Source organism: Quercus lobata, chromosome 8 (assembly GCF_001633185.2).
Source record: "Quercus lobata isolate SW786 chromosome 8, ValleyOak3.0 Primary Assembly, whole genome shotgun sequence".
Taxonomy (NCBI): domain Eukaryota; kingdom Viridiplantae; phylum Streptophyta; class Magnoliopsida; order Fagales; family Fagaceae; genus Quercus; species Quercus lobata.
In genome coordinates, this window is record NC_044911.1 from 46,174,400 (window position 1) to 46,246,488 (window position 72,089).

General features: G+C 35.3%; 5 protein-coding genes and 1 pseudogene across 5 annotated transcripts; 1 reads left to right on the forward strand and 5 right to left on the reverse strand.

The window, feature by feature from the left end:
- Positions 1 to 632: 632 nt before the first annotated feature.
- LOC115956961 lies at positions 633 to 16,147 on the reverse strand (annotated as a pseudogene).
- Positions 16,148 to 26,966: 10,819 nt separating this feature from the next.
- On the reverse strand, positions 26,967 to 28,121 carry LOC115955613 (ATP synthase delta chain, chloroplastic-like). Its single transcript, XM_031073809.1, has one exon. The coding sequence runs from the start codon at positions 27,985 to 27,987 to the stop codon at positions 27,283 to 27,285; it is 705 nt and encodes a 234-aa protein (XP_030929669.1). The 5' UTR covers positions 27,988 to 28,121; the 3' UTR covers positions 26,967 to 27,282.
- A 5,376-nt stretch (positions 28,122 to 33,497) lies between these two features.
- On the reverse strand, positions 33,498 to 34,728 carry LOC115955612 (ATP synthase delta chain, chloroplastic-like). Its single transcript, XM_031073808.1, has one exon. The coding sequence runs from the start codon at positions 34,573 to 34,575 to the stop codon at positions 33,871 to 33,873; it is 705 nt and encodes a 234-aa protein (XP_030929668.1). The 5' UTR covers positions 34,576 to 34,728; the 3' UTR covers positions 33,498 to 33,870.
- A 5,357-nt stretch (positions 34,729 to 40,085) lies between these two features.
- Positions 40,086 to 41,277, reverse strand: LOC115955614 (ATP synthase delta chain, chloroplastic-like). The gene has a single exon (XM_031073810.1). It carries the CDS (start codon positions 41,161 to 41,163, stop codon positions 40,459 to 40,461), a length of 705 nt encoding a protein of 234 aa, XP_030929670.1. The 5' UTR covers positions 41,164 to 41,277; the 3' UTR covers positions 40,086 to 40,458.
- A 4,889-nt stretch (positions 41,278 to 46,166) lies between these two features.
- Positions 46,167 to 49,526, forward strand: LOC115958058 (ras-related protein RABA3). The gene is made up of 2 exons (XM_031076420.1): positions 46,167 to 46,632; positions 48,856 to 49,526. Exons 1-2 carry the CDS (start codon positions 46,379 to 46,381, stop codon positions 49,307 to 49,309), a joined length of 708 nt encoding a protein of 235 aa, XP_030932280.1. The 5' UTR covers positions 46,167 to 46,378; the 3' UTR covers positions 49,310 to 49,526.
- An 11,581-nt stretch (positions 49,527 to 61,107) lies between these two features.
- On the reverse strand, positions 61,108 to 63,396 carry LOC115957279 (AAA-ATPase At2g46620). Its single transcript, XM_031075490.1, has one exon. The coding sequence runs from the start codon at positions 62,939 to 62,941 to the stop codon at positions 61,499 to 61,501; it is 1,443 nt and encodes a 480-aa protein (XP_030931350.1). The 5' UTR covers positions 62,942 to 63,396; the 3' UTR covers positions 61,108 to 61,498.
- Positions 63,397 to 72,089: the final 8,693 nt, after the last annotated feature.

A 72,089-nucleotide genomic window follows, 5' to 3' on the forward strand; every position in this document is an offset into this window, starting at 1 on the left:
GTACTTTTATCATCTCGCTTGTTTCCTTAGGACCCAAACATTGTAATGGATCCCCATCATACCCTTTCTTGAAATGGACTCCATCATGCAAAAAGTAACATGTTGCCAATCTCTTAAGTTTGTATCTTTCTCTGTGCTTTTACGGCAGGATACCTTCTATTAGGTACTATATGAATGGACTCCTCCAGTCTTCGCTGATGAATACAACGTAACTTTCCTCTTTGTTTGCTGCAAGCTAGCAAGCCCCGCATTGGGTTTGGACTTGGTCTGCGTCCTTACCCATGCATGGCCAATAGAAACCTGCCCTTTGGAGTCTGCGGTAAAGGTTGACTTTTTCGCAGGACCCGTAGGTCTTATCATGTACTTTCCTCAACTTTCTTTAGGCTTCCTCCTGCCCCATGCATCTTGACAGAACTCCACCTGGCATCTTGCGATACAATTCTCCTCTCACTAAAGCGGTCTTTTAGCACCTTCAATTTTGTCATGTCTTCTTCTCTCGTCAAAGCTTCTTTTGTAGGAATCCTTCAATCTTCTTCACATCTTTCTTCTTGGAATCTCTCCTTCAGCATTTCAATAATGGACTCCTTCCGCTGGTTGACTTCTATCCGGGTGCTGCTTCCTTTGAACGCTATTTATGATTCCAACGCGACCAACGCATCTGCATAGTAATTTTCGCTCCTTAAAGCGTGCTCTATCTCAAATGTTGCGAACTTTTCCTCCATCTTTTGGGCCATTGTTCTATACGGGGCTAAGCTAGGTTCCTTCAAGGAGAAGGTCCCTTTGGCTTGGCAAACCACTAAGTTTGAGTCACCCATCACTTTTAGATGCTTAACCCCCATTTTGAGAGCCGTGGCTAACTCGACGAGATAAGCCTCATATTCTGCGGTATTATTCAAACAAAGAAATTTTAATTTGAATGAAAGCGCCACAGCCTTATCCTTTTTATGATATAGGACTATTCACATGCCTCATGAGTGGGCAGTTAAGGATCCATCAAACTTCATTACCCACTGTTCTTTGATTTCTAGCTACCTCCTTTGAGACCTCATTGTCCAGTGGGAATTCCTCTTCTCTTGGAAATTGTGCCAACAAGTTTGCTATAGCCTGGCTCTTCACTGCTTTGGGCGTTCCTGCCTTCAAATCATATTGTGACAACTATAGTAACCACTGGGATATCCTTCCCTAAAGAATTAGTTACTACAACAAAGTCTTGATTGCATGAGACTTAGTCATTAGTCATACCTTGTAGGCTAGGAAATAATGGCGTAACCTTTGTGAAGCATATACTATGGCCAAGCATGCTCTTCCCGCTTTTGGGTAGCGAGTTTCTGTGTCTTTCAAGGCATAACTGATGTAGCAAACCAGTTGCTTGACAACACCTCCATCCTCTTCGGCAATTAATGCGCCTATGGCATACGAATTGGTGGCTAAGTAGAGCAGCAATGGCTTCTTATGGATTGGGGCTTGCACTGTAGGGAGGTTCATCATAATCTGCTGTAACCTCCTAAAGGCTATCTACTATGTTTCTCCCCACTTAAAGTTTTACCCCTTCTTGAGTAATCTGGCGAAGGCCAAAGTAATTGATGCTAAACCAAGGATGCATCTCCGAATGTATGAGACTTTCCCCAAGAAACTCTTTAATTCTTTCATCGTGGCAGGTGGTTTCATGGTTGCTATGGTTGTGGCCTTGGCCGGGTCTACATCTATCCTTCTACTGTGAACCAAGAAACCTAGAAATTTCCCAGAATATACCCCAAATGCACACTTGAGGGGATTCATCTTCAATTTAAAAGCCCTACATCTTTCAAATGCTCTTCTTAATATTTGGATATGTCATCTACATAGTCCTCCAACTCACGGTGCATCATGTCGTGGAATACGAATGTTATGGTACGTTGATAAGTTGCGCCTACGTTTTTCAACCTAAAAGGCATTACAGTATAGTAGAAATTGCCTATGGGTGTTTTGAAGGCAGTTTTCTCCACATCCTTTGGTGCCATTTTGATCTGATTGTACTTGCTGAATCCGTCCATGAATGAAAACATGGCATTCCTTGCTGCATAATCTATCAACAAGTCCATGTTTGGCAGCGGGAATTCATCCTTTGGGCAAACTTTATTGAGATTTCTGAAGTCTACGCAACATCTTATCTGCCAATTCTTCTTCTTTACTGGTATGATGTTGGATAACCAACGTGGATGCTAGATGGGTTTAATGAAACTTGCAACTAGCAACTTTTGCACTTCCTTTACTATTTACTCCTCTATTTCGATGTAGAATATCTTGGCAGGCTGGGCCACTGGCTTGGCCTCGGGGTCCATATTCAGTGTGTGCACCACCAACCTGGGATCTAATCTGGGCATTTCGCTACAATCCTATGCGAAAACATCTTTAAATTCTTTCAGGAACAATATCAATTCTGATTTTACTTCCTATGATTGTCTTGAACTAATTGAGATGAGTTTTGGTTCCTGTGGGTTAGACCTCAGGTCAATTTCCTCCAACTTTTCTTCTGCCATAACCTGTACATCATTTTTTGCCACAATTTCCTTCTCTTTCTCTTCATTACTTTCTTCTCTCGAACCTTATTGAGCCACACAGTACACCAAACTTTTGTGCTGCCACTCTTGTTTGGGCCTGCTTGCATATCACATGTAGGCCCCGTGCACCTTCATAATTTGTAAACAATCTTGCCATCAAGGCCTCAAATCTTGACACATTGCGGTGTGTCATCTGACTCCAAAGTGGGCGCTTCTTTCGTTTTCCTCTTCTACGATAGCAGCTTCCTCAGATTGGGCTCTAGGTCATTTTGGATATCATCCCACTTAGACATAAAGGTACCTTGTGGTTTCGATACTGAGCTTTCGCCAGACAGTGTCCATTGGTCATAGAACATAGTCTCTACTAAATGAGTCTCTGCTTGCTTAAATGGTAATGGATTTGCCACTATGTGTATCATTTTGCCATTCCACTTTCTCTTCACTCATTGATGATAAGTGCATAGGACTAATCGGTGCTTATGCAACCATGGTCTTCCTAGAAACACATGGTATGAGACTTCCATTTTCACCACATGGAAGCGGGCTAGAGAGGCTATTGGACCCACCTTCAACCATAGCTGAATGTGGCCTGCGATGTATTCTCCTCTTCCCCTAAATCCTGTCACTTCCATTGGGCATCCCTGAATCTTCCTTTTTGAAATTCCTACTGCTTGTAAAGTGCTTAGTGGGATAAGGTTTACGGAAGCGCCCGTATCCACCAAGGCTCTCTTGATGGGGATCTGATTTATAGATGCTACTAAGTAAAGAGGCCTCTTGTGATCTAAGTACCCCACTTCCATATCCTCATCACTAAAAGTGATCTCACTTGACTCCTGCAAGAGGGCTCTGTCATCCACGACTTCCGCTGTCAAACATTCTATTCTTGCCCCGAAGGCAATGCTCACTAGGGCCTCGGTAGCTATCCTCCCTCCTTTACCGTGAGTCCTAACTGATCGAACAAATTCTTAAACTTGGAGCTTTTCTGTAGAGTGGTGATTGCTGCGGCAAGCAGGGATGGACTTTTTTCTTCATCCTCCCCTGGATCTACACAAATCACAACTGTTGCTACACCCTTCCTTTTGTGGTTTAGGAGTGGGTTTCTTCGAACTTTGGGTTGGGACAGCTCTAGAGTCCCATCTTTGATTCTGCAATGCACCAGTCTGTAAAGCGCATAACATTCTATGGTAGGATGTTGCACATAGTTGTGCAAGCGGCATAAGCGTGGGTCCCTCCACTCTTCTTCTGTGGGCTCTCTTGAAACTTGATTAGGTTTAAAGACTCCGTCTGCTATCTACTTGTCTAGGAGTACATCTAGCTCCTTTGGGGTACATGATAGTGGTGGAGGGGTATCATATTCCCTTTCGTCAACTTTCCTCTTTCTTTCGCCAATGGATACTGCCATAGCCTGTGGGGCGTTCCTTTTGTCGGAACTTAGCCTCACTAACTAAGCAACCTTCTTGGCTTTTTGCAATAACTATGCAAACTAGGAGATTTCCAAATTTTTCAAGATAGCTCTGTACTCCCTGATCATGTTTGTCATACACATTTCCATCAATGTCTTTTCTTCACAATGATCATAGCAATCAAGTGCTATGTCCCTGAACCTTTTGATGTATTCCATCAAATCTTCGTCATTTCTTTGCTTAGTTGCTTGCAAGGTCGCGAGCGTTACTGTTTCTCATGGAAGTATTTAGTGCAAAATACATCCACCATGTCATCCCATGTTAGGATTGATCCTAGTTTTAGACCAATGTATGAAGTGTACGCATGGTCACATAGTGATTTAGAAAATTCCCGAAGATATAGGTCCTCGTCTGCCGCATAGGGGCCAAGAGTATCAATAAACTTGCTTATGTGCTCAACAACACTTCCCTTCCTGCCATCTTACTGTGCAAAGACTCATGGTTCATACCTCTTGAGGTATGGCTTGCTGAGTATTCTTAATGGGTAAGGAGGTCTTCGTGCATAGAATCTCTCCTTGGGCGCTCTGGCTCTCTCCTGTTCCAAGAAAGCTGCTACTTCAGCCATTGTGATGAAACGTTGTTCCGTATTTTGTGGAGCACCTCCACCTGGTGTCTCCTCCTCGTTTGCCGTATGCTCTGGGTCATGCTAGCTCCCTTTCTCCTTCGTCTTATTTGTTTTCAGCTAACAAATTTCTTCCATCTTCTGCTGGTGTGAGTGCTGCAACGATTGCAACACCTTAATGAAAATGTTAGCATTGTCGGTGGGGATTCTTAGCTGTGGTTGGGGTTTAGCCCCCGCTCTGTTGATAACCTTTACCTGGTCAGGCTACTGCTGGCAGGGTGTTGTTGCCCTCGACTTTGCCTGCAAGAGCACGACACTCATGTTTTGTGTTGTTCTGGATTTGGGGGCATGGTTTGCGAGGGCTTCTATCTTCTATCCTTGTCCATTTCCCAACTCCCCAATGGAGTCGCCAATTTAAATGTGGTGGGCCTTTATGAGATTGTGGGCTGGGCTTCCTCTTGCCATACTACGGCCCAAAGATTCTAGATAGGAGAGTTAGGACCGATTCAATTGTAACTCACCTCAAACTGGCTTGTGCGTAAACTAAAATCCCTTTGTTGAAACTTTGGTCACATGCCCATGGCAGATGAGATTGTTACAAAAGAGTTATGGTAGGTAAATACAATATGACTACAATAAAAGAAATATATTTGCTATTAGACAGAATAAATAAAGGATTCTCAATCAAAATAAAGAAAAAGAATGGCATAACACCAAGAAATACATTATAAATGAAATGGCAAAGGTAAAAGAGAAATAATACTAGTACTTAATCAATAAAAGCAAAGAAGGAAAGGTTAGTATGTCGTGCTTAGTTACATTATGGAACTAAGACCAAGGAGGGAACCATTCCCTCAATGTGAATAACCTTACAGGAAGATCCAGCTGTAGAAATTACCCACTTTGAGAGAACAAACCTTAATGGCTTATATCCAGAAAATCCTTAATCTTTAACAGAGGGTAGGCTTTTAGAGGGAGGGAAGGGGTTAGCCTATTGGTGCATGTCTGCCATTCTATTCTCTCTCTATTCTTCTTCCTAACTTTCTCTTTCTTTTTTCTTTGTTTTGTTACTCTACTTTTCCACTCTTGTCTTTCTAGTTCCTACTCGTGTGTTATAGTGGTGACTGTTGTTGTTATTGTAATGTTATGAATCTTTCGTTATGATTGTTGCTCTTCATTGATGATCCTATTGTGTATAGCGGAGGCTTCTTATATAATGTCTGTCGCGACTGGTTTTTTTACTATTTTACCCTTTAACCACTTTTGTCTGGGTGTGGGTGTCCTTCTAGACCACCCACTAGTTTGTTAGCTGCCCAACTACCACCACTTACTTATACTGGCCGTGCCACTCCCCATTACCAGACAAAGAAAACTATTTTTTTTTGCTTGTTCACCATGGTATTCTCATCCGGAAAAAGGTGGGCATCCTCTCTCATTATCCCTCATGGCATGTACCTAGTGATTCCAATTCACCCTTCCCTCTTTTGGGTGGTATGTCATCCCAGCAGGACATTTCCCCCAAAAGAGTTTGAGCAAGAACTGCAGAATAGGCTCCCCCTTCTTCCTACCACCAAACCATACCCTCACTTACCTTTAACCCATAACCCACCACTCCTGTATTAGCTGGGTACAGGTTGGTGGTGTCTGGGCCTTGCACGTGCTCTACTTCCGTGTATGTCCAAAGCTTATCTGCTGCTCATGCATTTGCCATGGTCTGGAGGCCCATTTGTGCATTTTACAGCTCATCCTTGACCTCTTGTAGCATGAATTGTTTTATGATATTCCATTCTTTATGGCTTGCTTCCTTCAAGGACTGGGTCTTGCTTGATTGTGGGTTTTTCTCTCTTTAGCCCACTCTTTGCTTTTTCCGTAAACTTGCTAGCATTCTTGCCATGCCACTTTGTTATTCTTGCTGTGGTGTTATTTGACTCGTGATTGCTGGGTCTCTTTTGGGCCTGCTATATGCTTTTCTTTCACTTGATTACAGTGACCTAGCATTGTCAATTGGTCTGCATTCATACTACTTGGGTTTCCTCAACCCATTCCATTGCTTATGGGCTTCCTCGACCCATTTCTTCCTCCTTGAGCATCCTTGGCCCATTTCCTTTTCTTAGGCATCCTCGACCCATTCCAACTCTGCATTCTCATGAGTTTTTGCTAACTTTTTTGAGCTTCCTTGGCCCAATTACCATATCCTTTACCCTTGGGATACATGGGCTTTCCATCAACCCCTTACTCACTTACTTCATTACTTCGGGCCTGTTTTGGCCCAATCTTACTTTTTTACTGCCCATAGGTTTACTACTTCTTTCTTTGGGCTCCCTTAGGCCCACTTGCTTCCTTCAAGGCCCATTTATCATTTTATAGGCTTATGATCCATCATTCCTGTCATTCGAGCTTAATGGTTTTTCTCTTAATTTACTAACTCTTTTCTGCCCATATTGTTGGGCTTCTTCCTATTATTGGGCTTTTCCAAAATGAGCACCAACACCAACCAACCCTAAATGGTCTACCATTTGAAATTTCTCATATTATAATTAGATGGGTGAAAGAAAGGTTAAAAGATATGGCTACATATATAAGGTTATGTCTTTTTCTGAAGAGAAATTACTTCTCATAGACTTTTGAAGTTTGTCAATTTCTCATTTAGTCACCATTGTCTTTGATTGACTTTTTATCGTAGGTGTTATTATTTGGTCTTTGATTTAATTTTGGTGTCTAATTTCATTATTGGCTTTTTAAATCATTTTTTAACTTTGATGACAGTGAATGTTCACTTTGCTTTGCATCTTACTTTTGGTATTCCATATCATTGTTGGTTGTTTGAGTCACTTTGGATATTTATTTGCTTTCTTATGGATATTATTTATTTTCTTTCTTATGGAGAATGCACACCTTGCATTTTGGACTCTACTAGATTCCTTTTTCTTTTATCTTAAGAATGAAAATAAATTCACTTTAGATACTTCTTTGTTTTATTCATGCTAAATACAAACCTTATTTTGCATTTTGGATTTTGTTGGATACACATTCCTTGATTACAAATGAGAAACATTTGAAAGTTTAGACTGGATGTACACCTTCAAGTACTGAAAACATGATTAACAAATTAATATGGTTCCTAATCTTCCAAAAGTACACAAAATTGAAATTGATATGCAACCAAAGAGATGATCTTAATTCTGTCAACAACATAATTTTCTACCCTCCCCCTTTTTTTTTTTTGTGGAAATAGAGAAAATTAAAGGGGAAAATAGAGAGGGACCGCCGCGGGGAGGGGGGGGGGGAGGTAAGTTAGGTAACTAGTAACAAAGAATATTTATAGTAACCACCTAATCAAGCAATATGTCTGCGTGAAATATTACCATTCATAAGCCCTTAAAGACTAGTTTTAAGCTCTTCAATTCCTTCCTCCAAAACAGCACAGAAGGAAATATAGGAAAACCTGGTACCCTTCTTTTTAATTCTTCATACACTTCTTCAGCCTCTTTCTCATCAAATTTTTTTTTTTTTGAACCTTGATTGGTATTCATTGATCACGAAATTGAAGTACAACAGAGACAAAGATTACAAACTACCTATTGACTACCCAGACTTAACATTTGGACCTATCAATAAGCAATACATTCTGAATTATAGGTGGAGAACATCCAAACCACGTTTGAGATATCTCAGTGCTCCTGGTGATTTGAGCTATATTGTGTACTGCTCTATTGTATTCCCTTTTCAGATGTTTCACACTCCAACTCCTAAAGGACGATAGCATGGTGAGAGCTCCTTGTAGGATAAAACCAAAATCAGCACCAAAAGATCTAGAATTCAGCGCTTGGACAGCTATAGCTGAATCAGATTCAAGTATTATTCTAGACAGTTACAACTCACATGCTAGCTTTATCCCTTCCTCAATAGCGTAAGCTTCAGTTACTTCCACAGTGTAGCAGGCAGGTAACAGCCTTCCTCTTGCTGCAACAACAACACCCCTGCAGTCTCTGATAATCATGCCCACACTAGACAACATACCATTCTCAGACGTTGCTCCGTTCACATTAATTTTGCACACTCTAGGAGGGGGTGCTGCCTATCCCACATTAGGAGCTTGTTGCTTTAAGAAGCAGGTACCCATGGCCCCATTATACTCTCCCAACAAACTTTTGGCATACCCCCAGATTTGTGAGGAAGGCAAGCATTGCCCATCATGGACTGCTTGATTTTTGCTATACCATATTGACCAAGCAGTTATGAAGAACACCTCCAGGTCATTAGGCGTGCCAGCCTGGAGAATGTGCAAAGCCACCTCCACCAAGTCATGGTTTTCGGCCATTATATTCACTGGGCAGGTTTGCCAGTTCCACCATACCTCTCTGACCATTCCACACAAGAGTAATGCATGGATGGTGCTTTCCATTTCTTTTCCACAAAGGGGGCATAAGCCATCAGTGCTAACTCCCCTTCTTCCCAAATTTAGCATAGTTGGGAGGCCATTCATACATGCTCGCCAAGCAAAAATTCTGACTTTTGGCGGAAGCTTAAGTTGCCACATCTTCTTCCACAAGGGAGTTATGAAATCTCCATATGAGCTCTCACCAGTCTCAGTCTTTTCCACTACTGGTAGCGCCACATAGTAAGCGCTTTTGACAGAAAAAACTCCTCGTTTGTTACCAATCCACACAATACTATCATCAGGGAGGCTATAGCTCAACGGAATGCTGAGGATAGTTTCAGCTTCAAAGGGTAAAAATGTGGCTCTAATCAGGCCTACTTTCCATCTTTTCGTGTCAACATCAATTAAGGAGGAGACCATGGGGAAGCCATCAAAGTCAAGCTAAGGGGAACATACCTTGTGTGTGGTTGGGGTGGGGAGCCATTTATCCTCCCACATGTGTATCAGCTTTCCATTTCCAACTCTCCATCTAGTACCACGCCTTATGACTTCCAAACTATTGTAAATACTTTGCCAAGCATACGGGGGGCTGCTCCCTAACTTTGCTCCCATAATATCACAACTTGGGTAGTACTTAGCTCTATAAATTCGGGCAACTAGAGTTGATGGGTTTGTGAGTAGTCTCCAAGCTTGCTTTGCTAGCATAGCTAAATTAAAAGCTTGGAGATTACGAAACCCCATACCACCTTGAGCCTTTGATTTTCACATTTTCTTCCACCCTACCCAAGCCATTTTTGCTTCCTCCTCTTTTTGACCCCACCAAAAATTCCTCATCATCCCCTCTAATTCCTCACATAACCCCTTCGGTAATTGAAAACAACTCATCGTATATGTTGGGATTGCTTGTGCCACCGCCTTAATTAGAATTTCCTTACCACCCATAGAGAGCATCTTTTCTTTCCACCTGAAGAGCTTTTTGTGTACTTTCTCTTTTATTTCTGCAAAAACTTGGTTCTTGGACTTTCCAATAACTGATGGTAAGCCAAGATACTTGCCATGTCTCATATCTTGCATCGGCCCCAAGATGTCCAGCATTTCACACCTTGTTTCATGTGGAGTGTTTTGGCTGAAAAATACCGAGGACTTATCTGCATTAATTTTCTACCCTGGTGCTGCCTCATATTGCTGAAGAAGCTCAACAAGTTTGTGACCCTCTTGTCTTTCCGCCTTACAAAAAAGGAGGTTGTCGTCCGCAAAGAACAAATGAGTGACTTTAGGGCAGCCCCTGTGTATGGAGATTCCGTTGAGCTCATGAGAGTTGTTAGCATCAGCAATAAGAGCCGAAAAAGCCTCAGTACATAGCAAAAAAAGATAGGATGAGAGTGGATCACCCTGTCGGAGCCCTCTTGATGGCACAATGCATCCATGTGCTTCCCCATTTATTAGCACAGAGTATGAAACAGTGGTTACACATTTCATAATCCAGCCAACCCACTTTTCATGAAAACCCAATCTTTTTATAACCCCTTCCACAAAATTCCATTCAACCCTATCATACGCTTTGCTCATGTCGAGCTTGACCGCCATAAAGCTCTCATTTCCCTCCTTTTTGTGATCTAAATAATGTATTAGTTCAAAGGCTACAAGAACATTATCAGTTATTAGCCTTTCAGACAAAAAAGCACTCTGATTTTCTGATATTATCTGGGGCAGAACAGATTTAAGTCGATTAGCAAGAGTTTTCGATATAAGCTTATAGACAACGTTACTCAAACTAATAGGGCGAAATTCCTTCATTCTGGTTGGGTGTTTAATTTTTGGCACAAGGGCTATGTTGGTTTTATTGATATCAACTATAGACATGTTAGAGTTAAGCACATTTAGCACCATGTTTGTTACATCAACCCCAACAATTTTCCAATATTTCTGATAGAAAATAGCTAACATACCTTCTGGTCCGGGCGCTTTTGTTGGATGCATCTGAAAAAGAGCTGTTTGAATTTCCTCAGCTGTGAATTCTTTGATGAGGCTTTCATTCATGTCTGCAGTTACCTTGGCTGGGATAAGGTGGGTCACCTCCTCAATTTGGTTAGGAAGCGATGATGTGTATATATCCCCAAAGTAGGATAATGCTGCAGCTGCAATACTACTCCTATCCTCGCACCATTGCTCATTTTCATTCCAAATTCCAGTGATTGTATTCTTTTTACGTCGCTCGGAGGCACAATTATGAAAGTATCTAGTGTTGCGATCCCCTTCACTCAACCACTAGACACGTGATCTTTGTGACCACCAGGTTTCTTCACCATCTAACAGCTCATTAATCTCCTTTCTAAGCTTGTTTATTTCCTTCCCATGCTGCCCATCTTTATCTCTTTTGGTTAATTCAGTTAGAAGCTTCTTTTTTTCCTGGATCTTTTTGGGGATGTTGCCATACACCTCACTACTCCAGCTTGCCAAGGTAGCCTCACAACACCTAAGCCCTTCAACAATGCCTGCTGGACTTCGTGACACAAGGCTGCCACTCTAAGCCTCATCGATTACCTCCTCACAATCAATTCTTCTTGTCCACATTGCCTCAAAATGAAATCTACGCTTTCGCCGAAGACTAACTACATCTGATTCCGAGAGTAACAGTGGGCAGTGATCAGACGCTGTGTCCGTTAAATGGTGAACTTTGGTTCTTTGGAAGTGATTAAGCCAATCCATTGTTGCAAAAGCTCGGTCAAGTCTCAGATAAATTCTACTCTCATCCTCTTGTTGGTTACACCATGTGAAGGCCGGCCCACTATATCCCATATCTTTGAAGCCACATCTATTAACTGCACACCGAAAGCTATCAATTTGCTGTTGAGGCCGTGGAAGGCCCCCTAGTTTTTCCTCCGCTAACAGAATCTCATTAAAGTCTCCCAAGCATAACCACGGGAGCTGAAATTAATTTTTTAGAGTGGCTAGAAAATTCCATGATTCTTTTCTTCGATGTGTCTCTGGATGCCCATAGAACCCAGTCAATCTCCACTTAAAGCCTGAACCTGCCTCTGTTACTACAACATCGATATGGTGCTGTGAGTAGCTTTTGATTTCCAAGTCTACCTCCTTTCTCCAAAATAACGCTAAGCCTCCTTCTTTTCCTTCCTTCTAAACATAGAAGCCATTCGCATAATCGATTTTAAACTTCACTCTCTTCAACCTTGTAATTTTCATCTTTGTCTCCGATAAGAAGACGATTTTGGGATCTAAGCGTCACACAAATTCCAGCAACGCATTCACTGTCTGGGAGTTCCCAAGCCCCCGGCAGTTCCAGGCAAAGGTACTCATGGCCCCCGGCGGTGCTGCCTAGCAGCCACCGCCGATCCAGTCAAAGAATTCCCATTCTTCGTTGGTACTTCCTCTGCCCCACAGACCTTTTTATTCACTCTATTCTCCTCTACCTCCAGTATTTCTATCTTTCCCATTCTTTTAGTCCCCACTGCACCCTCCTGGTCCATTATAGAGCTTTCACCCCGTGGGCCTTGTTCCCTAGCCAATTTTTTCAGCCTGCCCTTACCTCTCTTCTGTCCATTGCAGCTTGGGCCGAAGTCTAAATGACCGATGATGCCAACATCATGAAAATCGGTCTTGGGCTTTATTGGGCTTGTCACTTCCCCCTCTTCCTTTTTTTTTTGCTTTTGTTGGCCCATCACTGAACTTGCATCTCTAATGGCTTTTTCCTTTTTCTTTTACCTGTATGTTAGCATTTTCTGCGGGTCACCGGCGTTACTTCCTATCTGCATATCAGGTTCAGCTTTTTCGGAGCTGTCCCATCTAGGCATCTGTCCATCCATCTGGTTTCCTGACTTGTCCAAATCACCTTGAGCCACCCAATTTTCTACTTTTTCCATCTCGTGATCTGCACCATCAGTGCGACCAACTTCATTGGACTTCATTAGCGTTTCCCTTGTTTCCTCCATCGGCGTCTGTGACCGTTCCATTCCTGCCGTCCCATTCGAATGGTTGCTACTATCATTTCGGGGTTTGCTTCTTTCATTGCTTCTTTCATTGTTTCCTTTATATGTGCCGTTGGCCCTAAGCCAATCACCATACTGGAGTTCTTGACTCTGTGCATCTATTGGTACTGTACAATGTCTAGCATCATGACCAATCTTTCCACAATAAAAACATATTACAGGCAGCCTCTCATATTTGAAGGTGACCCACAGCCTTGTTCCTTCCAGACTTGTGATGTACCCACCTCTTCGCAGAGGCTTGTCCACCATCAGCTCTACCCGAACCCTCATAAACTTAGCCTGGTCAGAATGCCAAGATCTTGTGTCGATCTCCACATACCTTCCCAGCTTGCTTCCTATGTCTTTCCCAGTGTCTTCTGACATATGCTCAAATGGCAATCCCCAAATTTGGACCCAAAAAGGGGAGTGTGTAAACTCCATGTTTGCTGCAATCAGTCCCTTATTCCATCGCCGGAGAAGTAGTAGGTTGTTATCGAAATTCCAAGGGCCATTTTTTTCCACCCATTCCATCTGATACTTAGAGCTGAATTTGAATTGGAGAATTCCATTACCCACCTCAACGATTCTGAGGTCTGAGCCCATCTTCCATGCCGATCTTAGTGTGCTCTTCAAAGCACGTTGGTTCTGCTGCCTGTTGACCTATAGCCTACCAAAGAGACTTAATGCACATTCCTCTAAGATTTCTGGTCTACTCTGGTTTGTGATCTGAATGTCTTCTTCTTCTTCCTTAGTGAGTTGTAGATTTTGGAGGCTATCTAGTATTGTTTGCTCCATCCTAGTTGACTGAGGTTTGGCCACCACCTGTGGTTGGCGGCGCTGCCAAAAGAAAGAGCCCTAAGGGAGGAAGATAGCTCTTACCATAGAGAGAGAGAAGGGACTCCTACCAGGGGAGAGAAAGGTTTTTGTTGCCTTTCGCTTTTTTACACTCTTTCTCATCAATTTTATTTGCCACTATTAAGGATGGTCGATCAGATAAACCTTTTTGATGGTACTCAAGCTCTAAAATTAAATCTTTCAGTTGTTCCCAGAACTTTTGTACATTCTATATGGCGCAGGAATGCATGACCAAGTCCACGATTCTCATGGGCACCCTTTATTAGTCCTGGAACATCAGCCGCCGTAATTGATATGTCATCATAGTTCAAATTCTCTAAATTTGGCCTATGAAGGCATAGTGCCCTACTACGGGTTTAGCCCTCGATATAGCGTCTAGTAAAGTACTTTTACTAGCATTAGGCATCCCCACAAGGCTCACATCAGCAATGATCTTGAGTTCCAGTACAAGAATAGATTCAGAACCACATAAATTGGGATTATTGCCTATACCGCCTTGCCCTCCTCAAGCAACTATAATTTGTTGACCTTTTTCAGTTAATTCTGCAACACTATATAGCGTCTGTTCTTTTTCCTCCATCTCTTCTTTCTTTACTATCTCTTTTGTACACATTTTGGATGTATTATAAGAAGAAGAAAATTGAGAAAGCGTATCAGCTGATGAACATAGAGTGTTTCGCTTCATGCCTGTTGATATCTCCACATTTCCTTCAGTTCGAGTTGATGAGCAACCATTAGTTGGCACTATCCCAACTTCTACTGCCACTTTTGGGTCACTATAGGAAGAACCTTGATTAGGTTCAGGTATGTTGTCAACAAGTGTACCAGGAATCTCCCATGGATCCAACTCTTTCAAATAATGCTTTTCAACAACAGAAGGAATTTCACCCTCGATGAGATGTACCACAGTGCCAATAGGTACAAAGAACCTAGCAACAAAATACTTTTTGAATGACTCACTGAATTCTAGTCTAGTTAAGTGACAACTTATAGTAAGCATGGATATTTTTACAGGTAAACTAAATAGCTTTAGAATGATAACCTTATCTTCCCCTTTGGTTCCAATCATATTCTTTGAGGCTCCTTGTCCCCCTCTGCCTGCAGCCTGCAGGACACCATAACTATCACTTAATTTTGTCACAGCTGGACCATCAAACTATATTATGTTTGGGAAAATCGGAAAGGGATAGTTACATACAACATGATATCGAAAACCACTGAAGTCCCAAACTGTGGGAGAACATTCCATCACCACCTTTTCCACCATTCTCACCTACATTAGAATCGAAGACAGACAAAACAAGTAGAAATATCATATATTAGCAGTTCACAACAAAAGTCACTACATCAACCTTCCTTGTTTTGAATTTGTAATCAGGGTGGAATCTATCTTCCCCTCTTTGTAATTTTCTTGTTTAGTAATAAAATCTTTCCAGTTCATTAAATAAAAAAAAGTCACTATATCAACCATTGCTTTTTTTTTTTTTTAAAGATAATTTCAACCTATGGAATCCGCTCTTAATAATTACTCTTTATCATCAGACCAAGACACCAATTGGTTTCTGATGTAAGTGGAAAATGAATCTCAGATCTCTTATTCGACCACAAAAAACTTTACCAGTCGAACTAACTGAAACTCACTGTTACTTCTTAATAGTAAATCTATAAAAGTAAATATATATATATATATATATATATATCTAACAATACTAAAAGAAATTAAAAGCACAACCAATATCAATTAATTGAGTCTCAAAGGCTTTTGAAAGAAAATCAATATTTAAAGGAAGCAGAAAACATACACATTGTCAATAGTCAACATCTCCAATTAAAAAAGATTAAACTCATATAAATTATATTGACACTGGGAATATAACATACTACTCAATCAAATGAGATTATAGATATCAAAGTATATAACCCACCATTATGTGTGCCATGACGATCATGCCGGCCACAGTGGAAGCTGAAACAACGAATGCCACCATCGCCTCCTTTAGCATATAGCTTAAACCAGTCTCTCATTTTCCTCTCCTGCAAGAATGTTCCAAAATTCCCTTGACATGATGCATAGTTTTTTTTTTTAGAACACAAAAACATATTATAAGATTCAAGAGATTTTATGCATAATGCTTAGAAGCAGGTCCTGGGGCTGTGCATGCTTGTGTGTGTGTGTGTGTGTGAGAGAGAGAGAGAGAGAGAGAGAGAGAGGGGTAGGTGCCAACCTGTAGAGGGGCAAGCTTTGACTTCCTGTGAGGAGTGTGTGAGTAGAGAGAAAACAACAAGAAAAGCCATGGAGATTTAGAGGATTGTCTTAAGGCTTCTAGGCGGCAAAGAGGTTTTACACAGCGTATCCACATCTGTCTCTATTTTCTTATCCCTAAAGCTCTCCTCAAGTTCTACACATTCATAATGGCCATGAATTCAGACTAGTTACTCCTTCAATTTCCTTGAAGCTAGAGACCTTAAAAGAATAATACCCATATAATGGAATTGCTGAGAAAAATATATTCATTCCAAGAGCAATTACATGATTTAAATGCACCTAAAACAGTTATTAAAAAAAAGAGCACATCAATTCAAGGAACTTTATCAAACATTCACCACAAGGTACTACCCAAACTCCATAATGCATATACTCTCATTTTAATTTTTATCCACAATCACTGCAAGCCTTCAATGTGTCATGCATTTCACTATGAATAATAGCAACAAATAAAGTTCACTTGAATGCAAAATTACCTCTCAAAGCAGTATCTATGTTACCTATGAACCTTCATTACAGAATTGCACTTCTCCGAATATATTATGGATAGCCTGTAAAAGGAATTCCGCACATTAATATTAAACAAAAGAAGAACTAAAATCCATTACATTAATAGATATGGATCTGTGTTATGCAGCTACCACCTAAACGATTAGTAACAACAAATAAGAAAAACACAAGAAACACGTAAAAATCAGGATTTGAAACTATCACAAGAGTTAAGTGATGCCGCAAAAAGATTTTTATATAGTATTATTTATGTTTGCAAATCCATTGTATTTTTATGTTTCAGGTTCAGTAATTTATTAGGCTATTGGTATTTCAATATTTGGAAGCAAGGTTATTTTCGTAATAAGACAATTAAGATTTCTTAATATTTTATTGAATAAAAAAAAAAAAAAAGTCTTTGGTTGGTGCTTACTCCAATTCCAACCTAAGTATTAACTCCTAATGGTTTTCCTGTGCTGACTCCAACTCAGGCCTAGTTGCTTACTCTTTATTTTCTGGACTTTCAATTTATCTGTTTAGTTGTTCTAGTAAGTACTAGAAAGTTGTCTTCATAATTTTTCTACTTAGGGTCTATTTGGATACTGCTTATTTTGCTGAAACTGAAAATTTATTGTTGAAAATACTGTAGATAAAGGTAAAAGTTAGTTGAAATAATACAGTGGGGCCCCTGAATAGTATCAAAAAGTGCAATGGGGCTCATGAATAGTAGCAAAAATAAGCTGAATAGTGAAATAATTTATAATTTTAATTTACCTCCAAATGCATACTGGGTCTGTTTGGATACTGCTTATTTTGCTGAAAACTGAAATCTTATTACTGAAAACACTATAGTAAAATAATTTTTAAAAGTAAGAATAGTGCCGTGAGACCCAGAAATGCATGATTATGCGTGTTTTTGCGTTTTTGGTTGGGTCGTAAACAGTGCCGTGTGACCAGCCAAAAACGCAAATGCAAAATAATTTGCACGCAAAGTTTGGATTGCACGTTTCCAGCGTGCAATCTAGCGTTTGCATTTTTGGCTGGGTCCCACGGCACCATTCATGACTCAGCCAAAAATGCAAAAAACGTGCATACCAATGCATTTTTAGGTCTCACGGCACTATTCATACCTTTAAAAATTATTTTGTTATAATGTTTTCAGCAATAAATTTTCAGTTTTTAGTAAATAAGCGGTATCCAAACACACTCTTAATACCAAAAAACTCAGATATTCAAGCCAACCAGAAACTCCGGTCCAAAAACCCACAATCAAGTCTCCAAATCCCTTGCAACCACAAAGACAAAGAGAGAAGAGAAATAAGAGTCCATCGCTGTAGTCACCTCCTTGGGCCACCGCTTCGACTGGTTGTCCCCACCGTCACCTCTGTTCCATGCCACCACAATCTCACCAGCACCCCTCAATCTGATCTCATTAAGGTAACACAGTAACTAGCCTTTTTGTTTTAAAATTAAAACCCTTCAATCTGATCCATATGGCCTCACATACATATCTTGTGCCCGACCTGTAGGGAATTTTACCGAATTCCCAACCTGTGAGAAACAAAAATAGAGAAAACACACACCAAAGAAAAACAATCACAAGCACAAGACAATATTTACGTGGTTCGGCAATTTGCCTACGTCCATAAAGTTGCAGGGATTTCACTATTATCAGGGAAGAATACAGAGTACAACTTGCGGCTACAATCTTTTCTCAATATATAAAACACGACAATACAACCTCCTTAAAACCCTAATCACCAAAGTCGGTTTCTACATATACATAATGGGCCAAAAAAAAATTTCCCGGGGCCGTTGCCCCTGGACCCCCAAAAGGCTTATCCATGAACGCTCCGACTTGGGCCTATCAACCCAAGCCTCCGCTCCATGGACTAAGCCTCAATAAATGTCCCATTAAAAACTATGCAATATTATTCGAGTCAGATCGAGTCGTCAAACTAGATCAAACAAAACTAGGCTCCACAAAGCCTAACACAACTCATTTACCCCTTACCCACATCTTTTTACCTCAACTCATCAGCCCAATTTCCAAAAAAAACCAAGCCTAAGCCTATTGTTTGATAGCCCAAATACTATACCGGACCATAAAACCTTGCTTGACCTAATGAAAAAAAAAAATCAGTCCATTAAGCCTCACTCAATGATGACAAATCCAGAACAGTCAAGTAGAAAATCTAGTCACCACTTCAAGCTCCATGTTAGTTACCATTTGTTGAAGCACTATTTTAGAGAATCATGGTAATTTTCAGATACACCTTATTTTTCCGGTCATGAAGATCAAAATTCATGGATTCTTGTATATTGGTTAAAGGAGATGGAGCAATTCTTTGAGCAAGCAAATTTTGCAGATAACATAAGAGACAAGTTAGGTATGCAAAGTTGAAGTTAAGAGACGGAGCACAAATGTTTTGGGAGGATCTCAAATATATGCGATTTATAAAATATGACCCACCCATTACTGCATCGAAGTGATAGTATGAGGAAATGGAATAGCCAATCAATTGCATGGTTTGAAGAAAATACGATGAATTCTCATACCATTTCATGTCCTCAACACAGTCTTGAACAGTCTACCTTATGTCAAGACTTCAAAAAATTAAAGAAATTATCTAAAAAGCTCAAGAAAGGTGTTCAAAACTTTTTGGGCCAAAATCCCCTAAACCAAACAATCTTACTAAAATCTCCCCTATTTTCCTATTCCCCTTTTCCATCCTCCTAAAATCACCCCAACTAAATGGGGCCTAAAGGAAAAATATTACCTCCAACCCACTATGTGATATTTAAAAAAATCATCCACATGTACTTTAGCTCTCGTGAATTTTTAAAGAGTTGTGTTAACGGGCACCTTACGGTACACCAAAAAAGAAAGTTAAAACAATAACTAATACATTAAGTAGTCAAAGTTTATACTTTAAAGACAAATAACATTCACTTGATACTTTAGGGACTAAAGCATTGGTAGATAAATATTAGAGACTAACAATGTAATATCAGCATGGATCAGAGTTTAGGTTTGAATTTCTTCAAAATTATTTAATTTAAATTAGTATTTATTGAATCCCTTATAAAAATTTAAGTAAATTCATTATTTTTAAAAAAAAAAAAGTAGGAAGAAGCGTTTTAGTACAATGACATAATATTGAAAATGATAATGTGAATATTCACTAACATAATATTGTCAAAATGTAAATGTAAAACCAAAAAAAAAGACACGAGAAGTGTCAAAATTAACAAAGGCATTATATTGTCAAAATTAACAAACACAATATTGTCATAGTGTTTTTTTTTTTTTTCCTTTTACAAGCTCAAGAGTTTATGCCTAACATTTCAAAGAAAATATTGGATTCAATCGCATTTCACTTGAAGTACATTTTTGTTTTTGCACCATTTGAGGAAGTACAATTATCTTTCTCCGGACATGTTGAGATGTTATGGCCAACATGCTTGCAAAGGCCACAAGACTTCTTTTTCTTTCCTAATTTTATTCCACCTTTCATTCGTTTTTGCTTTGGGCGACCTTTTGTCTTTGAGAGCAAAGGACAATTAATGAAGCAATCTCCACCAATCATATTGTTAACATTGGCATCAACCATATTTTCCTTGTCCACTAAATTTTCATCATCCACCATTAGCAATTTTTTTTTTTCACTTGATGATGCTTCACGATAGTAACGTGGTGGTAAATACAAGGATGGAATTTGGTAACAATCTTTATGAAGGAATACACTAAGTACGTGACGACAAAGTTTACTTGAAAATTCAAAATTCTTGCAACTACAATCTGTCATCTTACCATCCCATAATACTTTGTACCTTTGACTGGTTTCATCTTTATAATATTGTAGCACAAATTTAATACCATTTTCTTGAAGCACCGAATATTTTGTTACTCTCCCAAACTCCTCTTGAAAAATCTTGAAAGCATAAGGCATCAAACTACTATGTGTTTAGTCTTCTAATGGTGACATTGATCTTAAAGAAGAACCTCTATATGTCTCTAACATCGTATCATATACTGTGTTTGCTCAATATCTTCAATGAAAAGATCAACCTAAAATTACAAATAGTAAAATGAATTAAAAACTTTTGTATGACACATGAAGACTTCAAATATTAACAAATAAAAAAAAAATTATACAACAAAAGAAATCATGGTAAATAATGACTTACTTGTTTGATGAGTTGGATCAAGTTTGTGTGAGAACTAACAAACCGTTTAGTAAATGCATTTATACTTTTTGATCTTTTGGTTGTTGTCGTTCCACCAAAAAAATGCCTATGAATGTAACATGATACCCAAAAGTGCTTGATTTGATATAAACCAATTACATGTTTGTTAGAGAGTGTGTCATATTTTATCATAACTTGAAGCCATTGATTGTCAAATTCTTCACATGACTCTAACTTGTATAACTTATAGAAGTCCAGGCACCAATTTGAATATTGATTACAAATAATTGATATAAACCAACCGCTAAATTTAGCGGTAATATGTCATATGCAAAAGGCATGCTTTGTAGTCGGCAATTCTTTTAATATTGGCTCTTTGAATCTTGGTCTGTCAAAATTGCCTTAGGTTGATTTTTCATTAAGCATGCAAAAGTCTGCTAATCAAATATAAATTTACTAAAGCATGAAAATGTTTCAAAGGATATACGCTATTATTCTACTAATTAATCAAATAAAATTTAAAAAATAATTGTACAAATTTATAAGACAAAATGTACCTTCATTGACCATCGAAAGGCACTCTTTGTTTCATTTCGAAGAAGTGCTCAACCAAAGAGAATTGTTTTTCCATGATTATTGATACCAACAAAAATACCAAAAGACATAGTATCAAAAACAACCACATCTTCATATTTTTGGTACCAATCAAAACAATGAGTAGGTGACCAAAAAATATGCTCCAATCTATTTTCTTCATCAGTTGTAAATGCATATTGGAATCTAGAGTTCTCTTCTTTAGCAACTTCGCAAAATTGTAGGAGTTTTATGGCATTATTCTTTGTATTCTTCCTCCTCATTTTTACATAAAGATTACAAATATCCCTTTAAAAAAATGGAAGTTATCCATGTTTCAAATGTCTGTCAAGTTCCATAACACGCATTATCTCTCTAATTGAAAGTCTAGCTTCTTTCAATAAGAAAATGTGTTTTTCATCATCTATAGTGATAACTCGATTGGTTGGAAGAAATCACACTTCTAAAGGGGAGAACAAATCATGATTGTGGTCTACAACAAGCTTAATGACATGCCATTCTTAAGGAAAAATATCAAATGACTTTCGCAAAATGATACTTAAATGAGCTTTACATCCATATTTTAAAGACTTCCTATTTCGTTGCTCCTTAGATGGATTCACTATTTTTAGTGGTTGTTTACCTTATCGATGATAAAAGAAATCACATCTTACTATTTCTCTTCTTTTTTTTTCTTAGTACGACTTTTTCAAATTGTAAAACCATATTGATTTGCATAATTTTTTTACAAAATGAAAGCTTCTTCGTCACTAGGAAAACGTTGACCAACAAAACGCTCAAACTTCTTTTCTATTGAATTTATATTTTCATGTTCTTCAATAATTCCCATTTCATTTATTGGACATTCATTCCAATCAATTATTTCATCTCCATAAGTATTATTATTTTTTCCATCATTTGGAAGCTCATTTAATTCAACACAATTCTTTGAAACACTTCCATGAACCTCAATTGCAATAAAATCATCATTAGCTTGTGCTATATTAAAGAATAAAAATAAAATAAATAAATAAATAAAAATCAACATCATATTATATGATATGATATATGAATTATATATTACAAATAAAATGAAAATAATAATACCTTCTTGAGACAATTCATTTAAGTCAAAACAATTCATTGGAACAAATTGATGAGTCTCACTTGCATCTACATTGTCATCCATTGGTGTTATATTAAAACAAGAGTTTAAAACATAAACATCATATTCTATGATAAATGAAATGTAAATTTACAAATAAAATAAAATTATAATACCTTCTTGAAGGGGTTCATTTAAGTCAAAACAATTTTTTGGAGTAGAGTAGTGAGTCTCACTTGCAACTACATTCCTATCCATTGGTGCTATAATACATGTATTAGAAAGAAAAAAAAATTAACATCATATTAATTTTGGTGCTATATTTAAACAAGAGTTTAAAAATATTCTATGATAAATGAAATGTAAATCACAAATAAAATAAACTGATAATACCTTCTTGAAGTGGTTCATTAAAGTCAAAGCAATCTTTTGGAGCAAAGTATTGAGTCTCCCTTGCAACTACATTCTCATCCATTAGTGCTACAAAATACATGTATCAAAAATAAAAATTAACATCATATTAATTTTAACCTATTTTTAAAAAATAACTACGAATCAAATAAAATACAATAATGGTACCTTGTTTAATTATTCCTCAATCCTTCATTGACATTTCTTCATCCATTCTTCTCTTTGATATTGGTAAAGGGGAAAAAATTGAGTTTGATGTTGATAAAGTGAAAGAAAGTGGATAGTAAAATATTGGTAAAATAAGATTTGATGGGAAATAAAAAGTAAAATGGAGGGAAATGTGTTAAAAGGGTAATTTTGTCCAAAGAAGAAAAAATATCCCTACTAGCCGCGTCTTCTTTAAGAGGGCAAATTTGTCCAAATTTTTCTTGCCAACCGTGTGGTACTTTTTCTCCTATTTACTTAATTTTTTATTGATGTGGGACCCACATTGGCAAACCTTAACAAGCACCATACAATGTTAACATTTACCATTTTAAAATGATAAATACGAACAATCTTATAAATCATCAAGTAGTGGGCTGGAGAAGATTCCTCCAAACTTCATTTAAAGGAAAACCTTGCCCAAATTGGAAACTATTCTCAACTATTTTTTGTGGTCATTCGTACTTTTCCATTGTTTTGAGTTTTTTCCCTTCGAGGGGGGAAAAAGAATAAATTTAGGTATGTACACATACAATTCAACACCCAATCTGACATCATTTGGAGAAGTCAATCGAGAGTGGTGGACACTTTCTACTGATCTATTTTTTCATGGTCCCAACACTTTTCTCTATAACTTACAATTGATTACTTCAGTAAGTTTTGAAATTGGGGGTGTTTAGTATGTTTGAAATAAAAATAATAATAAAGGAAAGACCTTAGAGAATGACTCACTTCGATAGGGGATTTAGAGTTTCTTATAAAAATTGCTACAGGAAAATGTTTCCTTCTAACACTCAGTCACACGGAGTGTGGACCAAATGCAAATGCAAAATAGGTGAGGGGCTAGTTGAAGGAGCTATTCTATTGTTCACCATTAATAAGGGAAAAACCAACTGTGAAAATACTTTTCTTTTCTTTTTTTTGAGGGTGTGAAAATACTTTATTGGTATAAAATAGTTGCTTCTTATGCATAAAAGTCATTTAACACCATTTGAAAATTCCCTTATTTCTCTTGCTTCATTCTCCATCTCAAATTGCTATTTATCTACCATTGGCTAGCTAGACACTCTCTTGCATATAATTACCATAGTGTAATTACTTTGAGACATGCACAATCAAGATAAGCTATTAGAAGGAAGTAGATGACTTAGAATGGCAGGGAACTTTCAAATGGTGTTAAGTTAGTTTGTGCTTAGGGATCAAATTAAATATTTTTTTAGAGTAGTACTTGGTATTATCCAAACCTCAAGCGTGGTTTTTATATTTTTACCCATGCCAAAAAAAAAAAAAAAAAAAAAACACCAACCCCAAATGTCCATTCTACCATTTGAAACTTCTAGTATTATAATCAAATTGGTGGAAGAAAGGTTAAAAGAGACAACTAAAGATAAGGTGATATCTTTTTGTAAAGAAAAATTCACTTCTCATAGACTTTTGAAGTTTGTCAATTTCTCATTTTGTCACTATTGTCTTTGACCGCCTTATTCTCTTACATGTTATTATTTGGTCTTTGATTGGTTTATGGTCTCCAATTTCATTATTGGCTTTTGAAGTCACTTTCGAATTTTGATGGAAGTGAATGCTCATTTACTTTGCATCTTGCTTTTCGTCTTTTATATCATTGTTGGTTATTTGAATCACTTTGGACGCTTTTTTACTTTCTGATGATGGATGCATTCCTTACATGTTGGACTCTACTAGATTTCTTTTACTTTTTTTCTTAAGAATGAAAATAAATTCAATTTTGATACTCTCTTTTTTTTCTTCATGCTAAATACACAACTTATTTTGCATTTTTGGATTTTGTTGGATATATTTTTGGATACTTCGAAGTTTGTTAGATACACTTTACATACTATAGATTTTGTTGGATTTTGTTGGATGCATATTCCTTGGTTACAAATAAGAAACAATTGAAAGTTTGTACTAGATGTTTAATATAACTATATATTATTATTATTATTATTAGTTTTTTGGAAATATTTTGTAGGAACTACTCTTTGAAAATTAGGTCTTGCAGGATGTGGCTTAAGAATGAGAGAGTGCAGGTCTTATAAAAACATTCATTTTCCAAATATGTTAAGTTAATATCCAAAAAATAAAAACGCATTGATATATAAGAATAAACTTAAAGAATCATTATCAAAATTATTAGATATCAACGATGAGAGGAAAGTGGAAACATAAAGAAAGTTGCATCTATTTTTAGAGTTTTCCACAAATTTCCTAGCTAGAAAATAAAAATAATTTTTTTTGAATTAATTGTCCACTTGAAAGCAAAAGAGTAAAGCACAACATTAATAAATCTAAAGTATCCAAAGTGCATTAAGCAAAATCTAAAAATGCAAAATAAGGTGTGCATTCGAGGCTAGAAAAGTAAAAGAGCATCCAAAGTGAATTTATTTTAGCAAATGTTAACAAGCACCGCATAGGTGCTTGTTAAGGTTGTACAAAAGTGAGTCCTATTTAATAAAAAAGTTAAATAAAAAAATGATATAAAACTAATCCTTTTGGTTATTTTAATATATTTTTTTCTCTCTACAAAGTTGGCCTCATAGTGAAAAATATGACATAAAACGGTAGAAAAAGACAAAAAATTGTACTTAAAAAAAGTCAAAAGTTGTTAACGGGAACCTTACGGTGCCCCCGTTAACACAACCCTTTATTTTTATTCCAAAGACAAAAGCAAACGTAAGATAGCAAAGTCTAAATGCACGATGTGTACTGTAGGGTTAAAGGCCTAGAATCATGCATAGGGCCTTGGACTTTGTTCGAGGATGCTGGATGATCCGAGAAGGAACAAATAGTTATTAGAAATACCAATTTAAAGTCTCATGAGTAAGGAACGAATGGAAGGTGGTCCGAGGAGGAACTCCTCCTCAGATATGATGAATGCAACTCAAGTATGTACTCCAGCAATTAGAGTGACCCTCCAAGAAACTCCAATGATAGGGACATGCCTCATGAACATACGAGAAGGAAGGAAACTCAAAAATATCTAAGGGAAAGCTGCAACCACCACATTAAATGCATTGCAGCTACTTTTCTAGCCGCATTTATGTGGAGAAGACCTCTAAACAGTACTGCCTTGGCTACCACAACTCACAGAAAACCAAAGATGGTGTTTGATGAGACATTTACTCAAGTAAGGGTTCAGATGATCAACAAGTGTAGGATGAAGATGATCCAAAGGGAGATATATAATGTGAAAGACCCTCCATGAGAAAGAGATCGGGAAATAGAGAAAGTGAATACAATAGTAATCTAAATTGTTCTTGTATTCAATTGTAACCAATTTATATAAGTTGGACCTCCTTGGACGGTGAAGTGGCTCAACTTTACCTTCTTTATTCTTTTGATCATCTTTCAAACTCATACTAGCTGTTGTCAAATTCATTAGGACCTAGTTCTTCGACCCACTCTCTACAAATTTATTGTATTGGGCTCATTGGGCCAAGACCCCACACATTTTGGGCTTGGGCTGTAAACTGTGTTCCTACATATACTATTTACCAACATTCTATGGTACACATCTATTTTTTGTTTTGTATGTACCGTATATAGGTAATCTCAACCAAGATAGAATATTGCTTAATGAATATATTAAGGAATAATATTATGTAGGAATAGTAAAAAAATATTGGGGAAGAAATTTTTTTTTTTTTTTTACAAAGGAAATTATAGTAAACTTTATACAATGGGAAAGAGAAACAAGGGGGCATTGTTCTAAGCAAATAAAGACTTTTTAATTCTCTTTTGCAATACTAACAAGAGCTAAAGTAACACAATTACCATTTAAATAAACACTAACAAAAGAAAAAGACAAAAAATACAAAAACCTAACAAATAATGGAAATATTAGTATTGTACAAACAAAGCAATGGATTATAAATCGCTGGGTGTCATGCTATTTTGATCAACTTCCAATGTCTAATTGATCTATCACAAAAACATAAAACTTTATTGTGAATTTTAGTTAACTCGACTAATAAGATTTTTTGTCGTCAAATTATAAGTCTGAAACTCGAATCCCACTTACATTTAAATTCTGTTATTCATCCACACAAGGAATTTCAGCATATGATTGTACTCATCCTGTTATTCATCCATATTATTCATCCCACTTACATTTAAATTCTGTTATTCATCCACACTTGGAATTTCAGCATATGATTGTATTCAAGGTGGGGTGAATAATACTTGCAGCTCTTTCTTTTCGTTCAAGGTCTGCAATCTTACATTGTTTATGACTGTATTCATACGGCAAAGGAAGGTAAGCTATCATGAACCAAATTCCTTACCTTCACCTTTGTAGCCCCACTAAGCTTTTGAACCCTCCTAGCAATCCCAAACAACTGATCTTCTTCCATCTTTGTTGCTGATGAGACCAATACCACTTGTGTCCCGCTCAACTCATCATGAATCCTCTCAAATTCCTCCAACACCTCTTTCACAATTCCAACCTTGTTTTTCTGAATCAACATCTTTATCAAGCTCGCCAAATGCCTATCGAATCTCCCCTTCTTGGCCACTTCTCCAATAACTTGTCCCTTATCCTTCTCACTCATAAACTGGTCATCCAAGAATGCTTGAACTTGCTCATTTCTGAGAATCTTCAAGAACCTTTGGACGTCTTTTCCAAGTGTGTTAAGGGAATTGTTGCATTGAGCTATGTCTACCAGTGCGGCAGCATAACCACTGGCTGGTTCTCGGTAAAGGGTTGGAGAATTTGGAGTAAAAGATGAGGGTTGAGAGTGGGAGAGGAATGAGGGAGTGAAGGTCTTGTGGGTGAGAGTTATGGTTTTGTTGGTGGTTTTGGTGGTAGAGGAAAGGTGGGTTTGTGGGGAAAGGTGTGAATATTGGGGTGTCTGAGGAGTTGACTTGAAGAAACATAGTTCACGAGAAGTTGGATATGGGGTTGGAACTTTAAGGGTTGAAACTGAGCTTGACAAAGTATCCATGGAAAAGGAGCAAAGAAATAGATTTGTTCTGGTAGAGAAGTTTTAGATTTTGGTTTTTCTGTTGCTGGATGAGATGAAGAATCGCAGAGAATCGTTCTCAGCCACAAAAAGTCTCATACCAAAAAAAATTTTATTTTATTTTTCATTTAGCTTGGTTTAGAGATATACGATCACTTCTTTGGGTCTCAAACCGAAGACGTAGGAAGGTGCCATTAGATTAGACCAATGCAGTCATTGACTCATTGGCAAGTCCAATAGCCTTTGGTAACTTGAAACGGTCATTTGTAATGTTTATATGATTGAAAAAGATGTGGTAGACTGGTAGTTGAGTGTCCAATTCATTATTTGGGCTAGTCAATGGAAGTTTGCTAATCTAAGTTGTAACATGGCAGCTCACTTTTTGGCCCATTGAGCATGCTTTTGTAACAGATTTGGGCCTTTGCCAATTTCTACTCCACTAAGATCTGTTGTTATAGACATAGATGGAGATGAGTGAGGGCCCAATCACCTTATTTTGCTTTGTTCTTGTGTTTAGTACAAGTATTCAATTTTCAATATTAGGGGAAATTGACTTTTTATTTTATTTTATGGTAGTGTTCACGTATTTGGTCAAATCATTTCACTTCTTACCCATGAAATATCCTAAAAATCTCATATATGGATAGTGTGGTGAATTGAATCTATGATCTCTAAATTTACGTTACGCTTCAGACCAATGAGTTTACCACCGAGGTAACCTGTGGGGAAAATGACACTTCGTTAGAGGAAAGCCGCATTAGATAATTTAGTATTGTTGTATTGTCACACAAGTTGGATAGCTGAGAGTTTTAAAAATGATAAATTTTATTATTTTAATTTATTAATAATTTGATAGTTAATAATGAGGAAGAAGGTGGATTCAAAACATTCCAGCATGCCTCGCACTTAACCAACCCAATCTTGCCTTGCACACAAGCAACCCACACAATTAACTTACCTATCTATGATCGAGCCCACATAATATTGCCATGGCTCACTGCCGCACATGCTGCTCACCAATCACACTCATAAGAGTCATTATAACCCGCAATTTGCCAAGCCATGGCCATGGATTCGTTATAATGACAAAGACACCAACGTGTTGCCAAAATAGAACTCATGTAAGCATATACCACAAAAGGTAGCACAACTTGTTATTGCCCAAAACATATTGCTCAATCGATAGCATGCCTCGTGTATATGAATTTGTGTGGTTGACAAAATCAAGATGTTAAAGTTTTTCTACTATCACAAACAAATTCACCACTTTTGTCAAAACTCTCCTATGTGGACCATGATAAGTTATATGTTACTTTCACATAGAACCATCACTTTTTTTTTATCAATCACAGTTAATCGTGTGATTGTGACAAAATGTGTGTATTTTTTTGTAAAATAATACTTCCTCCGTCCTAGTTTGTTTGTCCTCTATTCCATTTTGGGATGTCTCAAAATATTGTTCTGCTTCTAAAAATAAAAGTTATTAATTTACTAATGTTCCTAGTATATCCCTAATTTATTTTCAAAACTATTTGAAAAGAAAACTAACAAATATTTAAAAAAATTAATCTGATTGTGGCACCTTTTTAGTTACCTCATTAATAATAACTCTTTAAAAAAAATAAACTGATAAATTTATTTAAATGTAATTTTGTGAACTTATATATTTTTACAATGCAAACAAAACAATAAATAATGTTTCCTTAAAAAATTTGACTTTTCGAACATGACAAACAAATTGGGACAGAAAGAGTATATATTTTTAGTAAGATGTTAGGCCTGCCAACTTTTTATTTTATTTTATTTTATAATTATTTATTATTAAATGCCAACTATATTCTCAAAGATAAATAGGTCTAACATTAGCCCAACAATCCATATATATATATATATATATATATATAATTTATAGTAGCCATAATTAGCATTGGTTCGTGTTCCTGGCTCCGGTTGTCCTCGATTTCATATTCCTTTTTAACCATGCGGGCCTTAAATTGCCATCATTCTTACGAATGTCATTGTAACAAATTCTGTCGGTGCAACATTATAAGCTCCACCCGTACAGATGAGAGAGTAGACATCTCTCAAAACTTTTCTTTTCTGTTTCTTTTTTCTTTTTCTTTTTTTATATTAAAATTCCTATTCTGTTTCTTATTATGGGTCTTTGGTTGGAATTACAAATTCAATTCACTTCCGGCCTCGTTAATCGAATCAATAAAAGGAGATATGGTTCTAAAAAAAAAGAGATATGTATAAAGTTTTTAAAGTAATATACCATAAAATGAGAGTTCTGGACCCACTCTCCATTAGATGCCTCTGGAATTTTGATTGATCCAATATATTAATTATGGAAAATATTAAAAATACATTTCTCTATAATATGATTTTTTGAAAATTAGACGTTATGAAGTAATGAAATGTTGTGGATTCCAGTTAGCTCAATTAGTAAAGTCTCTGATGGTTATATAAGTAATCTGAGATTCAATCTCCGCCTACACCAAAAACTGATTGGTGTCTTAATTTCTTTATTATCAGGAGCGGATGCTATAGGTTGAAACTCTCTCTCAAAAAAAAAAAAAGTAATGAAACATTGGATTCAAGATAATTAGTTTAAGCATTTTATCCGATAGAAACTTTGAATGATAAATGGCATATGATATGACATACTATTAGTGAATAAATCTTTAGTAATCATGTGATAATTAAGATCATTCTCATTTCTCAACAAAAAGAAAATTGAAAAATAAAAATTCAAACAGGTTGACTTTTTATTAATAGAAGATAAAATTGTTAGTTCATTGGTATATTCATTTTTTTTTTTTTTGGTTACAAAAAGATTTTTTTTATAAGGTTTTGTTAAAAAATATTAAAGATAAATGATGTGTTTTAGAATAAAAACTATTGATTGAAATATGATGAGTATTCCTTTCTTTATTTCGGCCTTTAATATTCTTACAATTTTTTTAACCAATTAGAATTTTATTTTTTCCTTTTACAATTGCTAACCAAACAAAACTTCCTTTTAATTCCCTTCTTGCAATTTCTTGGTAACCGAACACTAATCTAGTCCAAAAATCATAGACCTAGATTTACTACAACCAAATCGCCCAGCACCACAAATCCACTACAGAGCTCAAATGCCACTATGCCAGCTTGCAAGTGCATGTTAAAAATACCTATTTTACAACTTTGACCACTCAACACAAACAAACCCAAAGTCAAGCCATTGCAGTGTAATGGAGACCCAAAGACATAGACACAATGAGAAAACTTTGAAAAGCAAACCCACATAGCCATGGAAGTGGAGGGGTCATCGAAGAAGAAGATAGCAACACAAACTCTGAGTTCAAAAAACATACCCAATCCCTTTAGCTTTGTTAAATATCTTGTAGATATTTGAGTCTTGTAGATATTAGTTTAGTAGTTATGATTTGTAGTTTGTATATAGCAGTGCTAATCTATAGTAGCATAGAGTGGTAGTGCATTAAACGGGTGTAGCTTACAGAGCATACTTAGTTAGTTAGGTATCTACCACTTGTCATGTTTGTATTGGTTGACTTGATTGTTGGTCAGGTGGTTACTCTGTTTTTGGTATATAAAGAAGTTGAGTCAGATATTTATAATATACGAAATCATTCACAACAATTTCCCTCTCTTTTCTTTCTCTCTCTATGTGTGATTCCAACATTGTAGGAGCTTCAAGCTTGTGTCTGATTTCAACATGGTATCAGAGCCGAACTGATTCAAGAGAATCTTCAAATTCTGGTATTCTTTGAATTTTAGTTCAATCTCTTTCATTTCCTTAGTGCTTTTCTCTTAACCAAGTAGATTGTATGGTTCTTGATTTTTGTTAAATCAAGTTGATCTTATTGTTCTTGATTTTTGTTAAATCAAGTTGATCGTATTGTTCTTGATTCTTGCGTTGAGTTTTCTTCTCCAAATCAGGGTATTCTTTCTGTGCTTGATAGCAACTCGAAAATCTTGATTTCTTCTACATTGGCAAATTGAAATTCTTATTATTAGGGTTTTTCCAATTTTTTGTTTCCTTTTGTACATTGGCAAATTGAAACTTTCTTGGTTAGGGTTTTCAATTACCAATTTGTGATTGCTGTTGTCCTTTCATCAAGATCTTGAATTGAGGACTTCGAAGTTTGTTAGATACACTTTACATACTTTAGATTTTGTTGGATGCATATTCCTTGGTTACAAATAAGAAACAATTGAAAGTTTGTACTAGATGTTTAATATAACTATATATTATTCTTATTATTTTTAGTTTTTTGGAAATATTTTGCAGGAACTACTCTTTCAAAATTAGGTCTTGCAGGATGAGGCTTAAGAATGAGAGAGTGCAGGTCTTATAAAAACATTCATTTTCCAAATATGTTAAGTTAATATCCAAAAAATAAAAACGCATTGATATATAAGAATAAACTTAAAGAATCATTATCAAAATTATTTGATATTAATGATGAGAGGAAAGTGGAAACATAAAGAAACTTGCATCTATCTTTAGAGTTTTCCACAAATTTCCTAGCTAGAAAATTAAAATAACTTTGTTTGAATTAATTGTCCACTTAAAAGCAAAAGAGTAAAGCACAACATTAACAAATCTAAAGTATCCAAAGTGCATTAAGCAAAATCTAAAAATGAAAAATAAGGTATGCAATCGAGGCTAGAAAAGTAAAAGAGCATCCAAAGTGAATTTATTTTTGGCAAATATTAATAAGCACCGCATAGGTGCTTGTTAAGGTTGTACAAAAGTGGGTCCTGTTTAATAAAAATTTTAAATAAAAAAATGATATAAAACTAGTCTTTTTGGTTATTTCAATATTTTTTTCTCTCAACAAAGTTGGTCCCATATTGAAAAATATGACATAAAACTATAGAGAAAGACAAAAATTTGTACAAAAAAAAGTCAAAAGTTGTTAACGGGCACCGTAAGTTAACACAACCCTTTATTTTTATTCCAAAGGCAAAAGCAAAAGTAAGATAGCAAAGTCTAAATGCACAATGTGTACTATTTACCAACATTCTATGGTACACATTTATTTTTTGTTTTGTATGTACCATATATAGGTAATCTCAACCAAGATAGAATATTGCTTAAAGAATATATTTGTTTTGTATGTACCATATATAGGTAATCTCAACCAAGATAGAATATTGCTTAATGAATATATTAAGGAATAATATTATGTAGGGATAGTAAAAAAAAAAATATTAGGGAAGAAAAAAATAAAACATTTTTTTTTTTTACTGAGAAAATTATAGTAGATTTTATTGCTTGAAAATCACTTTACACAATGGAAAAGAGAAACAAGGGGGCATTTTTCTAAGCAAATAAAGACTTTTTCATTCTCTTTTGCAATACTAACAAGAGCTAAAGTAACACAATTACCGTTTAAATAAACATTAACAAAAGAAAAAGACAAAAAGTACAAAAACTTAACAAATAATGGAAATATTAGTATTGTACAAACAAAGCAATGGATTATAAATCACTGGGTGTCATGCTATTTTGATCAACTTCCAATGTCTAATTGATCTATCACAAAAACATGAAGCTTTATTGAGAATTTCACCTAACTCGACTGATAAGAATTTTTGTGGTCAAATTATAAGTCTGAAATTCGAATCCCACTTACATTTAAATTCTGTTATTCATCCACACATGGAATTTCAGCATATGATTGTACTCATCCTGTTATTCATCCATATTATTCATCCCACTTACATTTGAATTCTGTTATTCATCCACACTTGGAATTTCAGCATATGATTGTATTCAAGGTGGGGTGAATAATACTTGCAGCTCTTTCTTTTCGTTCAAGGTCTGCAATCTTACATTGTTTATGATTTTATTCATACGGCAAAGGAAGGTAAGCTATCATGAACCAAATTCCTTACCTTCACCTTTGTAGCCCCACTGAGCTTTTGAACCCTCCTAGCAATCGCAAACAACTGATCTTCTTCCATCTTTGTTGCAGATGAGACCAATACCACTTGTGTCCCGCTCAACTCATCATGAATCCTCTCAAATTCCTCCAACACCTCTTTCACAATTCCAACCTTGTTTTTCTGAATCAACATCTTTATCAAGCTCGCCAAATGCCTATCGAATCTCCCCTTCTTGACCACTTCTCCAATAACTTGTCCCTTATCCTTCTCACTCATAAACTGGTCATCCAAGAATGCTTGAACTTGCTCATTTCTGAGAATCTTCAAGAACCTTTGGACGTCTTTTCCAAGTGTGTTAAGGGAATTGTTGCATTGAGCTATGTCTACCAGTGCGGCAGCATAACCACTGGCTGGTTCTCGGTAAAGGGTTGGAGAATTTGGAGTAAAAGATGAGGGTTGAGAGTGGGAGAGGAATGAGGGAGTGAAGGTCTTGTGGGTGAGAGTTATGGTTTTGTTGGTGGTTTTGGTGGTAGAGGAAAGGTGGGTTTGTGGGGAAAGGTGTGAATATTGGGGTGTCTGAGGAGTTGACTTGAAGAAACATAGTTCACGAGAAGTTGGATATGGGGTTGGAACTTTAAGGGTTGAAACTGAGCTTGACAAAGTATCCATGGAAAAGGAGCAAAGAAATAGATTTGTTCTGGTAGAGAAGTTTTAGATTTTGGTTTTTCTGTTGCTGGATGAGATGAAGAATCGCAGAGAATCGTTCTCAGCCACAAAAAGTCTCATACCAAAAAAAATTTTATTTTATTTTTCATTTAGCTTGGTTTAGAGATATACGATCACTTCTTTGGGTCTCAAACCGAAGACGTAGGAAGGTGCCATTAGATTAGACCAATGCAGTCATTGACTCATTGGCAAGTCCAATAGCCTTTGGTAACTTGAAACGGTCATTTGTAATGTTTATATGATTGAAAAAGATGTGGTAGACTGGTAGTTGAGTGTCCAATTCATTATTTGGGCTAGTCAATGGAAGTTTGCTAATCTAAGTTGTAACATGGCAGCTCACTTTTTGGCCCATTGAGCATGCTTTTGTAACAGATTTGGGCCTTTGCCAATTTCTACTCCACTAAGATCTGTTGTTATAGACATAGATGGAGATGAGTGAGGGCCCAATCACCTTATTTTGCTTTGTTCTTGTGTTTAGTACAAGTATTCAATTTTCAATATTAGGGGAAATTGACTTTTTATTTTATTTTATGGTAGTGTTCACGTATTTGGTCAAATCATTTCACTTCTTACCCATGAAATATCCTAAAAATCTCATATATGGATAGTGTGGTGAATTGAATCTATGATCTCTAAATTTACGTTACGCTTCAGACCAATGAGTTTACCACCGAGGTAACCTGTGGGGAAAATGACACTTCGTTAGAGGAAAGCCGCATTAGATAATTTAGTATTGTTGTATTGTCACACAAGTTGGATAGCTGAGAGTTTTAAAAATGATAAATTTTATTATTTTAATTTATTAATAATTTGATAGTTAATAATGAGGAAGAAGGTGGATTCAAAACATTCCAGCATGCCTCGCACTTAACCAACCCAATCTTGCCTTGCACACAAGCAACCCACACAATTAACTTACCTATCTATGATCGAGCCCACATAATATCGCCATGGCTCACTGCCGCACATGCTGCTCACCAATCACACTCATAAGAGTCATTATAACCCGCAATTTGCCAAGCCATGGCCATGGATTCGTTATAATGACAAAGACACCAACGTGTTGCCAAAATAGAACTCATGTAAGCATATACCACAAAAGGTAGCACAACTTGTTATTGCCCAAAACATATTGCTCAATCGATAGCATGCCTCGTGTATATGAATTTGTGTGGTTGACAAAATCAAGATGTTAAAGTTTTTCTACTATCACAAACAAATTCACCACTTTTGTCAAAACTCTCCTATGTGGACCATGATAAGTTATATGTTACTTTCACATAGAACCATCACTTTTTTTTTATCAATCACAGTTAATCGTGTGATTGTGACAAAATGTGTGTATTTTTTTGTAAAATAATACTTCCTCCGTCCTAGTTTGTTTGTCCTCTATTCCATTTTGGGATGTCTCAAAATATTGTTCTGCTTCTAAAAATAAAAGTTATTAATTTACTAATGTTCCTAGTATATCCCTAATTTATTTTCAAAACTATTTGAAAAGAAAACTAACAAATATTTAAAAAAATTAATCTGATTGTGGCACCTTTTTAGTTACCTCATTAATAATAACTCTTTAAAAAAAATAAACTGATAAATTTATTTAAATGTAATTTTGTGAACTTATATATTTTTACAATGCAAACAAAACAATAAATAATGTTTCCTTAAAAAATTTGACTTTTCGAACATGACAAACAAATTGGGACAGAAAGAGTATATATTTTTAGTAAGATGTTAGGCCTGCCAACTTTTTATTTTATTTTATTTTATAATTATTTATTATTAAATGCCAACTATATTCTCAAAGATAAATAGGTCTAACATTAGCCCAACAATCCATATATATATATATATATATATATATAATTTATAGTAGCCATAATTAGCATTGGTTCGTGTTCCTGGCTCCGGTTGTCCTCGATTTCATATTCCTTTTTAACCATGCGGGCCTTAAATTGCCATCATTCTTACGAATGTCATTGTAACAAATTCTGTCGGTGCAACATTATAAGCTCCACCCGTACAGATGAGAGAGTAGACATCTCTCAAAACTTTTCTTTTCTGTTTCTTTTTTCTTTTTCTTTTTTTATATTAAAATTCCTATTCTGTTTCTTATTATGGGTCTTTGGTTGGAATTACAAATTCAATTCACTTCCGGCCTCGTTAATCGAATCAATAAAAGGAGATATGGTTCTAAAAAAAAAGAGATATGTATAAAGTTTTTAAAGTAATATACCATAAAATGAGAGTTCTGGACCCACTCTCCATTAGATGCCTCTGGAATTTTGATTGATCCAATATATTAATTATGGAAAATATTAAAAATACATTTCTCTATAATATGATTTTTTGAAAATTAGACGTTATGAAGTAATGAAATGTTGTGGATTCCAGTTAGCTCAATTAGTAAAGTCTCTGATGGTTATATAAGTAATCTGAGATTCAATCTCCGCCTACACCAAAAACTGATTGGTGTCTTAATTTCTTTATTATCAGGAGCGGATGCTATAGGTTGAAACTCTCTCTCAAAAAAAAAAAAAGTAATGAAACATTGGATTCAAGATAATTAGTTTAAGCATTTTATCCGATAGAAACTTTGAATGATAAATGGCATATGATATGACATACTATTAGTGAATAAATCTTTAGTAATCATGTGATAATTAAGATCATTCTCATTTCTCAACAAAAAGAAAATTGAAAAATAAAAATTCAAACAGGTTGACTTTTTATTAATAGAAGATAAAATTGTTAGTTCATTGGTATATTCATTTTTTTTTTTTTTGGTTACAAAAAGATTTTTTTTATAAGGTTTTGTTAAAAAATATTAAAGATAAATGATGTGTTTTAGAATAAAAACTATTGATTGAAATATGATGAGTATTCCTTTCTTTATTTCGGCCTTTAATATTCTTACAATTTTTTTAACCAATTAGAATTTTATTTTTTCCTTTTACAATTGCTAACCAAACAAAACTTCCTTTTAATTCCCTTCTTGCAATTTCTTGGTAACCGAACACTAATCTAGTCCAAAAATCATAGACCTAGATTTACTACAACCAAATCGCCCAGCACCACAAATCCACTACAGAGCTCAAATGCCACTATGCCAGCTTGCAAGTGCATGTTAAAAATACCTATTTTACAACTTTGACCACTCAACACAAACAAACCCAAAGTCAAGCCATTGCAGTGTAATGGAGACCCAAAGACATAGACACAATGAGAAAACTTTGAAAAGCAAACCCACATAGCCATGGAAGTGGAGGGGTCATCGAAGAAGAAGATAGCAACACAAACTCTGAGTTCAAAAAACATACCCAATCCCTTTAGCTTTGTTAAATATCTTGTAGATATTTGAGTCTTGTAGATATTAGTTTAGTAGTTATGATTTGTAGTTTGTATATAGCAGTGCTAATCTATAGTAGCATAGAGTGGTAGTGCATTAAACGGGTGTAGCTTACAGAGCATACTTAGTTAGTTAGGTATCTACCACTTGTCATGTTTGTATTGGTTGACTTGATTGTTGGTCAGGTGGTTACTCTGTTTTTGGTATATAAAGAAGTTGAGTCAGATATTTATAATATACGAAATCATTCACAACAATTTCCCTCTCTTTTCTTTCTCTCTCTATGTGTGATTCCAACATTGTAGGAGCTTCAAGCTTGTGTCTGATTTCAACATGGTATCAGAGCCGAACTGATTCAAGAGAATCTTCAAATTCTGGTATTCTTTGAATTTTAGTTCAATCTCTTTCATTTCCTTAGTGCTTTTCTCTTAACCAAGTAGATTGTATGGTTCTTGATTTTTGTTAAATCAAGTTGATCTTATTGTTCTTGATTTTTGTTAAATCAAGTTGATCGTATTGTTCTTGATTCTTGCGTTGAGTTTTCTTCTCCAAATCAGGGTATTCTTTCTGTGCTTGATAGCAACTCGAAAATCTTGATTTCTTCTACATTGGCAAATTGAAATTCTTATTATTAGGGTTTTTCCAATTTTTTGTTTCCTTTTGTACATTGGCAAATTGAAACTTTCTTGGTTAGGGTTTTCAATTACCAATTTGTGATTGCTGTTGTCCTTTCATCAAGATCTTGAATTGAGGACTTCGAAGTTTGTTAGATACACTTTACATACTTTAGATTTTGTTGGATGCATATTCCTTGGTTACAAATAAGAAACAATTGAAAGTTTGTACTAGATGTTTAATATAACTATATATTATTCTTATTATTTTTAGTTTTTTGGAAATATTTTGCAGGAACTACTCTTTCAAAATTAGGTCTTGCAGGATGAGGCTTAAGAATGAGAGAGTGCAGGTCTTATAAAAACATTCATTTTCCAAATATGTTAAGTTAATATCCAAAAAATAAAAACGCATTGATATATAAGAATAAACTTAAAGAATCATTATCAAAATTATTTGATATTAATGATGAGAGGAAAGTGGAAACATAAAGAAACTTGCATCTATCTTTAGAGTTTTCCACAAATTTCCTAGCTAGAAAATTAAAATAACTTTGTTTGAATTAATTGTCCACTTAAAAGCAAAAGAGTAAAGCACAACATTAACAAATCTAAAGTATCCAAAGTGCATTAAGCAAAATCTAAAAATGAAAAATAAGGTATGCAATCGAGGCTAGAAAAGTAAAAGAGCATCCAAAGTGAATTTATTTTTGGCAAATATTAATAAGCACCGCATAGGTGCTTGTTAAGGTTGTACAAAAGTGGGTCCTGTTTAATAAAAATTTTAAATAAAAAAATGATATAAAACTAGTCTTTTTGGTTATTTCAATATTTTTTTCTCTCAACAAAGTTGGTCCCATATTGAAAAATATGACATAAAACTATAGAGAAAGACAAAAATTTGTACAAAAAAAAGTCAAAAGTTGTTAACGGGCACCGTAAGTTAACACAACCCTTTATTTTTATTCCAAAGGCAAAAGCAAAAGTAAGATAGCAAAGTCTAAATGCACAATGTGTACTATTTACCAACATTCTATGGTACACATTTATTTTTTGTTTTGTATGTACCATATATAGGTAATCTCAACCAAGATAGAATATTGCTTAAAGAATATATTTGTTTTGTATGTACCATATATAGGTAATCTCAACCAAGATAGAATATTGCTTAATGAATATATTAAGGAATAATATTATGTAGGGATAGTAAAAAAAAAAATATTAGGGAAGAAAAAAATAAAACATTTTTTTTTTTTACTGAGAAAATTATAGTAGATTTTATTGATTGAAAATCACTTTACACAATGGAAAAGAGAAACAAGGGGGCATTTTTCTAAGCAAATAAAGACTTTTTCATTCTCTTTTGCAATACTAACAAGAGCTAAAGTAACACAATTACCGTTTAAATAAACACTAACAAAAGAAAAAGACAAAAAGTACAAAAACTTAACAAATAATGGAAATATTAGTATTGTACAAACAAAGCAATGGATTATAAATCACTGGGTGTCATGCTATTTTGATCAACTTCCAATGTCTAATTGATCTATCACAAAAACATGAAGCTTTATTGAGAATTTCACCTAACTCGACTGATAAGAATTTTTGTGGTCAAATTATAAGTCTGAAATTCGAATCCCACTTACATTTAAATTCTGTTATTCATCCACACATGGAATTTCAGCATATGATTGTACTCATCCTGTTATTCATCCATATTATTCATCCCACTTACATTTGAATTCTGTTATTCATCCACACTTGGAATTTCAGCATATGATTGTATTCAAGGTGGGGTGAATAATACTTGCAGCTCTTTCTTTTCGTTCAAGGTCTGCAATCTTACATTGTTTATGATTTTATTCATACGGCAAAGGAAGGTAAGCTATCATGAACCAAATTCCTTACCTTCACCTTTGTAGCCCCACTGAGCTTTTGAACCCTCCTAGCAATCGCAAACAACTGATCTTCTTCCATCTTTGTTGCAGATGAGACCAATACCACTTGTGTCCCGCTCAACTCATCATGAATCCTCTCAAATTCCTCCAACACCTCTTTCACAATTCCAACCTTGTTTTTCTGAATCAACATCTTTATCAAGCTCGCCAAATGCCTATCGAATCTCCCCTTCTTGACCACTTCTCCAATAACTTGTCCCTTATCCTTCTCACTCATAAACTGGTCATCCAAGAATGCTTGAACTTGCTCATTTCTGAGAATCTTCAAGAACCTTTGGACGTCTTTTCCAAGTGTGTTAAGGGAATTGTTGCATTGAGCTATGTCTACCAGTGCGGCAGCATAACCACTGGCTGGTTCTCGGTAAAGGGTTGGAGAATTTGGAGTAAAAGATGAGGGTTGAGAGTGGGAGAGGAATGAGGGAGTGAAGGTCTTGTGGGTGAGAGTTATGGTTTTGTTGGTGGTTTTGGTGGTAGAGGAAAGGTGGGTTTGTGGGGAAAGGTGTGAATATTGGGGTGTCTGAGGAGTTGACTTGAAGAAACATAGTTCACGAGAAGTTGGATATGGGGTTGGAACTTTAAGGGTTGAAACTGAGCTTGACAAAGTATCCATGGAAAAGGAGCAAAGAAATAGACTTGTTCTGTTAGAGAAGTTTTAGATTTTGGTTTTTCTGTTGCTGGATGAGATGAAGAATCGCAGAGAATCGCTCTCAGCCACAAAAAGTCTCATACCAAAATTTTTTTATTTTATTTTTCATTTAGCCTGGTTTAGAGATATACTCACCTTCTTTGGGTCTGAAACCGAAGACGTAGGAAGGTGCCATTAGATTAGACCAATGCAGTCATTGACTCATTGGCAAGTCCAATGATTGAAAAAGATGTGGTAGACTGGAAGTTGAGTGTCCAATTCATTATTTGGGCTAGTCAATGGAAGTTTGCTCATCTAAGTTGTAACATGGCAGCTCACTTTTTGGCCCATTGAGCATGCTTTTGCAACAGATTTGGGCCTTTGCCAATTTCTACTTCACTAAGATCTGTTGTTATAGTCATAGATGGAGATGAGTGAGGGCCCAAGCACCTTATTTTGCTTTGTTCTTTTGTTTAATACAAGTATTCAATTTTCAATATGAGGGGAAAATGACTTTTTATTTTATTTTATTTTATTTTATGGTAGTGTTCAAGTCTTTGGTCAAATCATTTCACTTCCTACCCATGAAATATCCCAAAAATCTCATGTATGGATAGTATGGTGAATTGAATCTAAGATCTCTAAATTTAAGTCACGCTTCAGACCAATGAATCTACCATCTAGGTAATCGTGGGAAAAATGACACTTTGTTAGAGGAGAGCTGCATTAGATAATTTAGTATTATTGTATTGTCACACAAGTTGGATAGTTGAGAGTTTTAAAAATGATAAATTTTATTATTTTAATTTATTAATAATTTGATAGTTAATAATGAGGAAGAATGTGGATTCAAAATATTCAAGCATGCCTCGCACTTAACTAACGCAATCTTGCCTTGCACACAAGCAACCCGCACAATCAACTTACCCATCTATGATCAAGCCCACATAATATTGCCATGGCTCATTACCGCACATGCTGCTCGCCAATCACACTCGTAAGAGTCATTATAACCCGCAATTTGCCAAGCCATGACCATGGATTCGTTATAATCACAAAGACACCAACGTGTTGCCAAAATAGAACTCATGTAAGCATATACCACAAAAGGTAGCAGAACTTGTTACTGCCCAAAACATATTGCTCAATCGATAGCATGTCTCGTCTTTATGAATTTGTGTCATTGACAAAAATAAGATGTCAAAGTTTTTCATTATCACAAATAAATTCATCATTTTTGTCAAAACTCTCCTACGTTGATTATCATAAATTATATGTTACTTTTACATGAAACTATCACATTTTTTTATCAATCACAGTTAATCGTGTGATTGTGACAAAATGTGTGTATTTTTTTTATAAAATAATATATATTTTTAGTAAGATGTTAGGCCCGCCAATTTTTTTTTAAATTATTTATTATTAAAAGCCAACTATATTCTCAAAGATAAATAGGTCTAACATTGGCCCAACAATCCACACACACACACACACACACACACACACACATATATATATATATATATATAGTAGCCATAATTAGCATTGGTTCGTGTCCCTGGCTCTGGTTGCCCTCCATGCGGGCCTTAAATTGCCATCATTCTTACGAATGTCATTGTAACAAATTCTGTCGGTGCGACATTATAAGCTCCACCCGTACATATAAGAACTTTCCTATTCTGTTTCTTATTATGGGTCTTTGGTTGGAATTACAAATTCAATTCACTTCTGGCCTCGTTAATCCAATCAATAAAAGGAGATATGTATAAAGTTTTTAAAGTAATATAACATAAAATGAGAGTTCTGGACCCACTCTCCATTGGATGCCTCTGGAATTTTGATTGAACCAATATATTAATTATGGAAAATATTAAAAATATATTTCTCTATAAAATGTTTTTTTTTTTTAAATAGACGCGCGTTATGAAGTAATGAAACATTGGATTCAAGATAATTAGTTTAAGCATTTTATCCGACAAAAACTTTGAATGATAAATGGCATATGATATGACAGACTATTAGTGAATAAATCTTTAGTAATCGTGAGATAATTAAGATCATTCTCATTTCTCAACAAAAAGAAAATTGAAAAATAAAAATTCAAACAGGTTGACTTTTTATTAATAGAAGATAAAATTGTTAGTTCGTTGGTATATTGATTTTTTTTGTTACAATTTTTTATTATTATTATAAGGTTTTGTTAAAAATTATTAAAGATTTATGATGTGTTGTGGAATAAAAACTATTGATTAAAATATGACGAGTATACCTTTACTCAAGTAGGGGTTGTATGTAAGTTCCAGTTAACTCAACTGATAAAATTTTTTATGGTTGAATAAAAGATCTGGAGTTCAATTTCCGCTTACATCAAAAACCATTTAGTGTCTTGGTCTAATAATATAGAGCTATCAACAAGAATGAACTTTATAAATTATGAAACTCTCTTTTAAAAAAAAAAAAAAAAAAAAAGTAGGGAACGTAATAGTCATTGAAATCATTCATTAAACATGCCTAAGAGCACTCACAGAAGTGGTGCTAAATAGCTATATTGTTATTTTTAGTACCACCAATCACAAAAGTGGAGCTGCAACAGGGGAGTTATAACCAAAAAATTTGGCTTCTCAGCTATAGTGCACATCTAAAGATAGATGTCTCAAAGCTTAAAAAAAATATATATATATATATATATATATATTTTGTGTTCACACATGGTTAGATTTTTTTTTTCTTTCTCCTCAATCGATCCTCACACTCTTCATTTCTTCTTGTTGCAAACTTCAATTCCTCCACTCGCCGTCGCCCTAAGCCCCTGCCTAGCGCCGATCTTTCTCTCCGTCGTTTTCTCTCTCTAGATCGAATCCAAGCTCAAATGATCTAATGATTTTCGGTTTTAGTTGATTTGGTGGGTTTGGTTGTGACAGCACGACGGCGGGGGGTTAGCCATGGTGGGTTAACCCTCTCTCTCTCTATCTCTCTCTCTTTAGCCCTTTCTCTAGATTAAATCCAAGCTTTATTGATCTGATGATTTTTGGTTTTTTCTGGGTTTTGGTTGATATGGTGGGTTTAGGTTGTGATTTGGTTTTGGGTTTTGATTTGGGTTGAGGTTGTGGGTGGTGATGACAGTGGCAATGGATGTGGGCGGTGGTGGCTGGTGGCAATGAGTGTGGGCAGTGGTGGTGGGTTTCGTTTTTCAGTGGTTTTTTGATGGTGGGTTTCTAATGGTGGGTGGTGGTTTGAGTTTGTGATTGGTGATTTTGTTTGGTTTGGGTTGAGGAAAAAGATTAAGGATTTGGGTTGGTGGTTGGTGGTTTTTTCTTTCTACTGTGGACTGGTGGTGGTGGTGGTGGATGTTTGTGCTGTGCTGGTGTTTTTTTTTTTTTTTTTGTTGTGGATGTTTTTATTATTATTTTAATGAGTCATTTGTATTATTTTAATCAAATAGCTAAAAATATACCCTCATTGCTGTGGGAGTATGAAAAGGTAAAATATATAAAGTGACTTTTGTAAGTGCCAAATAACTATATTTTTTATTCCATTACTGTGAATGTTTTAACAAACCTTCTTTTTGGTTTAATTTTGTTTTGTCCTTTTTTCAATTTATTAATATTTAGTTTTGTCCATTAAACATACCTAACCAACCTCTCTCACAAAAGGCTACTGCCTCCACCCCACCCAACACCCCCCCCCCCCCAAATGAAAAACCAAAATTACCCCAACTTGAAAAAAAAAATTTAAAAGTTTTTTTTTTTTTTTTTTAAATTTCAACTCAAAAAAAACTTTGTTGAAGTCCTAGTCAGTTCAGTTATTGCTGTTAGGTTCAGATCATTTTCATTCTAAAAACGAATATACAACTTTAAGGACCATGTCTTTTAATGTTATATCCATATTTTGAAACACTTTTGCTTCTTTTTTTTTTTTTCTTTTTTTTTTTTTTGTCTCAAGCTTTTTACAAATTTTTTTTTTAATTTTTTAGAAAATAAGTTTGTTTTTAGTTTTTTTATTATCACATATTGAACAAAAAATTAGGCTAAAATACAAAACACACTTTTTATGTCTGACCAAAATTCATTTCAATTCTCTAATTTTGTTTTCGTTTATTTCAGTATTTTAACTTTCAAGTTTATTCTTTTAAGGATTTTCCATCAACTTTTGTAATATTTTGTGGTTAATTTTCTAATTTCTTCAAATTTTTTAAATTAAAAAAAAATTTAATTAATAATTGAAAAATAATTTTCAGATTTTTTTTTTTCCAAAAAATTTTAACAAAAGTTGACAGAAAAACCTTAATTAAATAAATCTAAAACTTAGAGAACTGAAATAAATGAAAACAAAGTTAAAAGATTGAAATGAGTTTTAAAGAAATTTAAAAAATAAATTTTACATTTTAGTCTTAAAATTATCGAACGCTATATATTTTTGTTTGAAAAACAAATACTATATAAATAAGTTACGAGAAATTGCGAAGTACGCAACCCACACTTAAATCCAAACATAACATAACCCGCAACTAGGATTGAATGAGCTGTTCCACGTTGAAGGACCCACCTCTTCCGCTTTCAATAATGAAATCAACTTTACAAACTAAAGCCACTCTAAAACAATCATCTCCATGACTTGTATGGAATAATGCCGTAGATTACGCACTGAACCAAAATATGATCGGTGCTATTCAGCTCTGGCATTTCAATTTACACTCACAAATCCCAATTCCTAATTATCCATTTAGAGCAAAACTGCTATAACTTTTTTTGTCTGACAGTCAAGTACTGTTGATTTTTGTGTGTTATCCATGGCCCCCAAAATCATGAATCATGCTACAACAATACATATACAAACATAATGCATGGTACGTCCACTGTGATAAAGCAAGTAAAGTTGAAGACAAGCCCTTCTCAAAAAAAAAAAAAAAGGTTGAAGACAAGGACAAGACAATTTTTCATACTTAGCACTCTTTTTCCGCCGCTGAATAGTTATTAATACCCCCCTATACATTGAGACCTCACTCTGTCACTCTCATCACAGCTTTTTCTTCTTTTCTCTTACTTACTCCCACTTACCTAAAGACTTTAGACCAAGGCCAAAGTTTTGAGCTTTACTTTGTATTAACATTTAGTGAGTGTCATACTGTCATATAGTATATATACTCAGCTCCCAGCTAGCTAGCTACCTCTTTGTGTGGGCTTTTTGTGTAGTGAAAAAAATGAATCAAGAAATGAATGGGGTTGACACTGATAGTTACCAAGAGAATGGGTATGAGAAAATTGATTATGTGTTCAAGGTGGTGGTGATCGGAGACTCGGCTGTGGGAAAGAGTCAGCTCTTGTCCAGGTTTACTAAGAATGAGTTCTGCTTTGACTCCAAGTCCACCATTGGGGTTGAGTTCCAGACCAGGACTGTTACCATTAAAGGCAAAGTCATCAAGGCCCAGATCTGGGACACTGCTGGCCAAGAAAGGTTCTCTCTCTCTCTCCCCAAATGCTATTTTTTATTTTTGTTGGATTTATCATTTATCTTTAGTGTTTCTAAGAGTTTGACTAGTAAATGGATATATATAAAACTCCATTTTGACTAATAAGTAAACAGTAAACTGAGCTGTTTATGATTTTATCCAGAAAAGAAAATAGTAAACTATAGCTGTTTAAGCAACATGCTGAAAGTTTGGTAAAATATTCAAACGTAGGGAAGAAAGATGGTATCTTCTTTATAGTTTTTAAAAGGTTTAATTATGCTTACATATGTTTGGGATCGAGTTTGATTTGCTAATTGAGGTTTGAAAACTTATATTTTACTAACATGATGTTTAAAAAAAAAATCTTTCTTATTCATTAAAATTTACATGTATAAATCAAAAAGTTCCAATAGCACATTTACAATTTGAATAAATTAAATTCATGAATTTAAAATAAATATAATTAGACTTCAAGTGAATGAATAGTGTAACTTTTTGGGCTATATTTGTTAATTGAAATTCAATTCCAACCCAAATTATTGGTGAGTAAAGTGTGTTTTCTTCTCTTTTAAAATAATTTTTCATACCTCCTTTAAGTTAATAGTTGGCAACTTGGCATGCAGTTAACTCCATTCAACAACAATGATGGAGCAAAATGAAGAAGCCTATATCATCAATTCATCTCTTCGAATGTTATTACTATCCAATAAAATCATATTCCACATATAATTCTTTATAAAAAAAAAAAAATTAAATATGGTTATGCACGTCAAATTTCATATAAATCGAATTCCATTTACTATTCAATCTATAAAGTTATACAGTTAATGTATAATAAAATAAAATTTTGAAGAAATTATACAAGAAGATTTTTAATCTCTAATCATTTTGATATTTATTTGTATAATTGAAGATGGGACAAACATATACTTTAGCAATAGGTTCCATAAATCTAGAGTCTTGTAACTCAATTGGTTAACACCTCCTAGTATTTTTATTGGAAACTTTTAGAGTTCAAATCTTTCTAACTATCAGATTATATATATATATATATAATAGGTTCCATAAAATATTTCTCCATAAAAGATATTGGGTTGTTCTAATCCAAGGAAGGTTGAGATATTTTAACCTTAATATTTTAGAGTGACTAATGTATTTTGTAATATGTATTACCAAACATGCTTGACCTGCAGTTTGTCCCATGACCATATCTCATTATCCAAATTAATGATATTCCCATTCATATTGCAATCAAGTATGTATCATCTTAGTCATTTGGCAGATAGAGGAAAATCCAACTATTATTGAGTCAATCATAGCTCAAGCTATGTTGAATCTCTCATCATCTTAATAAAGTTGCAATTTACCTCATCAAAAAAAAAAAAAAAAAAAAAAAAAAAAAAAAAAAAAAAGAAGAAGAAAGTATATATCATTGTATTAGAGGTTTAAGTGATAGTTTAGTGGCCAAGGGCCTTGTAGCTTATTTGACACCTCTTCATAAACAAAGTATTTGGAGGTTTGGGGGGAAAAGGTTTGAGCTGCGGTCCAGTGATATGGCATTCTTTGTGATGCTTCATATATCTTGTTCAAACCCCCCACCTTGTCTCTTATTATCCACCTGTATATATAATTCCCACTCTCTACTTATCCAAGTGGGGCAAAAAAGTATCATTGTGTGTATTATTGTTCTAATTAGAGAATAATCAGACCATATAATTACTAGCCAACAAGGAGTACACAATTTGGTAGACTTGATAGCGAACATTGTCCTCAATAAGAAGGATTCCTTAAATTTGGCAAAGACTTATCATGTTTTAGACCAAGAAATATCGGGAATGACTAAATTTGATTGTTTCAGCGTTACACATTTTTAACTAAGAAAAAAAATATGCAATAGTATTCAACAAGTTGGGGCTGACATAAATTTGACAGTCAAAACAAGTTTCAATAGGGTACTTTCTCTTTCCATGTAAACTTCAATTCTGATTTGGGTTACTATCTCTATCCATGTAAAAAAATGCAACAGTTATTCATCAATTTTTGGTTGACACTTGACATAAATTTGGCAGCTGATCATACAAGTTCTTTTTTTTTTTTTTTGGGAGATAGAAAGTCTAATCTAAGTGTATATGTTTATGAAGCTCCCCGCCCTTCTAGAGACTTGAACTCCAACTTCTGCTCTGTACAATGAATTATGATTTTTTTTTTTATGTGCAATGAATTCCTAGGTACCGGGCTGTGACAAGTGCATACTACAGGGGTGCACTAGGGGCCATGCTGGTCTACGATATCACCAAGAGACCCAGCTTTGATCATGTGGCAAGATGGGTTGAGGAACTCAGGGCCCATGCTGATAATTCAATTGTGATCACCCTGATTGGGAACAAAGCTGATCTTGTAGACCTGAGGGCTGTGCCCACTGAAGATGCTATTGAGTTTGCAGAGGAGCAAGGCCTTTTTTTCTCAGAGACATCAGCTCTCAGTGGTGACAATGTGGACACTGCATTTTTTAGGCTGCTAGAGGAAATTCATGGTGTGATTTCTAAGAAGAATTTGGAATGTGTCAATGGAAAATCCAATGGTGGTGATGTCCAGGCACTCAAAGGGTCCAAGATTGATGTTATTTCTGGGGCTGAGTTGGAAATTAGTGAGATGAAGAAATTATCTGCATGTTCTTGTTAAATCCTTCTATTGAGAAGGAAATCTCTTCTGTGGTGGCTAGCTATCTTTTAGGGGAGTAATATGGTGGGAGATGCGTAATTTTTTTTTTTTTTTTAATTTTTTTTATATGTGTTATATTGGTAGGTCTTAACTCTATGAATGTCAGCTGACTTAGCTGACAGTTTTTTTGTCCTTGAAAAATGAGAGACTATAATCAAATCCGATCTACCCAAAAAAAAAAAAGGGGGGGGGGGGGGGGGGGGGGGGGGGGGTAGGATTGTGAGTTATAGTTGCTCGGGTGGACTAGAAAAGAAAAATAAAATTCTTAGTCCATGTATGGCTTAATATAATTGTTTTTGGATAGGTAAATAGTGGAGGAGTTGGATTTTGGAACACCAATTTAGTACTTGAAATTTAGTAAGATATTATCCACGTGCTACTGTTTGTCTCGCTATATATGTCATGTTCCTGAACTGTTTTTTTTTTTCTTTTTAATAATTAAAGTTAATTCGAGACTTATTATTTTTATGATATCAATTAGAGTCTCTTTACTGAAGTAGTAAATTTTCTATCAAACTTTAATTTACCTTTGTACTTTTCTTTGTCTCCTAATTTAACGAACGTAAGATTTAATCTTAAATTGTAGATAAAATATCAGAACATTTTTTTTTCTTTTTTTGAGGGAAAAAAAGGACTTTATTATTTATATGCTTCTTTAAGCTGGCCATGGAATGTACCATATTATGTCTACAGAAATTTTAATACGAAATTATTCAATGTACTTTGTGAATTATACATCTCTCTCATATGGGATTCACATTTATGTGAGAGGAAGATGTAGTCTACTGTATATATTAAATAATTTTTCGTGTCATATATAAGTTGTATTTCCCAATAACATCTCTTCACATTAAATCACTAATTCAAATTAAAAGTACTTTTCACTCATCATTAAAAGAATCCCATGCCTTTCTTGAGAATGTTTTGGTGAGCAAAATTTTGGGGGCAGAGCATAATTTTTCCCCTTCTAAGTTCCAAGTTCCAAAAGACAATAAAACCCAACAAACAGCCTCAATTATACATCTCGCAGATAAGACGTAAGTGTACTTCCAAAGAACAAGGTTGTGTAGGTTAACCTGAACTTCATCCTTCAAAAACAAACTAAACACAATGATGAGTTAGGTATGGTTGGTGACAACTAATATAAACGGGGGAACAAAGTTATTTTCTTTTCAACAACCATGGAATATTAGGTCTATCTCAATGAATGCCTTCGTTTTCTGAAAAATAATTATGACGAAAACTTATTTCTTTTGACAAATGATGAAATCGCTCTTAATAAGCAACGATCAAAAAATGAAATGACAACTAGTTCTCATGTTTCAGTATGTTACTATGTTTCCGGACAATAATGTCAAGCATTTTAAACCAATTGGGCCGAACGAATCTTTGTTCCTGTATTCGCATTTCTCACTCATGAAACAAATTTTGCATATTCATTTCTTTGGTATGGTTGGTATAGCGTATGGGCTTGTGTGAAGCCCAAAAAGGTGTCCACTTGGGCAGTTCATCGACTCCGAATCCTAATCTTAGGATTTTTTTTTTTTTTTTTTTTTTAGTATGACCTATTCAAGTATACTGTTTTTAGATTAGATAAAATAATATTTTTAGTCTGACAGTTGGGTTCAAGTCGTTAGCCCGAAGGCATCGATACTCTTTGTGGTGTTTAGTGTCTAGGTTTCAAATCTACCTTTTTGTTGGATTCAAACATTTTAAAAGTTGAATAAAAAACTGAATTGTGTAAAACTTATTCGCACAATTATAATTTTTCTCACATCAGTTAAAAAAAAATTCTTGACAACAAGTTACACAAAAATTTGTAATTTCATTAAAGCAAGAAATTGGATGTAATAAGCCCCTTGACTTATATATCGCCTCTCATTTAAATCCTTCAATTCCCTCTAAATTTTTTTAGCTTGGTGTAAGACACATGACATTTCTTTGATTTTGTGTTGTTTACATGGGTTTTTTAAATATCAAATGTCTTACAATTATATTAAATTGGATAAAGAATTTACTCTTTCAACTTACTCGTTGAAAATTTTCACCAACTTTCATGCGCATTATCCTTCTCTATATTCTATACAATATTTATGTGATAAAAGAAGTACATGTTACCATTCTCTAATCTTAGAAAGAGTTTGCTAAAGTCTTTGAGGCACAACACAAGTAGAATAAACTCTTCATTGAATCTATTATCATTCATTTGAGAGTGGAGAAAGAGGCAAAGAAACCTACCTATAATTACACCCCTCTCATATGAGGTGGGATTTACTCCCATGTGAGGAGGCATTACATATCAAATATCACAGTTATACAAATAAAAAATTCCAATATGTTTCACAATGGCTGATCTTTTGACTTTTAGTTTGGTTTGATGGAACACCCACTCCAACAAGATGTACTTTTGATGTAAGATGCAAAAGCGTCAAGAAGCAGAACACGTCTACCTCTAGAAAACAAGAAACAAAACACCTTTACTTCTAAAAATAAGCTCGAATCCACGAGAATTCTTAGAGTCCACAAGGGTCCTTGAATCCACAAGGAGAAAAGGTTTGGAATTCACCATAAAATAAAAAAAAACAAAAGTCTAAATTTTATTGATTAAATAATTGTTCCAAAAAAACGTGTACAGACTTAGGGGCCTATTTAAGGGTTCCGTAAAACTTGACAGACAAAAACATATTGTGGGGCTCGAAATCTGAGGTCCTAGCCCACTTTGTGTTAAGGGCCCAAAGCCCAGGCCGAGGAGCCCTATTGCCGAGGACGCGCAATGAAAGCTCCTTGAAGGCTTAAGAATGTGGCCGAGGACGATCTCACGCTCAACACCTCACAAAACGCCTGAAGAAAAGGACAAATTCAGTACAAGAGCAGTACAAGGAAGAAAGCTGCCAACACCATAATGTGGAGCCCTGCGTCTGACAAGCCCATACTGCAGACCTTGCTATTTAACTTTTCCCAACCACCCCCAACCACTCTGATGTATGGATTGATAGGACAAGTCATTACCCCCAAAAAAGGAAAAACTGACACGTAGACGAGAGACGGGAGGTAAACACTGGTATAAAAGGGGAAGAGAGCCAGGGGGGAAAAAAGGAAAAGAAAACTACAAAAAGAAGAACGGGAAGAATGTGATGCTCCTCGGACTTAGTCCGAGGAGTCAAACCCTTCAGGCTACATCGATGTAAGGCTTAGCTATTCAGGCCAAACCTACCTTTGTATGAGCTCCCATAAAATCAGGACCAGACTGCTGCCCGGTGACTAAGGGCAAACCTTTCAAGCCCACTCTCTACAAATTATATTGTTCGGGCCTATTACACACGAACTCAATATCATTCTTGGGTCATTAAAAATCGTGTCCCTACAATTGGCGCTGTCTGTGGGAAGGCTTGCGCGTTGGCGCAGGTGGCGGTGGAATCAAGTCTCTATCAAGCAGAGGTCTGCGAAGTTTCCTCCATTTCCAGCGACATGCAGTTGTTGCTCCGACATAAACTTCTGCTAGGGGCTACGCCTTGCAGTGCCAATGGCACGGGCAGCTCTAGGGGCTTCCAACCTCAAGCTAACTCTCCCCACCTTGGTCGAGGGGCTAACCTTCGAAAAATAAATAAATAAATACAAAGAAAAACTACTTAAAAGAAAATATACAAGTTTTGGACAGAACTAAGGCCTTGTATGGTCCTCGGACTCAAACCTATGGGGAAACCAACTACTTAAAAGAAAATATACAAGTTTTGGACAGAACTAAGGCCTTGTATGGTCCTCGGACTCAAGCTTATGGGGAAACCAACTACTTAAAAGAAAATATACAAGTTTTGGACAGAACAAAGGCCTTGTATGGTCCTCGGACTTAAGCCTATGGGGAAACCAACTACTTAAAAGAAAATATACAAGTTTTAGACAGAACCAAGGCCTTGTATGGTCCTCGGACTCAAGCCTATGGGGAAACCAACTACTTAAAAGAAAATATACAAGTTTTGGACAGAACCAAGGCCTTGTATGGTCCTCAAACTCAAGTCTATGGGGAAACCAACTACTTAAAAGAAAATATACAAGTTTTGGACAGAACCAAGGCCTTGTATGGTCCTCGGACTCCAGCCTATGGGAAAACCAACTACTTAAAAGAAAATATACAAGTTTTGAACAGAACCAAGGCCTTGTATGGTCCTCGGACTCAAGCCTATGGGGAAACCAACTACTTAAAGGAAAAAAGTACAAGTTTTGGACAGAACCAAGGCCTTGTATGGTCCTCGGACTCAAGCCTATGGGGAAACCAACTACTTAAAAGAAAATATACAAGTTTTGGACAGAACCAAGGCCTTGTATGGTCCTCGGACTCAAGCCTATGGGGAAACCCATAGACTGAATGGGATCCCCAGTCTACCCTCGGATCCTCAATACCAAGGGAACTGATGCGACTATCATAGGGTCAAGTATTATCAAAAACACGGCCAATGTCCCTTACTGCTCGGCAACCTTCTCGGACGGTTTATTTAGGGTTTATCTTTCTCGGGCGGTCGCCTTGCACACGTTGCGGAGCACTCAGCTGTAATATCGGTTAGTTTCATGAGTTTAATCTATTGTGAGTTAGCATTATTATACTTGATATTGTCGATAAGTTCGAATTAATAGGATTCTGTTTCAAGGTTTCCTGCTCTAAGTATCATTAAAGGAAAATATAAATGTAGTATCCCATTCACAAAGTAGTTGTTGCAGAAAAAGAAAAATATTTAAAAGGAAACAAATCCATTTCTTATTAAGACAAAGAAACAGTACAGCGTACAATGAAAGAGCTTAAATAAGCTCATACTGAAACTAACTACATAAGCGAAAAGAAAAGATACAAGGGAGTGAAGAAAAAGCCGAAGAAGAGGTGCAGAGAAGAGACGTGCTGCAGTTCCAAAATTTTGTCTAAGGAAACCATTCCTCAATACTTTTACATGCCTATAACTCAGACAGCAAAAGAGCCCAACTTGGGGCTTGCACCGTTGAAGAAAAGGTGCAGGCAGCCGGAAGTTGATGAGCCTCCACGTAACCACGCCTGCGATAGAGCAGACGGCGCTGATGGCGGAAAACCTTACTCTTGACGCATCAAGAATCTGGTGCGACCAGTACCTACTTCAGATTTTGACTGAAAGAGGGAGAAATACCATTTCTCCCTTGTCAAGACGGAAGATTATCTTGAATCTGTGCCTCCCCTATCCAGACCACGTCACCTTGAGTTTCGGAAGGACCCGGCGCCTTTGTGGCGGATGTAGTTCCTTTACCCCTGCCTGTGTCTCAAACATATTGCACAAAGGGTGGATAACACTGAACATGAAAACTGTGATTATAGCTGAAGGATTATGATCTTGAAGAGAGCCGAAGGGTTTGAAGGTAAGGAGAATAACCTCCTATCCTACCTATATAAAGGTAAGGTGGTGGCATTCAATTCGTGCAGCTTTCCAAGGAATGCTACGTACAAGGCAGATTTGGCTCAATTTCCAACATCATCCGCAGCCGTAGGATCTGAAGATCCTCGTGAAGTCACGCCTCGAATACTGAAACGTCAAAGGACTCCGCGTGAGTGAATAAAGGAATGCCTCTTAATTTGGCACGTCTCACATGTAAATGGAAAAACACAAATATTAGTAGAGTACAGAATTTGAGTGAGCCCTGATATGGGCCCAACATCACCAAAACCCTCCTCCCCAACTAAAAAATCGAGCAGCAGGATTTTGAGGAGCTATTGTGGGGCCTGAAATCTGAGGTCCCAACCCACTTTGTGTTAAGGGCCCAAAGCCTAGGCCGAGGAGCCCTACTGCCAAGGACGCGCAATGAAAGCTCCTTGAAGGCCCAAGGATGTGGCCGAGGACGATCTCACGCTCAACACCTCACAAAATGCCTGAAGAAAATGACAAATTCAGTACAAGAGCAATACAAGGAAGAAAGCTACCAACACCATAATGTGGAGCCTTGCGTCTAACAAGCCCATACTGCAGACCTTGCTATTTAACTTTTCCCAACCACCCCCAACTACTCTGATGTATGGATTGATAAGACAAGTCATTACCCCCAAAAAAGGAAAAACTGACACGTAAACGAGAGACGGGAGGTAAACACTGGTATAAAAGGGGAAGAGAGCCAGGGGGGAAAAAAGGAAAAGAAAACTACAAAAAGAAGAACGGGAAGAATGTGATGCTCCTCAGACTAAGTCTGAGGAGTTAAACCCTTCAGGCTACATCGATGTAAGGCTTAGCTATTCAGGCCAAACCTACCTTTGTATGAGCTCCCATAAAATCAGGACCAGACCGCTGCCCGACGACTAAGGGCAAACCTTTCAAGCCCACTCTCTACAAATTATATTGTTTGGGCCTATTACACACGAACTCAATATCATTCTTGGGTCATTAAAAATCGTGTCCCTACACATATATTCTAAAATAACTCATAATTGATACCTAACCATAATAAGAACCAAATTTGACCTAAAAAACATTAAAATCACCTAAAAACAAGGAAATAAATTACCTAAACCTAAAATAACGTATTTTTACATAAAAATACCAAAATTTAAATAATTACAAAAATTAAATTGTAGATTCTGTCCTACATCAACTTTCCATAATTTCTTAAATAAAAATCTATTAGTGCTTTATAAAAAAAATAAAAAAATAAAAAAGTTCATATGTAAATAATGTTACATATCACTATTGCACAAAATAAAATTTTCAAAATGCTTTGCTATGGATGATATTTTTATTTGGTGAGATGAAACACACCAGCCCCAATTAAAAGGTAGGTGGTGTTTGGTATATACACTTGAATAACAGTTTTCAGTATTTAAACATTGAAATACATATTTTTATAACACTTTTTAACTCACACATATTTTCACCATACTTAAACAACGATACTAAAAATCTCTAATCAAACGAGCACATAAACTTAGCAATGATATACTTCCCACAATTTCTTAGAAAGGAAATCTATTGGTGCTTTAAATATAAAAAGATCTAAATAATAAATGTATTAAAAATATATATAAATAATAAAGATAAATTTAGAATAAAAATATATAGTTGATGGTAATGAATAAAGTAAACCGCACACTCCACCCGTGGAGCTGTAGAATACAATGGCAGAATATGGAATCACCGGATCTGAATCTGCCAGAATATATGCTTTGCTATTGCCAATGTATGAGTCTCTGTCTAGTGCCTACATTATTTATTTCCGTAGTATTCCCAGTGAGGCATTCAATCAATGACAGAAACAGCTGGCCTGACTCTGATACAGTCCATGATTGCACCTTTCATGAAAATTAATTCCTTTTTTTTTTTCAACATAAAAACAGGTTAGGCATGGCATCTTCAAATAAAAAGAATATCCCAGAAGGAAATAAGTAAATATATATATATATATATATATATATATTTTGTGTTGAGAATCAACAAATAAAAAGGTTGATAGACTTGATACTTCTTAAAAAATAAATTAAAAGTTTGATACCGAACTTAACCTGAATGAATTATTTGGTCCTTGATTAAAAATTAATAAATGAGTTATTGGTCCAGTTTGGCATATATTAATCACCAATATTCGTACATAATAAATAAATAAAAAGAAAAAAAATGAGCGGCTGGTTTTTAGTGTTATACTATAGGCAACATGATCGATTCGAAGAATAATGATAAAGTTATTCCAGAAAAAAGGGGGGGGACAATTTTAGATGAAAGTTAGAGATACGAGAGCATAAGCGAATTTTCGGTCAATTGGGCCCAAAAATATTTATCTAATTGGTTGGGCTGCTGTCGACACTACAAAAAAAAAAAAGGCCCAAAACAAGTGTAGAAGAGCAACTAATAGCATTGAATTATACTGGGGGAGGCACACACAAGCTTGGGGGGCCATCCCCCCCCCACCTCCCCCAAAAAAAATGCTTTTTGAAGCTCCTATATAATACTATATAAAAACAAGCTGGCCCTAGCAAATGTATCAATTGGCTCCTCTAAAAAAATTCACATTTCTAGTCTAATGTTAGTTTTAGTGGTTTCTCCTTTGAAATATGTTATGGTTGTATGATCAATCAAAGTGCTGAGGTAATTATCTCTCAAAACTACATAGAATGACACACTAGCAGGAGTGATAAAAAATATTTGATACCATAAGTATGTCTCAATTTTATTGGCTATAATTGGATGTATCCAAGCATGGAACTATTAGGATTAAAAAAGGTATATGGTAGTAATGAAAATAATTAGCTAAGTGGGGTTGTCTAGCAAATTATGGCATATAAAATGACTAAAACAAATTAAAAGTATGAGTTACCTTTTAGTCATTAGCCTTTGGTTCAACAATTGACTGGAGCAATTGTCATATGTGTTTATTTTGTTGTGAGTCTTATGCATCATACAATGTTAATTTCTTTATAGTATTCATTTTGAAATATGACTATTTTTACAATTACAATATTTTAGTTTCTCAAGTGAACTTCACCCAACAAAACAACGTTAACTCAAACCCAAAAAAAAAAAAAAAAAAAATTCAAAGTTGTCCTGATGCTATTTATTTATTTATTTTTAAGTAAACAAAAGTGTATCATGTTTGTGCATGTTCAAATGTGAAAGTCGCTAAAAGTTTATTGTTTTGCTTAAACTAGTGATTTTTTTTTTTTTTCTTTTTTTTTGTGTGGCATTCTTAATCTTTAAGCTTCATTTCTTTATTTCTTTTAACTCTATCTATCTCACATATACATACACATAAATATATGAGTTATGACTAATGTACAAGCATGTAATTCGCCCCTCCCCCCCCCCCCCAAAGTTAAAAATCCTAACTACGCCCTTGATTATACTCACAAATTAAAATTCAAATATTCAAATGACATATGAGTATATGACTCGTATAAGTAGAAAATGAAACAAAATAGTTCACATATTTAGGACTTGTTTGATAAGAGTATTTAAATATATTTTTTTTATTTTGCAATCCGTAATATGGTGGGTCTCACACTTAAATTTATTGTTTGGATAAATACAGTTTTCAAAAAACTGTATCCTATTTTCCGGGTTTAGAACAGGATTTTAAAAATGTCTAAGAGGTGTTTTCAAGATATAGAAAATGTTACATAGTTATAAATAGATTGAAAACAATGGATTCCACATATTTGTTCAAACTCTTTTATCTTTTAAATTAAGGAACTTATCTTTATTACAAAAAAATTTCCACCTTTCAAATTTGAAACTTATCATTAGAAATAAATAAATAAATTACATGATAAGCTCTATTCCCTTATCATTATCCACCAAAAAAAAAAAATCTATAGATCTAATGTTACTTTTTGTAAACAATTTTTTTTTTTAAAATCTCAAAAATAGAAATGGTCTCCCAAACAATTATTTTTTTGTTTTTAGTATTTTGAAAATTGTTCTTAAAAGTGGGAGCCAGTGAAAATTGTTTTTATATTGTTTTGAAAACAAAAAAAAAAAAATTCTCCTATCAATTAGGCCCTTAGTATCTTTACTTTTATTTCAATTGTCAAATTATTTTTTAAGATTTAATTTTTGTCAATTTAATCCTTCATTTTTTTCAAAATGAGTTAATCTAGTTCCTTTGTCCCAAATTTTTTTTTTTTTTGAAGTCATTTAATTTTTGAAAAAATTTATTTTAAATAATAAACATCAAACAACAAAATCTATCAAATGATGCATCTCATGAATGTTTTCTGTTAAATTAGAGATTGTAAAAAATAAAAACGTAATTAAATAATAAAAAACCTAGGGGTGATGAGTATTATGCATTTGTGGGTGAAATAAATTTTCATCACACTCTTAGATTTTTTGTAATTGTAAAATATAATAATCTCAAATTATAATGGATGCAAATTATTAAATTTTACCCCAAAAATAAAAGAACTTCTGAGCACGTGCTCAGATGCTAGTTTGAAGTAATACACATCAAGTAACAAAATCTACCAAATGATGCATCTCATGAATGTTTCTGTTAAATTAGAGATTTGTAAAATATAAAATCTAATTAAATAAAAATTTGTTTGGAAATGATGAAAACTAATTTGATAAGAATTTGTCCGTTGGGTTATTTCTATGTTAAACAATGGTAAATTCTAATTAATTTAAACTATTACTCCTATACTTTAATAATACTTGTAAACTAATGTTAAATTCTTTGTGTAGTTTATATTCGTTAATCAGTTAGATAAGAGTGTCTTAACTTTGAAGTTAGTAAAAGTTGAGTATGATTTCATGACTTACTTATTTCAGATAATTCAGACGAGATTAAAATCAAGTCATATTTTGGGGAAAATTTTGTATAAGCTGGATGTGCACGCGCTTTATAACACGACTTACAAGATACTTTCTCTATTTTTTAGGCATCTATCTAAATATTTGACCCGGGACAATTCGAGAAACGTTAGAAAAAGAATCGAAATGCAAACAAGAAAAAGCCTCGTCGAATGGCTGAGAACCACACCCGAAAACAATAATTCGGATCTTTTACGCGGTGTGTGTGAGAGATAGTATGTTATTGGTGGTGTGGAGAACTCTGTTTAACGCATGAATCATGATAAGTGAAGTTACACTTTTCTATGCTTTACTTTTGTTTGGCTGAATATGTACCTAAAGACAAACTGACTTTATCAACAAAGGGCCCAATTACGTATCATCGCCCATGATGAGTCACAGTGAGCAAGACAACAACCTGGACAAACTTCCTTTACATTTCTGAACAAACAAAGAAACAGCAAGGCAATGAAGGGATAGACCCAGTTTTAGTGGTCTGTGAATCTGTTCACTAACAACAAGGCCTACGTAGATTTCTCTTTCTACTTTCATCATCTCTCTCCTACACTTTGGCAACGATCAAGTCTCTGGATGGGGATCATTCATGAATATACAAGTAGAAAATAAAGGAAAATTGTGATTTTTTTTTCCCCAAAAATACACAAAAAAAAAAAAAAAAATTATCAGCAGCATTTGTATGCGAAGGACTCATTTGGTTAGGCATGTTGAGAGCTTAAAAGCATGTATTTAAAACTCAAAATTCTATTTTATAACCGTAGCTCTTCGTAGCTTTTATACAAAAATTCATTTTAATCCGAAAACACTATTTTGCAACAATTTATAAAAATGCATCCTAAGTAGAATCTTTGAAAGGCAAAGAGCATTATTTTTTTTGTTGATAAGATGAAAAGCATTAACTTGGTTATATGTTAACTCAAGGAATAGTAGTGGAACCATGCATCATGAATAAGAGGTTATTGGTTCAAGTTTTAGGACCCGTTTGATATGTGTGTTTAAACAACAGTTTTTAATTTTTTTGAAAATACATATAAATGAAAAATATATAAAAATATATATAATATTGTTTTAAAAACTAAACATATGTTTAAACATGTACTAAACGGGCGTTAATCTCCTGTCTTTTTCAGCTTAATTCCTCTCCGAAAAGAAAAGAACGAAAGGTTAATAAATGAGCTCCACAACGTGACCTCACGATGGATACACACCACATGAATATTTGAGAAACAGTCGTTATTCGTATGAAATCAATTTGATTTGCTTGTTCATGCTTATCACACACAATAATATCACCAAAGCCAATAATGTGGCTTTTTAGTCCGTAGACACCTATGCTTCTCATGTGTCCCTAGCCTTCGACGAACACGACTTGCCTCGTCCCTCCCCCACCCAAAACAAAATCACCAAAAAAAAAAAGAACAGGTAAACTATACAAATCAACAAACTGTACACACTACCAACTACACTGAAACATGTATCATCATCATCTATTTGATTGTATCCTATTAAAAAATAACCAAAAGCTAATGTTGCCATTTACATGACCAAAGGACTAAACTATCATACTACAACATTAATGAGAAGCAAACTATCAACTAATTCCCCAGAAAGAAAAGAAAAGAAAAAATCATAGAATCATAGAATCATATTGCAAACAAGGTATGAACAAAGCATTCCAACCAATCAAACTATATACACATAGAACAATTTTGGCTGGCTCCAATTGATGACATTCTTTTTAGGATATTCTTCCCCAAAATGAAATTCTGACAGGTTCGAAACTCCTGTCTTTTTCCCCCAACAAGAAACGTTTCGAAACGCTATGATCATCGGTCATTCACCAAATCACCAATCACCGCCCATCTCTCTTCTCCGAACCCGAATCAAAAGAATGGGAAACTTTGTTGCTTTTCATCCTCAAGAAACCGTACAATTTCCTAAACTCCCGACCCGTATACCCACCGCCACTGCCACCGCTACCGGTATCGCTACAAAAAACGCCACCCGTTTCGCCCACTTCTTCAACAAACTTCTTCGACCGCCCGATCTTCCCCGACGCCCTAGCATCACCGTCCGTTTGTTGCAGCGCTGTGATGACCGATTTGATAGCTCTACTGGGTGAGTTCCTATTAGCAATCATCAACTCGCCAATTTCAGCTTGGCTCAAAGTAGCCCCAGTTTGAAAAATCTCCCCCACCTGAGCAAATAGCTTGTGATCTTTAACCCCCAAATAAGTACTAGCCAAAGATTTAAACCCCGAAAAATCGCACAAAGGGAAATGGATATGAACATCGATTCGACCCGGTCTGAGAACAGCCGGGTCAATTAGCAAATGCTCTTTACTGTTCATTGTGAACACCATCAATCTCTCTTCAGCGACGCACGAATTCAATATCCCATCCATAAACTTCATTATCACTGATAAATTCTCGTTCCTTGGTTTCTCCATCAGAAACCGATCAAAATCTTCGATCACAATAATAGAACGACTCGTCGTTCCTAATAATAACGAGTTCAGATCCGAATCTTTCGAGACCTTGGAGACATCGATGTCGTACACATCGTAGGACAAGAAGTTAGCCATGGCTGCCACGAAGCTCGATTTCCCTGTCCCCGAAGGACCGTACAAGAGAAAGCTGCGCCTCCAAACACGGCCTAGACGGTGGTAATACTGTTTGCCTTTGAGGAAAGATTCGAGGTCGGACTTTACCTTGTTTTTGAGATCTTCCTCCATGGAAATGGTGTCGAAAGTCGAAGGATGCGTGAAAGGTACAGATCTCCACCGTCCGTTGCCTTGCTGGTCTTTGATGTTCATGTACAGCTTCAAATCTCGAGGCTTTAGCTGTTCGATTTCGTCGGATACCGTGTGGATGTGTTGGAGATAAGGTCGGAGGATTCTGCGCTTATCGGCTTTTCTGAGACTCAAAACGAAACAGTTCTTGGAATTGGTCCAGGTTACCTTGGCGCCGAGGAAGTTGTCGTCGATGGTCTGGTTCGGATCGAGGCATAGAACGATGTCGTTCGGCTTCTTACCCGTGATGAGGTTGGTGAAGTCGGAGTCTTCGAGCGTGGGCAAGGAGTTTAGGTAGAGAGAGACTTTTCGATAAAGCTGATTCTCTTGCATGCTCTCGTTGAATTCGGGGACTTTGAGAACTTGCTGTACATGAATAATGTTCTCTATACATCTCCACCATTTCTTCACCGTGTAAATCAACCCGGTTTTGAACAGAAGCATCCGAAGAATCATCACCAGAGAACAAGTTATCACAAACCCAACAAGAATTTGAAGAATCATGGTCAAATATTGCAGCCTTTTTCTTGTTTGTTTGGGTTTGTGTTTGTGTTAGAAAACTCTTTTCTTGGGAGAACACATATTGTTTGGGAACAACAATAAAGAGAGGAAATATATATATATATATATTTGAGAAAGGTAAAAGGTGGGAGTTTTTAAGAAAACGTGGGATGTTGAAGGTTATATATATGAGGAAGGAGATATGGAAATCAATTTGTATTTAATGGTGAGAAGGAGTGTACAAATGAGATAGAGAGACAGCTACAGTTGCCGGGTAAGTGTGAACTGTGTGGGATAGGTCAGAAAGAAAGAGAGAGAAGGAAAAAGAGCCAAAGAGGGACTGAGAAAGCTTAGGACGACGAGGTGGATAGAAGAGAGGTTTTTGTTGTAGAATCTGCATAATGAGTCTCCTCTATTTCTCCGTCATTGCATTCGGGAGGCCTTCCTAGCTACTTTCCAGCCAGGATTGTAATGTGCAATTAACCTAATGGGGTTTTTATATATATTTTTATTAGATTTTTTTATGAATAATTTTTTTTCAAATTATTATTATTTTATTAGAAAAAAGTTTAACAGAAAATCTGGTGGCATTAATTTAGAAAATATGTATAGAAACTTTTTATGAAGATACAAAAATACATATATCTATATATATTTTGGAGAGTTTTTATTTTTTATTTTTTTTGAAGTTTAAATCCAATATATTTAAAGATCTATTAAAATGATAACACAATTTAAAAATAGACACATATTATTATTTTAACAAATACAATACAATTAGACCCTAACCTCACTACTTTTTTTTAATATATTCCATAAAAATAACATTAAAATTTTTTTAAAATAACCTATTAATAAAAGTTATGAAAACATCCATAAATTGAGCCCATATTATTATATTTTATATATATATATATATTTTTTATAACAATTATATTATATATACTAGATTACGGCCTTATAAAGAGTTATTATGGGCCTCGTTCAGGTTGTATCTATTAACTATCATTTTTTTTTTTGGGTATCATTCATATGCATATCCATCATATAATATACCACCTCACCTTTCTTTTTTTATTTTTGGTGGGTGTGCTTTGCAGGCTTGCTGCTCTCAACAGTCAGAATTGTAGGTCAGCTTTTTTTTCTGCAATTAATTATTACCTCAAATTCAATCCAGTGCAGTATTATACTGCACTCTATAGGCTAGATGCCATGATAGTAGACCTCTTCTCAGCATTTCTTCTAATGGGTCCACATATCATTGGCATATCAGCCATGACCCATGAGTTCCAGCTTCCAAGAAATTGATTTTCGTACATCATATTTCAATTTCAAATTGTGACCATTTTTAATCTTAATAATAACGTCCACAACAAATGTGGTAAAAATTATGTCATTTTACAATATTAAAGACCTATTTTATTATTTTACTACACCATTTTACAACATCTCATTTATTAGATATTTTATCATATAATTCTATATATTAAAATAATATTTCCTACACATTAAACACAATCAACAGCCACTGCAAACAACCAACAGCCACCACCACACAACCACCACATCCTCCACAACCCAAAATACAATTCAAAACAAACCCACCACAGCCGTTAATCTCTGCCATTATTGAAAAACTTTAAGATTTTGGATGTTTTTCTTGCTTTGTTTTGGTTTGGAGGCAGAGAGAGATCTTTGATTGATCAATACCCAGCCACAACCACGGCCCCACGCCGCCACTGCACCACCACGACTCAAACAATCAACGATACAAACCCATTACAAAATCACCCCAAACAACCACGGCCCCACGCTGGACCCCATTACAAATCACCCCAACAATCAACGACACCAACCCAGGCACGATCGCTGCCTTGGCCCAATCGGTCCACCCGATCGTGTTGAAAGTGAGCGTGAAGAAGAAAGCGAGCGCGATGAGCCACGGGATCGGATCTCCGAAGGCGGAGAACGTGGCGGCGAACGTCAGCGTCTTGGTGAGCACGGAGGCGCCGAGGTCGAGCAAGGCGACGGCGCCGAGAGAAACAGGGAGTGGGAGACAGAGAGACAGAGTGAGGTTTGAGAGGAGAGGATTGGGGTTTGAGGGAGAAGAAAGGGAACCGGAGAGTGAGAGAGAAGAGAAAAGAAAAAATGAAGGGAGAGGAGAGAGAAAACGAATATAAAACAATAAAAATTTTTACCACATTTGTCCGTACCGTTGCAAATTTGCAACGGTACTGTAGCTATATTGTATAATTTTTGAAATTTGGCACATCTCATAAAGCATCATTTTTGTGTTTGGTGTGGTAAATGTGCCAAATATTTGGCATTTGTCACATTTACCACACCTGCTGTGGGTGCTCTAATAACAAGATAATTTTTTTTTACTACTAATAATTAACGGTTGAATTTCAAAGTGATCTTCTTCTTAGATATTTAATTAGCATCCAATTCCAAATAACTAGATGTATCTCTCATTGAAAATATATATATATATATATATAGATGTATATGTATCATGTTTGAATGGGATTATAAAGTGAGAGTAGTTCTAGGACTCCAAATTATTCCACAATTTTAACGTGGTAGGTAATAAGTGGTTAACTATCACTTATATATGAACCCATTATTTTTTCTTTACCAATCACATTTTGTCATGTTCCAGTTTTTTTTATTAAAGAAACTTGCTATGTCACAAATCACAATTGTAGCAAAAAATTGTAAAATAATTGTAACAAAAAGTTGTAAAAAAATGTATGGTCCTAAACTTTGCCATAAAGAACTCCTCATTATTTATTTCAAAAGGGCTGACAGAAGGTTGATTTGCACTGCAACGAGTGTGGAGACCTCAGGACATACATTTTTGATGGAAAGAGCGCAGGCATATATTGGACAAGCTGGTATCTCATGCGCCTAGATTTTTCCATATTGGACATATCTCAGCACATAGTTGACCATTGTTATTTATAGGAACCAATTAAAAGATTTTGAGCAATGTTATATACAAACTAATTTTGATTTGCAAGGTTGTTATTAATTCTCATCCTTTGATAATTATTGACGCTATGACTTACCTCCATTATTTTTTTAACTGGAATCTCTTTTTGTTTTATTGAGAAATTGTCACATCACTTATTAACTAAATAAAAGGTGGAGATTAAAACTCACTACCATTTGTCATTGTATATTTAAAACAACAGAAAATGTCAAGTTAAAAAAGTACAGAAAGTAAGCCAAACTCTTTTATTATCTACTAATTATAACGTGTTGGGCTGTCCAAGCAACCTATGGAACCAACCCATCCTTCCTTAACGACCCAATTCGAGCATACCATCAGCTCATCCGACACCTACGGCAGTTCGTGATAGGTTCTCACCCATAGAAATTGACTTTGGCAAGTCAGTTGGCAGGTCATTGTATAAAAATCCAATTCCAATCGATCCAATTGATTTTTACCATCACAGATCATCATTTTTCCACTAGCGTGAGCCTTTCTCTAGTCAGATTTTGTTGAGATATGATGAGATCTTAACATATTTGGCTTAGATCTTAACATATTTGGCTTAGATTTGGTCGAGATTTTGACAAATCCTTCATTATAATTTTGGTACATCATATTTTCTTTAAATGACAAAATTAATAGTTTCATATTCAAACACAATTATAAATTTATAATAAATGTCTAATTCTAGAATATATAATTCCATATATAAACTTAATCATAATAGTAGTCTATTGATAATGCTCAAAATCATCAACTTTCATATATTTAGAGAATAAAAGAAAATAAAAAGAAGATAAAAATCATATTATGTTAAAATTTTATGCGCATTGCATTGTTATTGACTAGTATCTATATACAACTAAAGATGTTTGATTTTTTATTGACTTCTTAATATTGTGCCACATAAATCTTTAGATGCCTCTATAATTTTCACATCATTATTCTAATATATATGTTTAATTAAGTTTACACTCTATATAATTCCTTATAGAATCTTATATTTTTACATATTTCATTAGAATATTGCTACATTATATTTTCATTAAATGGTTGAAAAAATATTTCATATAATAATACAATCATTATAAATACAATATCAATTAATAACTTTCATAATTATCTATTTCACATATAATATTAATAATTATCACTATGCAGTTTTGGTGTGATCAAGGGAGGGTGGGCCATGACCCCCCTTGACTTTTCAAAAATCCTTTTTCCCTCTTGTATTTTTGGTATATAAAAAAAAAATAGACATAAATTTCAATAATGGCCCACCTAAATTTTTCCTAAAAACAGGTAATGCATTTTTAATTCCCTCTAAATGTTCTTATGTTATATACAGCTCATTAAATTAAAATTGAATTTAATGTATACCATACGTTATTTTATTTTATTAAATTGACTTGTATATTTTTAGACATGTCAATACTTATTTATTAATTAATTTTTTTACAAAGATGTAAATACTTATTTGATTGAAATATTTTGTTTAGGTAAGAAAATATCATAGGTTAAATCAAAACTACAAGCATTCCATGTGTATGTATGTATATGTGTAATTCTTTGGATTTATTTTTTATTATATATTTAACTTGGCCCCCCTTGAAAAAAATTTCTAGCTCTGCCACTATGCGTAATAGTATTGGTCACTTACTTCACAAGTACAAGTTCTTGTGGAGTTGGGGGGGGGGGGGGGGGGGGAGGACCAAGATTCAAGTCTCCGAAAGTGAGTTTTATACTCATATGGCCCGTTTGGATTGAAGGGGGAGGAAGTGAAAGTAGAGTAGAGTTGGCTAAAAATAGGCTAATTTTGTGCCAACTCTACTCCCTCTCCCAACCCCTCAATCCAAACAAACCAAGATTAGGCTAGAAGATTATATTTGGAAAAAATAATACAACTAGCGGATTATATTTGAGGAACTTTCATGGCCATTGCACAGTTTATTGACTAGTTTTTAATTTATAATATAATATATATAACCAAAACTTTTAACTTTTTATTAATCTTATCTAATATTGATGCATTAACTTTTGAAAGCTCACACTAATATATATTTTTAATTGATTTTAAATTCTTCAAGGATTTCCTATAAAATCTTCTAAACTTATACAATTACATTCTCTATTAGAATATTTTCACAAATAATTAATTCAATGTATGAACACAATTATAATATATTACTATTATTAACAATCATAATCCCCTGCTCTCGCAGGCCTGGGCTTAGCGGAAAGAGTGTCACTATAGTCATGCCCAAGTGAAAGATGCCAACTCAAATTGTCCCCCTACCTATTTTTTTCTTTCATAAAAAAAATGAATGACCATCATAATTTTCAAACTATATATTTAAAAAATAATTATGATTAGTAAACTATTTTGTTGAATTTTATTGTATTACATGGATTACTAATTGGTTAAAAAGAATATTTGTGATGTCAAGAAACTTATAGTTTAACATGTCAACACTTCTTGATGTTTCAAAATGAAACATTGACTATTGAAAACTTGAAATTACTTTTTTCAATTATAAAATTTTATATATATCTATATATATATATATATATATATATTATGACACGGACAGCTTAAAGAAACCCTTGAATGCTTGATTCATGATAGTAGATGGGATTGGCCTCCAGTCAGGTCAAATCCACTTGTGCATGCTCATAGTAGGCTTTTTAGGACGATAATTTATGTCTGTTTGGGAACAGTTTATTTTGTTGAAATTAAATTTTTTTTACTGAAAATATTGTAGATAAAGCTAAAAAAGTAGTTAAAATAGTATAATAAGAGTTATAAATAGTAGCAAAAAGTACAATGAGACTATGGATAGTAGCAAAAAATAGGTAAATAATAAAAAACACTGATTTAAGCCAAGCTTGTGGTTTTCCATATTTATCTTAAGATTCAAGAATGCATTCATTACTTGCTAAACATTTTTTTTAATACAAGATAGAAATTCTATTTTAGCCTAATCTAATCTAAGTGTATATGTGTGTGAAACTCCCTCTTGGAGACTTGAACCCCAGCCTTACTCCCCACACTCCACAAATATTTATATTTGTGGAGTGACCATCGCATCAAGGATGTGCGGTGATATTACCTGCTAAACTAAACCAAGTACAAGTTGGTCACAACACACTTGGTTCTCGGTAGGGTAGGGTAGGGTTCTCCAAGGCTGGACTAACATATTACACATGGGATGACACAACACACTTGGTTCTCGGTAGGGGAGGGTAGGGTTCTCCACCATCTCCATACCATAGCATAGGGTTTCCCTTCTCGTTTTGGGAAGGACGTTGAGTTCCCTCTAGTAACAACGTTACTAGTATGGGGGGATGTTTTTTTGAGGGGTCTGGGATACAGAATAAGATCGGTATGGAGGAATGAACTAGGGATTGGAAGAAATTATCACTGACGGAGAACGAAGGGGATAAGCTTGACCTATCAAAGAATAAGAAAACACAGGTTTTTGTTTTAGCAGCAAAGTTCTTTACGTGCAGATCATTGAATGTGGAGGCTGTGGCAAAAACGTTCAGACCACTATAGCGCACTAGGAAAGCGTTTGAAGTGAGTGAAGCAGGGGATAACAGATTATTATTTGCTTTCTAGATGGCAGAGGATGTGGAGAAGGTACTAATGGGAGAACCATGGTCTTTTGACAGACTTGGTAGTTTTTCAACGATATGATCTGTCTACTCAAATTGAGGATCTCACTTTCGACAAGCTAGCATTCTGGGATCAGATACATAATTTACCATACTCTCTTTTGACGATGGAAGTAGCAGTGTGTTGAAGGCCAAAATTTCACAAGAATGCCCATTCCATGAAAAGTAAAGAAGGCCCAATTCAAACAGCAAGAAGAATCAACATTAAGGCCCTATTTATGTTCAGATTTCCAGCAAAAAGGTCATTAAAAAGTCCAGAAAAATTCAATGAAAGAACTGGGTCAGGATACCTAGAGGCTGCCAGAGGGCCGGGATACCCAGAGGCTGCCAGACGCCTGGGATCCTCAGGTAATGCAAGACAGCTACTGTAGGATTGAGACAACTCAAGAAAGGTACCACGAAATACAAGAAATGAAGAACAGAGATGTCCTTCTCAAGTACCCACTGGTGCAGCAAAGAATCAGAAAGTATAAAGCAAACATTCATGAACAAAGGAGCTGTACCACAAGGAATCAAGAATGAGAAAATCATACGTAGAAGCAACTGGAAGAGAACTTTCAACCCAGCAGTAAAAGATTCCAACTATTTGGGAATAATGACAACAAGGAAATAACACCGACAGCTAAGTCTGAAAAATGAGAAACCTTGAAAGAAGAGAGATTGAAGGCTAATTGCTGAGGACGCCCCGGAATGGAAAGTCAACAAATGACTTTTAGAGAAACAGCAATAAAAGATGAAAACCATGAGAAAAAAGGGAAGAGACTAGCCCCTAAGAAAATGACATAGCACGAGCTCTGAGGGGCAAAAGAGAGAAATCACTAGTACCTCAGAGCCCTAGAAAACACGCTATAAAAGGAAGAGAAAACCCATGTTGAAGGGGCAAAGGATTTTCAGTAGGAAGAATATCATAACAGAGTCATTAGAACTCTGTAAAATTTAAGAAAAACAGAGGAATGTCTCCCGGTATCCCAGAAACAGCCACTATAGCACATACTTGGATTCAAAATGATTCAAACTTTGCAAGTCTTAGAGGCTTAAATAGCCATCAAAGTCTGTAATTTTTGAGCTTATTTGAACCTTGTATCACGTCTTAGTGAACACATTTGTAATCCACAATCAAGAAAAATAATGAAATATCTCATATTGATTTGAGAATTTCTAACAATTACTTTGCATATTTCTTTACTGCTTTTTGCTGCTCAATACATATATATTCTTGCTTGTAAAGCTGAGTCTCTGCCCAAACAAAGCCAGTCAGACTTGAGTTCCAAATCCCACAAGTCTTGTGCAAAAGTATAAGTCTGTGAGAATTGGGGCCAGGATCCTCGTGGCTGAATCATTCTCATGAAATTCATTTACATATATGTATATGTATTAATATATATATATATATATATATCCTAATATAAGAAACTAACAATTATTTGAAGATATGTGCATTGTATAGTTGTTCTTGTGTAGGACCTATAGAGATAAAAGGAAAGGACAAAACTCCATTGCATAACAAGCATGGAGAAAGATTGTATAGTGTAGAGAACCAGAGATTCTGGGTTCTTACAGGCCTCATACGCCCCGGGATCCCACGACAATACGTCCCGGGATCCCACGACAGTACGCCCGGGGTACCAAGTGAAGGAATTCTTTAAAATGTTTATACGAAAGAATCGCATTTTTGCCTTGAGGAGATTTATGTGACTTGCGCACAACTTGGTTCGTAATCAGCCCCCATTTAGCTGCGGTGAACCAAGCCCAGTCCACCAAAATACAACTATTTGGCCTAGGATCCTTGGGCCTGTGTGCTAAAGAAAAAAAAAGCACTCTCACACAGTGCATCTTGGAGAGTCATTAGGAGTGGTTACTATGCCAAAAGATCTAACAAAGATGAGAGGAGGAAACTTCATGAGGGTACGAGTGACTATAGACATATTAGAACCGTTGTGCAAAGGAAGACATGTGGATTTTGATGAAGATAATGAAGGTTGGGTTTGTTTTCAGTTTGAACGATTACCTAATCTATGTTATTGGTGCGGCCATTTAACGCATGACGATAAAGAGTGTGTTTTGTGGCTTCGGAGCAAGGGAACATTATCGGTTCAAGATTAACAATTTGGATCGTGGATCAGGGCTAATTAGTTTAATCCGGTGAAGAAATCCATAGTTAAGGTTCAAGGGTATGAAACACACAACTGGGGCATAAAAAACGAGAGGTGGGAAGATCGAAATAGGCAGATCGGACATGGCGCTGGCGACTATTTCAATTGGGAACGTGGAGTCTAGTAACGTATCCGGAGAATCCGGAAAATCAATAGCACATCAATCTGCAGTGGAATTTGCGGCTACTCTCCAGGAAATTGATGAGGCTATTAATGAGGGTTTTGAAGCTCAGAATTTAAATAAGGAGGATAGTGCGGTAACGGTAGACCAGTATGGGAAGGAAACAGATATGGAAGTAAGTATGGTGGCTGAAGATACAGATAA

Bases quoted from the DNA above. Each gene is read 5' to 3' on its own strand.
- LOC115955614 (XM_031073810.1), bottom strand. From the start codon at position 41,163: ATGGATACTTTGTCAAGCTCAGTTTCAACCCTTAAAGTTCCAACCCCA.
- LOC115958058 (XM_031076420.1), top strand. From the start codon at position 46,379: ATGAATCAAGAAATGAATGGGGTTGACACTGATAGTTACCAAGAGAAT. The intron at 46,633-48,855 runs GTTCTCTCTCTC...ATGAATTCCTAG, and splicing joins GACACTGCTGGCCAAGAAAG to GTACCGGGCTGTGACAAGTG.
- LOC115955612 (XM_031073808.1), bottom strand. From the start codon at position 34,575: ATGGATACTTTGTCAAGCTCAGTTTCAACCCTTAAAGTTCCAACCCCA.
- LOC115955613 (XM_031073809.1), bottom strand. From the start codon at position 27,987: ATGGATACTTTGTCAAGCTCAGTTTCAACCCTTAAAGTTCCAACCCCA.
- LOC115957279 (XM_031075490.1), bottom strand. From the start codon at position 62,941: ATGATTCTTCAAATTCTTGTTGGGTTTGTGATAACTTGTTCTCTGGTG.